The sequence below is a fragment of the Podarcis melisellensis genome (assembly GCF_964234715.1).
Source record: "Podarcis melisellensis genome assembly, chromosome: 7".
NCBI classification, from domain to species: Eukaryota; Metazoa; Chordata; class Lepidosauria; order Squamata; family Lacertidae; genus Podarcis; species Podarcis melisellensis.
Window position 1 is genome coordinate 14,808,022 of NC_138539.1, and position 72,089 is coordinate 14,880,110.

The 72,089-nt window shown below is 46.8% G+C and overlaps 1 protein-coding gene across 1 annotated transcript; it reads left to right on the forward strand.

Moving 5' to 3' along the window:
- Positions 1-9,517: 9,517 nt before the first annotated feature.
- Positions 9,518-49,431, forward strand: HAS2 (hyaluronan synthase 2). Its single transcript, XM_081918855.1, has 4 exons — positions 9,518-10,174; positions 34,784-35,410; positions 44,209-44,310; positions 47,840-49,431. Exons 2-4 carry the CDS (start codon positions 34,784-34,786, stop codon positions 48,767-48,769), a joined length of 1,659 nt encoding a protein of 552 aa, XP_081774981.1. The 5' UTR covers positions 9,518-10,174; the 3' UTR covers positions 48,770-49,431.
- Positions 49,432-72,089: the final 22,658 nt, after the last annotated feature.

Below are 72,089 nucleotides of genomic sequence, written 5' to 3' on the forward strand. Positions count from 1 at the left end.
ACTGAGGGTTGCCATCGAATGGAAGCAGCCATTCCAGTTCAAGCAGCAGGGAGAGAGGTTTCACGTCACTTCAGAAACCTGCCTTTCCATAGAGTCTGTCCACACGATATTTATTTATTTAGTTTATAAAAAGGTAAAGGGACCCCTGACCATTAGGTCCAGTCGTGGCTGATCTTGGGGTTGTGGCGCTCATCTCGCTATATTGGCCGAGGGAGCCGGCATACAGCTTCCGGGTCATTTAGCCAGCATGACTAAGCCACTTCTGGTGAACCAGAGCAGCACACGGAAACGTTGTTTACCTTCCCGCCGGAGTGGTACCTATTTATCTACTTGCACTTTGACGTGCTTTTGAACTTCTAGGTTGGCAGGAGCTGGGACCGAGCAATGGGAGCTTACCCCGTCACGGGGATTCAAACTGCCCACCTTCTGATCGGCAAGTCCTAGGCTCTGTGGTTTAGCCCACAGCGTCACGGACCACCTTTATCTTCCAGGAATCCCAAGGTGGCCTAAATGGTTTTCCTCCTCCCCATCTCATCCTCACAGCAACCCTGTGAGGTGGGTTAGGCTAAGAGATGGTGACTGGCCTGAGGTCACCCATTGAGCTTCATGGCTGAGTGGGGATTCGAACCTTGCTCTCTCAAGTCCTAGTCCAACATTCTAACCAATACACCACACTGGTTCAAAACTGTGAATTTTTGAGTGATTCAGTGATAATAAATTAAAGGGTGCCCCATGGGTGTAGAAACTAACCCTAAATATTTGCGCAGTTTTGATACTACTGTTGCAAAGAACGTAAGCTCAAAGTGTGTTGTCATCAACATCTTAAGGGACATCCTAGCATTTACCCAACAAACTCCTCTGGAGTCTCTTCACGTGATACATCAGATAAGTTCCTCTACTGTCTCTTTGAGTGATAGGTTCAACCCTGCCCTATTGGTTGGGTTGGTATGCTGGGGGATGCGGGTGGCGCTGTAGTCTAAACCACTGAGCCTCCTGGGCTTGCTGATCAGAAGGTCAGCGGTTCAAATCCCCATGACGGGGTGAGCTCCCATTGTTCTGTTCCATCTCCTGCCACCTAGCAGTTCGAAAGTACGCCAGTGTAAGTAGATAACTAGGTACCACTGTGGCGGGAAGGAAAGCAGTATTTTCATGTGCTCTGGTTTCCATCATGGTGTTCTGTTGTGCCAGAAGCAGTTTGGTCACACTGGTCACATGACTCAGAAAGCTGTCTGTGGACAAACGCCGGCTCCCTCTGCCTGAAGGGAGATACGCACGGCAACCCCATAGTCGCCTTTGACTGGACTTAACCATGCAGAGGTCCTTTACCTTTTTTACCTTTACCACCTCTGCCACCCATGTGGGAACAACCTATTAAATTGGGCCTCCTAAAACACACACATTATGTAAACTTCATTTCATAAAATTTATACACTGCTTAATCACAAAAAGCCTCAAAGGCTTTATAGAAAGACGAGGTATACATTTCTCCTATGTGCTATTGCCTTGCCTTCAAATATCCATAATGACTTTTTTAAAAAAACAACTACAGTAGATTGGTCTGGAAGAGTTGTTATCTGAGACAGAAGCACCATTTTTACATTATCAGTATAGGTTTAATTCTTGTGATGGGAAAAATGTTTACATTGACACCAAAACTGAGGCCGATTTCATTTTTGAATGTATACAAAGGCCAGAAAAGTAAAGACACCATTTATCACAATCAGTACCTGCAAATTAGCTGTGCAGATACACACGGATTGCAGGCAAATGCCTTAGGCTATGAAGACAATGATAGTATCAAACTTCAGCAGAGATAACTCTTAATCCGTAAATGAGTTCTGATAAAGCTACAGTGAATGGGCTGCTTTTCCATGAATTAAAAAAACTTCATCTTCAGAAGTCATAGTCCTGTTAGTACTTCTGCTATTAAATGTATACATCCCTCTCACTCTCTTGCTACCTGTCTAGCTGTCTTAGAGCAGCACGTCAAGCTATGTGAGTCTAACACAAACGCCAACTGTTTGTTCTTGGTATGAGCTTTCGTGTGCATGCACACTTCTTCAGATACACTGAAACAGAAGTCATCAGACCCTTATATATAGTGGGTGGGTTAGGTGGAGTTTTTCTCAGGAGGAGAACACTTCAGTCTCCTAGGACATTCAATACAGGATCTCAAAGCAGCTGTCTTATTGCAAAAGAATTTCAGAAACAGACTTGAAAGAGAAGTTGGTGAATTACAACTTACCACTAAACTGAAAACTATGGAGAGACCTGGTCTTAATAGAGATATTGGATTCCTGTCTCATTACATATGCTAATCATCTGCATACTATCCCTTGCTTTTTCCTGTAGGGCTAATTGCAGTTGTTAACAGTCGTCAACAGGTTAACCGTACCCATTGAGTCAATCACCCATCTCCTACTACCCTCCTAATAAAAATCCCACCCCACCCTCCCACTACACACACAGACACACACACACACAGAGAGAGAGAGACAGACAGACAGACAGACAGACAGACAGACAGACAGACAGACATAAGGGTCTGGTGACTTCTGTTTCAGTGTATCTAAAGAAGTGTGCATGCAAACGAAAGCTTATACCAAGAACAAACTTAGTCTTGCTCATCATCCCCTTCAGCGACAAAGCCCAAACAAATGTCATTTCATCCTGTAGCCCATATTCCGCACCAAATTTATTTATGTACACACACATAGCGTATGATATAAACTTTTCAGGTTTACACAGAAATATTAAAGCATTAAGCATTAACAAAAGCTACTTCTGCTTTTCGGAAAGATGTTTATACTTTTGGACCTCTTCCAACTCTACAGTTCTATGATTCAATCAGAAATATCAAAATAGGAAAATACCAGGCCACGTTCAGTGTGTTATTATTGGTACAGTGAACCCTTAACAGGTTGGGAACAGTTTACTTATGGCATCACATTACTCCATCCATGCCCACTCAAATGCTTGATCTGCAGAACTGGGAAAAGTGCTTATAATACTTCCACACTTGTAAAAAACTGAACTTTCAGTGTAGCAGCACCTACAATTTGAAACTCTGTTTACAGGCAGGTGTCCACTTAAAATATTTTTGTTCAGGCAAGCCTTTCCAGACAGATGTTGATAAGTTTACACCTCTTGTACTGTTAATTTTAATCATTTTAAAATGTTTTAAATTGCTTTTTAAGTGGTACATAAATTTCATGATATAAGCCCAAGCAGTTCAACTGAATCAAATGTTTGGAGGGTTATTTGCTTGGTCTGTCAGAATCAGACTGACCTTTATCAAATTCTCCTTTCCCTTTGGCACCTTAAGGTGGGATCCTCTGAATTGAGCATCTTGAATAGATTAGCTCTTCCGAGCTCATAATCAAATAGGTTAGCATATCAATTCTTCCTAGAGGAGTCAGATAAGGCCAAATGCATAGGAACATTTTCTGACAGATCACATCAGATTATAGTAAACAGGAGAGGACTTTGACAACTTCTATTAGCATAAACTGGTCATTGGCAACTCAGACAAGAAGTTCCATCTGGCATAATGCAAGGATTCCTCTTTGTGGAAGATACTACAGTGTGAACTAAGACTTCTCAGTAGGGATTAAATTAACTGGAGCACAACACAGCACTGTTTGAAGTCTAAAGGATTTCAGAGGGAGGGATTTACATATGCACCAATGTCTCCCATGAATATTTGCGGGAATCAAAAGTGTCAATTCGTGCATCAGCCTCAGTGCAGATCTCATCAATTAACTTCACAATCACAGATTTTTTTTAAAAGCCCGTTCCTTTAAAACCAGTCAGTTGCCAAAAGCATGTCAGAATATGACAGTCAATCATGACTTACATCACTCACTCAATCATATATAAGTGTGGCAGCATTAATGACGTTATCTGCTGACTTAGTTCAGCAGACAGTTGATTTTGACTTACATCCCAGTCTCACTTGTTACAGCCTCACCTGTTCCAACTTGGCCTTATGGCATTGGGCAAGCCCCTGTCTTTCAGCCATCTGTAAAATGGGCACAATAATGCAGAGTAATATAAGTTTTCCCAGTAGTGATGTATGGACGTGAGAGCTGGACCATAAAGAAGGCTGATCGCCGAAGAATTGATGCTTTTGGATTATGGTGCTGGAGGAGACTTTTGAGAGTCCCATGGACTGCAAGAAGATCAAACCTATCCATTCTTAAGGAAATCAGCCCTGAGTGCTCACTGGAAGGACAGATCATGAAACTGAGGCTCCAATACTTTGGCCACCTCATGAGAAAAGAAGACTCCCTGGAAAAGACCCTGATGTTGGGAAAGATGGAGGGCACAAGGAGAAGGGGACGACAGAGGATGAGACGGTTGGACAGTGTTCTCGAAGTTACAAACATGAGTCTGAGCAAACTGCGGGAGGCAGTGGAAGACAGGAGTGCCTGGCGTGCTCTGGTCCATGGGGTCACGAAGAGTCGGACATGACTAAACAACAACAATATAAGTGGCTAAAATCAAGACTGATCAGCAGCAGGAACAAGGTCTGAAATAGGTGACTAACATCCCTACAGTATTATCAACTTAAGCTGCCGGTGAATAACCTGGATCACCCCCCACACACACCTTACAGATTTGTGGAGTCCCTCTCCAGAGGATGCATTTGGGGGCTAGACTCCAGACCAGCCTTCCACAGCCTGGTGGCCTCCAGACTTTGCTGGACTCCAATTCCCATCATTCCTAGCCATGGGCTGCGCTGGCTGGAGCTGAGGACAGCTGGACTGCAGCAACATCTGGAAAGTATCAGATTAGGGAAGGCTGTTTCAGGAAGGCAAAGCCAACAGGCAGAGGAAGCTATTACAGGGCAGGCTAAAGGCTGAGACAGAAAGTGGGGAAGCAAAGGAGATTTGGTGAGCAGAGTCACCACTAGGCAAATGAAGTCAAAGCCTTAGCTCCTTATATATATATTAGGTCCTCAATTTTGCAGCTCAGGCACAAAGCTCACTTAGCTCTCTCTTCATCTTATCTTCCTTACAGGGGTGGGGTTTGCTTTTGTATTTATAGAAACACTGATATGTCACTCTTCCTTGTGTGTTTGTGGTGTACAACAGTTTTACATAAAGCTGTACACACACAAAAAAACCCCCACACATAAAAAGGTTGAAATCAGAAGCTAGCCAATTATTATTGCTGTCATGAAGGAGAAACAAAAGGGGTTAAGTACTGGACCGTTAAGAGGTTGCCAAGTTCCAAATCTAACAGGCCAAATTCTTTCCACAGGTAAATATCAGAGCACCCCCACTTTTAGTTCACCTCTTGAGTAGTTTTTTAAAAAATAAATAAATAAATTTTATAACAGGTTTTGTTTTGTGTGTATATGCCTATGCATTTTAGGAACAGCATTTCCTGACAGATTTTCACATGAAATAATTTTCATCACAGAGGGAAGTGAAATCAATGCGTGTTGGCCCCCTTGAGCCTTTGGGAAGAATGATGCTATTCACGATTTTGCTACCCACAAAGCCAGGAGTTCCTTCTTTTAAAAATGCTTATTTTAAAATGAGTGTGCAGAATCGTGTGCCTTGCCTGTTGGTCCCACCATTGTCTTGGCCACACAATCCACTGGAGCCTGTCTTCGTATGCAGGGGAAGTCCCTAACTCACAGAGGGTTTGAGAACCATTGGCTACCTTCACCCGGTTTAGCCAGCCAGTCAAAGCTCTTCCCAGGGTGTGGCTGCTATTGCATGTTGATAGCTCCTAGGAGCCACAGGTGAGAACTGAGTGGAGACCAAAGGTGGACAAACTACCCCGAAGGAGCATGACGTGCCCCCACCGGGGGTACTATTCCTCTCCTAATACCCCTTACACCCCAAGGATGCATTTTGTTGTTGTTTAGTCGTTCAGTCATGTCCAAGTCTTCGTGACCCCATGGACCACAGCACGCCAGGCACTCCTGTCTTCCACTGCCTCCCACAGGTTGGTCAAACTCATGTTGGTAGCTTCAAGAACACTGTCCAACCATCTCGTCCTCTGCCGTCCCCTTCTCCTTGTGCCCTCCATCTTTCCCAACATCAGGGTCTTTTCCAGGGAGTCTTCTCTTCTCATGAGGTGGCCAAAGTATTGGAGCCTCAGCTTCACAATCTGTCCTTCCAATGAGTACTCAGGGCTGATTTCCTTCAGAATGGATAGGTTTGATCTTCTTGCAGTCCATGGGACTCTCTAGAGTCTCCTCCAGCACCAGAATTCAAAAGCATAAATTCTTCGGCGATCAGCCTTCTTTATGGTCCAGCTCTCACTTCCATACATCACTACTGGGAAAACCATAGCTTTAACTATATGGACCTTTGTCGGCAAGGTGATGTCTCTGCTTTCTTAAAAAGGATGCATTAAAGCCCAGCAAAAAACATTTAAGGAGGGAGTTACATAGGGTTGCCATATGTCCAGAATTTCCGAGACCTACATTGAATACCTCAGTCAGCAGCAATGTCTGGGCAGAAGTCAGAAAATGACGTCCAGGAAAATCCAGACGTACAGTAACCCATTTTAGCAGTGTCGTCTTTGCTGATTTTCCATTAAAATAGCTCAAAAACGTCACTGTTTGAAATATGGCAACCCTTAAGGAGATAAGGGGTGAGAACGGATGTGGCTGGGGAAGATTTGTGGCCTGAGGAGAGTTTTGAGAGCCAGCCAAGAGAGAACTGGAGGGCCAAATTCAGACCCCAGGGCTGAGGTTTGGCAGGCCTGGCCTAGAGACTAGAACCTGCCGTGGCTGCAGAACCTTTATGAAAGGGTTGCGCAGAAAGGCAAAGAAAGAGTTGCATAGAAAGGCATAGGATTTTGCCAGCTTTTGGCTTCTGCTGCCATTGCAGCACCATGACCAGGTGGTTGGGGAAGGAGGCGTGAATGCCACATGCTGATTTGATTCTTCGGCTGAAAGTTTCCTGCATCCTTCCTCAGGGTTAGCTTCCTCTGGACATCCAGCAGATGTCCAGGAAGCAAACTGCTCGCTCAGGATTCTATCTGAAGCAGATTATGGGGAGTTTGCCCACATACTAATAAGGGGAAATGTCAGGGAAGACAATCCGCATGCCTGTTTAACAGAACCAGATGCTCAATGAATGGGAACTGTCAAGAGAAGCCATTCTGACGCATTACAGCTAGTTGGCGTTTTTCTGCCATTCAACCTCAGGGGAGGCAGATTGATACAAGCTTTTCACTCGGGTCCATGTGCATATATTTGCAAAAAATATTAGAAATCATATGACCTTTGGCAAGACCAGTGGAACCGCAAGGCTTATAATTTTCTAAACAGTGCCACCTGGTGGTGGTCAGTTTTCTTGAAAATCTGTTGCAGGGAAAATGCAGAGCGATCACCCCCACAAATAATGTTTAATATATATATATATATGAAAAAGTACCATGAATTGACAGGAATTTAGTAGTCATTATTTCTGTACACCAGCAGAGTAAAGGGGGGCACTGATTGATCACAGCAGTTCCATTTCTCTCAGCTGACAATATTGATGTAAGCAAGCAGAAGGCAGCAGCAAAATTGTTAACAGGACTGATCTAATTCCCCATTCATTTCATTAAGTGTATTGGGCACAGTTGTGTAGATGGGCAGGATATAAATATAAGTAATCAATCATCGTTGTCGGGGGGGGGGGGATATGTTGCAATGCGTAGGGCTCCCTGTTCAGGATTCTACGCTCTCCATTTCCTTTCTTATCTTTTTCATCCTGTTCATCCATCTGTGGGTCACGGAGCACGCTGTGTTTTCAATGGGCTGCTTTTTGGGGTTTAGTCCCTTAGGATGTCTCCCCACAAAAGGGGGGGTGTTGTGTGTGTGGCGCTGTGGGTTAAACCACAGAGCCTAGGACTTGCCAATCAGAAGGTCAGCAGTTCGAATCCCCGCGACGGGGTGCGCTTCCGTTGCTCGGTCCCTGCTCCTGCCAACCTAGCAGTTCAAAAGCACGCCAGTGCAAGTAGATAAATAGGTACTGCTCTGGCAGGAAGGTAAATGGCGTTTCCGTGAGCTGCTCTGCTTTGCCAGAAGCGGCTTAGTCATGCTGGCCACATGACCCAGAAGCTGTACGCCAGCTCCCTCGGCCAACAAAGTGAGATCCGCAACCCCAGGGTCGGTCACGACTGGACCTAATGGTCAGGGGTCCCTTTACCTTTATTAGTATACAGCAGAGGTTTTCAACCTTTTTGAGTCCGCAGCTCCTTTACCTTACCCCTGGTAAGTAAAGGTAAAGGGACACCTTTAGGTACCTTTACCTTTACCTTTTACATTTCCAAACCTCAGGACTCACGCAAACCTGCCAACACCTCTCATTTGTGTGTGAGTGGTCCTGTTTTGGCACTCACACCCAGGACATGAGAACTAAAGGGGATGATCGATATTGGGAGTGGGCAAACTGTGGTCCTCCAATTATTGGTGGTCTCCTAGTGTCATCAGCCCCAGCCAGCATGGCCTAAAGGTGAGGGATGATGGGAGCTGGAGTCCAGCAACATTTTGCGTTCCACAGGTTCTCACCTCACCTGAATTAAAGGAAGAAATGGAGAGGTTCTGGTTCAGATCTAGTCATGCACATTTAGTCATGAACCACACAACTCACGACTAACACGATGGCGGGGGGGTGCATTCACCCACTCCTCTCCATCAAAAAGCCAATCAGTGTAGTGGGCCTCAAACGAACATGATGGCACTGCCATGTGTCTGCATATCAAGATGTTCCCAACAGCTGCCTGCACAGAAAAGCCCAGTTTTGCACATGGATCTTCCTGGCTGGATTGGGACCAGAGCTTCTGATGCAAAGATGATTTCAAGGACTGTTTCGTGTTGCCGTCCCCTCCCCCTTCTTCCAGGCTTGCTCTCCAAAGCCAGGCTCCTTGGCCGAGGGACTGTGAATGGGTTTATTTCTCCTTTCCAATCGCCTGGAGTCCCTTCCAACCATATCCCTTATTATCTCGCAAAGCTGGGCTGGATCAAGGAAGCAAAGCCAGCTTGTGTAAAGCAATTCCAATGAATTAAGAAATCATCAGAGAAGCAATCCCTCCAGCCCACTTCCTGAGAAGAGAAGGAGGGGGAAAATATGAAACCTGGATTTTTAAAAATATATATATTTTTTAAAAATGCAATGTGCACCAGAAATCATTTACTACCCAAAACATACAATATGATTCCGGGAGGTGAAATGAGTGGCGGAATGGAGGGATTTCAAAAGCCCAACTCCCCTCTCCTCCACCCCTTCTAACACGAAGAGGAAATCAGGTGGTAGTAACACATGTGTATTGTATTTCTCTCTCTTTTTGCAATTTCTGTTTGCAATTAATTTAATTGAATTCACTCGAGTTTAAACTGGTCCTGTTGAATGGGCAGTTCTCTCCCTCTTCTCTCTCGCTCTCCCCCCCTTCCAACTTACAGGAGTTCCCTCCCTCTCTCCCTCCTTCCTCCTCCTCTCCCCCCCCACCCTTTCCACCCTATTAAAACAACCTCCAAGCCTTCACTGGTTTAAAAAAAAAAAGGAGAAAGCGAGAGAGACCCCTTAACTTGGAGCAGGCAGAATCTCAGCAGCCAAAGGGAGGCAGGGAAAAGAAGACGGGAGAGAGAGAGAGAGAGAAAGAGGCAAGAGACGTCTGGAAAATATTATCCACCCGCTACTTCCAACTGCTGAGGCTGCTTGCTGCTGCTACGCCGCCGCCGCCGAGCCTGAGATAGAAGTTCCATTCAGCCCGGACCAAAGAGAGAGAGAGTGAGACTTTTTTTTCCCCCTTCCCTCTTTTGCCTGTTGATGCTGCGCCGCCTTCAACTTTTCTTAGCAACTTCTGCGGCGGGCGCCTGGACTCTCCAACCGCCAGGAACAAGCCCACCGTCTCCATCTCTCTGGAAGCCAGCTTTGAGAAAAAAATTAAGGAAGGGGCAAGAAAATTTGAAGGGAAAAAAAGGCCAGAAACTTGAATTTTTTTAGGGAACTGGGATCCAGGTGGGGAAGAAAAGATCCCCCTTCTGCTCCCTGTTTTCTTCCCCATGGTTTGCAGGCCGTTGGGATCTAGCCCCTCCAAACACCCTCCCGAAAGCGTGAGTTGATCTATTACCTCAATCTGGGGGGAGAGGGCTTCCAGGTCTCCGCACCGCGCCGACGGCCTCTTTGTAGATCTTGGATGAGCAGAGAAGAACTGCAAGGTGAGTGAGGGTTGCTTTTTTATATACAAATTGGCAATTTTATTTCTGTTTAGGTTTCTCGCAAGAAATCGGGTGGGGGGGGATTTAGGGGTGATTTATATTTAAATAAGAGGCGGAGGAGGGGGACAGAGAAATTTGTGGAGCGCCATCGAGGGAACTTTTTGCGCGCTTGTGCCTTTTAAACCGATGGGAACGCAGGTCTCTGCCCCGAGGAACAGCCTAATTTAATTGCCATTGCTGTTGATCACCTGAAGCGACTTTCAGATAATGCTGTGCATCTCTTTACTGCATCCTGTTTTGGGGAAGCTAAATTTAACACCTAGGCTACCGTGGGCGCGTCTTCAGGGCTCAGGACACGATCCTGCCAAGGTCAACCGCGTTTTAAGGCTGAAATCCTGCGCGTACTTACTTGGAAGCAAAGCCCGTGTGGGCCTAAGCATGGTTAGGTTTTTTTTGCGGGGGGTGCGCTTCTCTTCTACCGGGGGAAAATGGTACTGGGAGGTGTTCACCTTTGGCCGGATCTTGCCCGTTTTCTTTATCCTGGTCTATAAATCGTTTACCAACCCCGACTCCTCCGAGTTCTGCAAATGCATTAAAGATCGAGGATCGAGCGCTAGGGTTTTGTGGCAGAAGAGAACTTACTCGCGAGTAAACCCCATTGGAAGGGGCTTGTGCAGGAGTGCATGCATCTAGGTCCTCCTAGGGTTTGGTCTCTCCTCTCTTTTCCGTGATAATTGTGGGAACATCCGTAAAATCAATGGAGGGAAATCAGTAAGCCTACTCGCAAGTAACTGGTGGGGGGCGTGTCTTGTACGCCTAAGTAAAGGAATAGTTTTTCCCTCTCGGCTTGCAAGAAATATATATATATATAAAATCACACGTATGAACACACCTATGTAAGCTATAAAAGGTTCTTGGGAGATTTGGAGACATTGATCTGGTTCCAAAATATCAAAGGAGCGAGTCTATTCCGGAAGGCGGGTCTGCTTTCCCCTTCTCTCTCTTTTTGGACTGCATACACTGTAGCTATTTAGACACTTGTAAAAACATGAAACGTGACTTTGCCACGCCCTCCCCTCCCTTCCCCGTTTCAAACGGGTGGAAGAGAGTGGAGAAGGAACCTGGGAAGGAGCAGAAGGCGAGAGGGGGAGGGGTGTGGGTGTCAGATTCCGAGTGATTTATTTATTTATTTATTAAGGAAGGGGGGGGAGAGAGGATGTCTCAACAACCTATAAACCAAGCCAGAATCGGCCAATAAATTTGACTGGCGCGAGAAAGGAGCTGCCCCGCAACGCTTCCACCTACGGAACGCGCTGCTACAAGATGGGAGGGTAGCTGGGGTGCGCTCTTGGCTTCTTTCGTTTTTCTTTTTCTAAAAGACGCATTGATGGGAGCTACAGATCTGTCAAGGCAAAGGCTGTGAAAGGAAGGAGCCGTGTTCAAATGTAATCTGAATAGCCAGATGCTGCGGTGGTGGGGAGGAACATCTGGCTATTGACGCCCCCCCCGCCAGCGACCATGGCCAAGAGCTGCTGGGAGTTGGGAGTCCAGCAACATCTGGATAGCCGGTCTCCCCTCCCCTCTCTGGAAGAAACATCTGTCTGCTCGGTGTTAGGAAAGGGGTGTGTCTGGTTTGGTGAACCCTTTTTGCAAGACGTTTCAAAATGCTTCGGGGGGGGGAAGGGGAGGGAAGCAGAGATAGATACCCACCCTATATTAACACGTGGGCACACTGACTCCTCCACCCCACCCTCAAGATCTGTCAGTGCCTCTTTACTCCGGCCTTAAGCCTCGCTGGCTTCAAAGCCCCTTACTCCCAGGGGAGTAGGATCGCTGCCGCAGCTGGGCGCCGTTTTACCGGAGAGAGGAGCAATGCAACTCCTCGACTCCAGGCCTTGCAAGGCTCAATGCTTTGCTACCCAAGTGCGGTGTGTGGTCGTGGATCGGGGCGAGGGTTTTGCTTTGTTTTCCCCCGGGTGGGCAAGGTTGAGATCCTTTGCCTTGGAGGATAGGGCGCGCCGGCAGGCGAGGGAAATGGAAGGACGTGGCGGAGCCGCGCGCGTGCAGACAGGGGCCGATCCGATCCGCTCTCCCCCCATCCGTGGGGCAGGACAAAGGGAGCCAGGCTTGAGAGGAGGCTGCGCTGGCCCCGGCTTGGCAACCGCCTGCCGGGCTCCAAGATGCCTATCTCCTCTCTCTCCATGCCCTGGATAGAAGCCACCTCATTGTTTCGTTCCCACTGCTTTCCCCCCTTTTTATTGCTCCGGATTCAGCAGCCTTTCTTCATTCGTGGGAAGGCGCAGCGAGTTTAAAAGCAGGGTCCTTTTTGCAAAAGACCACATGCAAGAGAGTCTGGTTGCAAAAGGTTTCGACAGGGCGCAGCTGGAGCGGTTCAATTATGGGGAGGCGGGGAGAAGAGACCGTGGTTATGGGCCAGAGTCCAGAGAGGCGACCCACACGTGTGCAGCATTCGCCCCCCAGCGCATGAAAACAAGCCCCGGCCTGCCTGCAGCCCAGCGCCCCCTTGCAAGGCAGGGGAGAGGCGTCTGGGGTCCCGGCCGCCTTCCCTTTTTGCAGAGCGAGCAAAAAAAAGAAGAGCGAGGTCGCTCAGCAAAAAGCCAGGCAGACTTTTATTGCAGGCTGGGAACCCACGTGGCAGCAGGCAAGACCCGAGATGCAGGGAATGCCGACGATGAGGTCACTGTGTGGGAGGGTCCGCCTCCTCCTTTATGACGCGGCGCCGCACCCTCTCCTGATTGGCCCCGGCGATCTGGAAGGGGTTCCCCCGGTCGATCCGTGAGACAAGCGTGAGGGAAGTGGGGACTTTTTCTACAGCTGGCGCCTCTGAGAGGGAAGAGAAAAAGGAGACGTTTCAAGGGGGTTCTTGGCATAAGGAGCTCCTTTCGACTTCCCAGCCCTGCCTAGAGAGTCGGGGGATGGAACCTGGGATCTTCTGTTCTCCCACGGAGCTCAAACTCTCTCCCCCCTTTATTATTATTTCAGAACAATTTATTATTATTTCAAAAATTGAGCCACAGCAGATGTGGAAATGGATTGGAAAACAAAAAAGAAATAGGTTGTGGGGGACGGGGACTCCTAGAAGTACTTAATTTACAAAATAGAACATCCAGAAAGTATAAAATCAAGTATAAAGGTATTAAATCAGCATCTGCATAAGGATATGTTCCCAAATTATATCTATAAATGAGTCTCTTACATATGTACGTTAAGTATTATAGGATGATTAGGGCTGCCATATGTCTGGGATTTCATAGGCGGAATTGACGTCTGTTTTTTCTTTTAATTGACAAGGGGAATTTACAAAAGAGCGCAGGTTTTTGTGTGTGTTTGCTTCCTAAAAAAAGCTCAACAGCTTTGGGGTGTCCCGGTTTTTACTTTTTGAAATATGGCAGCCATAAGGATGATAACTTTCCTCAACATCTCTTGATGTTATTGCACTTATTTTGAAAAGATAAATATCCATATTCTGCAAATTAAAAACTTATTTTGATTTTATACTGCGCTGAAATGTTTAACTGTTTCTTTGATTGCCCTTGAATCTTCCCGTCACGCTTGCCCTCCTCTCCTGTGACACCCTCTGAGAGCTGATGGGTTATTATACCATATAACTGCTCCAGAAACATGGGGCTTGAAGGTTAAGCTTTTCTCTTTTTTTATCTCATTGATTTTGGACGTTGGGAGTGAGATTTAAAGCAGGTGATTGTGTGCTTCAGATGGTGACTTCATGCTAGGGAGCGAGTCCCACGGAGCTCTGTAAACATGCTTAGGCTAGCCTTTCTCCAGCCCCTGCCTTGTTGTTGTTGTTGTTTAGTCGTTTAGTCGTGTCTATAAGGTGTTGTAAGTCTTCATAGAATTGGTCAATTTCAGTTTCTTCAGCACCAGTAGTTGGTGCATAAACTTGGATTACTGTGATGTTAAAAGGTCTGCCTTGGATTCGTATCGAGATCATTCTATCATTTTTGAGATTGCATCCCAGTACAGCCTTCGCCACTCTTTTGTTGACTATGAGGGCCACTCCATTTCTTTTACGGGTTTCTTGCCCACAGTAGTAGATATGATGGTCATCCGAACTGAATTCACCCATTCCCGTCCATTTTAGTTCACTGATGCCCAGGATGTCAATATTTATTCTTGCCATCTCATTTTTGACCACCTCCAACTTACCCAGGTTCATGGTTCTTACATTCCAGGTTCCTATGCAATATTTTTCTTTACAGCATTGGACTTTCCTTTCGCTTCCAGGCATATCCGCAACTGAGCGTCCTTTCGGCTTTGGCCCAGCCGCTTCATCAGCTCTGGATCTACTTGTACTTGCCCTCCGCTCTTCCCCAGTAGCATGTTGGACGCCTTCCGACCTGAGGGGCTCATCTTCCAGCGTCATAACTTTTATATGCCTGTTGTCTTTGTCCATGGAGTTTTCTTGGCAGGGATACTGGAGTGGCTTGCCGGTTCCTCCTCCAGGTGGATCACGTTTGGTCAAAACTCTCCACTATGACCTGTTCATCTTGGGTGCCCTGCTCGGCATAGTTCATAGCTTCTCTGAGTTCTTCAAGCCCCTTCGCCACGGCAAGGCAGTGATCCATGAAGGGGGCCCCTGCCTTACAAACTGCATTTATTTCCTTAGACTTCAATATGAATCCATGCGCTCACTTTTCCTAGTACAGTGGTACCTTGGTTTACAACCATAATCCGTTCTGGACGTCCGGTTGTAAACCAAAACAGGTTGTAACCCAAGGCGCACTTTCGTCAATGGGGCTTCCCCCCAAAAAAGGGTTGTCATTCAAAAAATAAATAAATGGGTTGTAATAAAAAAAGGGGGGGACACGCACTTCCGGGTTTGACGTGGTTGTAATCCAAAATGGTTGCAAACCAAGGTATACAATGCACAAGGTTGTGTACAATAAAATCAAAGGAAACAGAGGCGGAACCTATTTCCCAGGTACAAAACCTATTTCCATAGATGCAGGCTGCAGCTAATAACGTTTCAACCTGGGTTGGAAGGCAGTTATGTTTGCCAACAGAAGTATAAGGATTGTCTTACCATTTTAGTAAATGTGTTTCATGTACAAAAGGAAAATAACCAGGGGCGGGGAAGAGTGACCTCACTCCCAAATAAAAGGATTATTCTAGGTGTTAACCATTTAAAACAGATGTGGGGAATCGGTGGCCCTTCATATGTTGTTGGATTCTAGCTCTTAGTATTGTTAGCCAGCATGGCCAGTGGTCAGGGATGATGGGAATCAAAGGTGCCAGCTTTTCCATATAATTGAGGGGCCTGACATAAGTCTCAGGGAGCCAGGGGGTGGAGCCAAGCGCCCTCTGGAAATTGAAGAGGCCTGGCCCCGGCCCCCTCAAAAAATACATTGGGGTTGGGGCCAAAACTGCCTTGGCCCCTAGGGGTCTGCCCCCCAATGATGGGAGTTCAACATCTGGAAGGTCACAGATGCCCCACCCTAGATCTGTGGGCTTTGTTTGTATAAACAGAACTCAGGGTTTGAGGTGATGGGAAGGGACCCTCTGTGACGTAAACATATGAGAGAGTGCTGGGGGTGAAATAGTTAAACAGGTTGCCCAGTCAGGACCCAGGGGGGTGGAGTCAGAGGGACTATAAAACCAGTTCTGGGAGGGGCAAAGGGAGAAGTTCGTTGGGAGTTGGGTGGGTGGTTGGAGTGGGGGTGAATTGGGATACAGTCTGTGGGTAGGTTGAGTTAGTGTAGCGAAATAGGCTGAGTCAGGAACAGTTGGGGGCTAGGAAGACAAGCAAATATCTGAGAGGTGGTTTAGTGAGTGAGAGCAGGTAGAGAAAGTTATAGGTCTGGATAGGCACCCCATGAATGTAATTGACTGATACTGTTTATGAAACCACATGCTTGTTAAACTGCAATAAATAACAAAAGTTTGTTTCAATTTAACCCTGACTGGACTCAGTATTGTCCCAGGTACGGCCTGGGTGGTGGCAGCGAGTAATAAAGTGGTGGCACAGGGATCCATAGATGGTGAAACGTCCGGGGACCCTGTGTGATCGCCACACCCTCCTTCCATGCACACAATACAGTGGTACCTCTGGTTGCAAACGGGATCCGTTCCGGAGGCCCATTCGCAACATGAGCAGAATGCAACCCATGTCTGCGCGGGTCGTGATTTACCGCTTCTGCGCATGCGCATGATGCCATTTTGCACATCTGCGCATGCGCAAGTGGCGAAACCCGGAAGTTACGCTTTCCGGTACTTTGGGTCACCGCAGGACGGAACCTGAAAATGCTCAACCTGAAGCAAAAGTAACATGAGGTATGACTATAATTGCACTCTTCCTCTTGCCCCAGGTTGACCAACAAAGCAAAGGCATTGCGGTTGGTAGCACAGAACAATGGAAACAAATAATTGGCTGTATCAAAAGTCCTTGGTGGTTGCATCCAGCATGTGTGCTCAGATCCTTTGAAGAAACCAAGGACCCGAGCACACACACTGGAAGCAAGCTTCATTAAAATCAATGGGATAATGCTGAGCAAAGATGCTTAGGATCAGGGTATTAGAGAGAAATAACTTTCTCAAGGCCACAAGAAATCCATAAGTAGATTAAGTAGATTGAAGGCCGACTGGACCTCATTGGCTCACCACTCTTTGAAATAGTGTGTAACTGACAAGCCCCATATATTATCCCCAGTGGTTTCTAGTTTCCACACATCTTTAAGTAATAGCTATCAGCAGGAGCAGAAAAGAAAACCTACCACCACCCAGCAGTCTGCACAGGGAACAGGACAATGAGACAGCTTTGAAACTTGAGACTTGGCCTTTTCAGTTCTCTTCCAACCCACTGAAATGAGTTGCATCAATTTGCAAGCCAGCGGAGGCTGCAGTCCAACACAGGCATGCAAAGGAATGAGCCTCCTTGAATTCAGTGGGACTTGCTTCTGAGGAAATCTGCACAGGCACAAGCTATCCCAGGGAAGCCCGTTGCACTGAAATAGATGAGGCTCGCTCTGCTGCAAAATCCAGTTAAGTGATTAGAGAACTGAAACATAGTTTAGCTTCTGATAGTTCAAAATATAATTGCTGCTGATTCATCCGAGGACAGCAGTGCTCCTCCTGCTTTGCGCTGTATGCTGGGACGGTAAATAAACCCATACATAAGAAGAACATATCAGCAGGCTTGAGGAAACCCCAAGGCTTGCAGAAGTATGACAAATCTATAGAACGGGGAAACTCCAAAAACAGCTCAATGATGAGGATTAAGAGTATATGCACGCTATACCTTATAAAGCATATTTGAAACAAGTTCTTTCCCTCAAAGAATTCTGGGCACTGTGGTTTGAGGGAAACAATGTGCCTTGAAGGTGCTTTGAAGGTCTTAATTCGTTCACTGTTCTTAACCTGAGGTGCCACTTTAGCTAATGGGGCCTCCCGCTGCTGCTACACCACCGCCACAAGATTTCTGTTCACATCCTGAAGCAAAGTTCTAACCCGAGGTACCACTGTGAAATATACTCTGAGTCGAGGGTGGATTTCATGCTCTTTATTCAGCTCATAGTGGTGAGGAGGAATGGAAGTTCCCCCAGAATGTCTGCTTTTTATACATTATTTACACAATGGGCCCCACGTGATTGGCTAATTCCAGGATTCTCCTGTAGGCCAATCAGGTCGCTGATTCATTTCCACCTGGAGCTGGATTGGGTGGCTCCTGTGGACCAATTAGACTGCTGCATTCTGGGTCCTATTGTTCTAGGACCAATCAGACTGCTGCATTCTGAATTTATTGTTCTAAGACCAATCGGACTGCTGCATTTTGGATCCTATTCAACTCAGTACATAACACACTGTATACTGTCTGTACACAAATGTGCTCAGTGGGTACAGAATGCTGGCTAACTCGAGAGGCATTGAACAGAAAATGTGTAGGGGGGAGGAATGTAAACAGAGTAGCTACAACCTGAGGAGGCGCATAATGCAATGTGTTGCAGGTCTCTCCTGTAGACCACTGTTCAGGGGGCAAAGTTGTATTAATATTTGTTAGCGTTCCATCCATTCACACAGTTTGCAATTCTGCAACGTGTACATTTAGCCACCTCTACATAACTAGTTGCCAGAGGTATTTTGTGCTTCTTGCTAATTATATAGGGGGTTAGGTTCACCTTTAGCCGGTCCAGTATTGCAGAGACTACCTATTTCCTAGCATGTCTTTTCATAGAGCGGCTCGTGTACCTGCACACATCACTCCGTGACAGGAATGTGCAAAATAGCTACTGCATGATCTAGCATGGAGAATGGTTTGAAAGATTGCCAGATAAAACCTCGCTTTGGTCACAGGACAGGCTAACTAGGTGGCATTAAGGCAAATCTTCACCTCTTGCCTGGTTTTATTAAGGATTATTCAATGGCTACTAGTCCTGAGGGGCGCGGGTGGCACTGTGGGTTAAACCACAGAGCCTAGGGCTTGCTGATCAGAGGGCTTGCGGTTCGAATCCCTGCGACGGGGTGAGCTCCCGTTGCTCGGTCCCTGCTCCTGCCAACCTAGCAGTTTGAAAGCACATCCAAGTGCAAGTAGATAAATAGGTACCGCTCCAGCGGGGAAGGTAAACGGCGTTTCCGTGCGCTGCTCTGGTTCGCCAGAAGCGGCTTAGTCATGCTGGCCACATGACCCGGAAGCTGTACGCTGGCTCCCTTGGCCAATAAAGCGAGATGAGCGCCGCAACCCCAGAGTCGGCCATGACTGGACCTAATGGTCAGGGGTCCCTTTACCTTTACTAGTCCTGATGGCTATGCATTACTTTTAAGTGCAGGAGGAAGTAAACTGCTGAATGTGAGTTGCCTGAAATCACAAGTTGGGTGAGTGGACACTTTTGTGTCCTGCTTGTGGACTTGCTATGTCTGGGCATACTTGGCTATTGTAAGAGCAGGATGCTGGACAAGACGGGGACTTGGGTCTGATCCACCAGGGCTCCTTCTTTGTTCTTTTTGACCACCACTAACTCCAGCAATACGGCAACAATAGCACTTGCCCTCCCTTACTGAGCCTGCTAGCAATTGCAGGGATAATAAATAAGATGTGCTTTGAACACAAGCACATGCAATCCTATGCACACTTACATGGGAGTAAACAGCACTGGATAAAGTGCAGTTTATGTGCATGTATAGGATTGCACAATATCAATGCAAAGTATTATTCTCATTTACTAAACATCCCATCACTTTCACTTCCAGCACAATATTGTTCAGTGGAAGATATTCACATGCTTAGTTATGTGAGTCACTGGGTACTTCCAGCCTCACAAAAGCCTTCCTTTTTCTCAGTATAGTATCCATCCCTCCCTCTCGTTTATTACTAAGAAGTCAACATTCCTTCCCAAAATGTTGGCATTCCCATACTTTCCTCATTGGCATCCTTCAAATGATATTTGCACCATCTTTCTTTCTTTCTTTCTTTCTTTCTTTCTTTCTTTCTTTCTTTCTTTCTTTCTTTCTTTCATCTTTCTATCTTTCTATCTTTCTATCTTTCTTTCTCACCCTCAATAAAATATTTTTTTGGGGGGGCCACACAAACCTAAAGTTGATCAGAATTGCCATTCAAATGGTGTGTTTGTGCCATGTCTACTGACTTGATTATGCGGGCCAGAACTTACCTGGGCCCCTCCAATATTTTATTTAAGTTGGCATACTTGGATGCCAGTTTTATACTCCCTATCACTAATCCAGATTAGTTAGAACCCTTATTTTTGACTATCTGCACTCTTTGGAAGCGGGGAGAGACCTTCATTTTAACGAAGCATAGGTAAAGGTAAAGGGACCCCTGACCATTGGGTCCAGTCGTGACCAACTCTGGGGTTGCGGCACTCATCTCACTTTACTGGCCGAGGGGGTTGGCGTACAGCTTCTGGGTCATGTGGACAGCATGACTAAGCCGCTTCTGGCGAACCAGAGCAGCACACGGAAACGCTGTTTACCTTTCCACCAGAGCAGTACCTATTTATCTACTTGCACTTTGACATGCTTTCGAACTGCTAGGTTGGCAGGAGCAGGGACCGAGCAATGGGAGCTCACCCCATTGCGGGGATTCGAACCACCGACCTTCCGATCGGCAAGCCTCAGGCTCTGTGGTTTAGACCACAGCGCCACCCGCGTCCCTTAATGAAGCATGCCTTCAGCTAAAAGGTGTAAGACTTGAGAGCAATGGCGTAGGCAAACTGACAGTTCAGAATAGGGCCCCACGCCTTTTAATTCAATGTTACTCCGAGACCCCATATTGGGGTCTCTGAGAATGTACAGCTGGTTTCATGTTTATAATGGCCTGATTTTTTTATTATTATTTCTTTTTTCATTATTGAAAGCTGGGCTCTCTCCTGTTCTTTAATTTGCACTTAAAACAGAGACCTGACGTCGGCTCTGTCTGATCCCTGCAGCGAAGATCAATGACATGTAAAAAATCTGGAAATGATAAATGAGTGGGAGACTAAGGCAACTGGGCTGCAGAGCAGTAAAGCCGTACAGATGTAACATAACTGTTCAGTTTCCCCTTCCATTGGCTCTTAAAACTGGAAGGGGAAAGAATGCTGACAGCTATTTTATGTTCATAATGAATGAACGCTGGGAATCATTTGTACTTCAAAGATGGATTTGCTTCTGCTGCTGCCAAAATTAAGTCTCAGCCAGCTTCCCAGAAATGGGGGTGCCAATCGGCTAATGTAGCAATCGGCTAATGCTATAATTTACAGGTGCCTGCGTACGGTTCGAATGTAAATGCAGTAAGTGTGAATGTAGAGATGGCCACCCTCTGAAACTCCTTCTGCAGCTTTTCGGAAGCTGAAGGATGCAGGAGATCTCTGGTTCATCTGACTGCTTCTTGGCACAACAGAGAATCATGTCTTGAATTTGAGGGGGCTGTTCCTGGAAAAGAGGCAGTCTGAGAGGAAAATAAATCAAGTCATGTGAGGGAGAACTTTAGGATGAGGTGGAGAAGCATATAATTGGGTAGAAGAATAAAGGTAATTGGTAAAGGTAAAGGACCCCTGGGTGATTAAATCCAGTCAAAGGAGACTATGGGGTTGTGGCTCTCATGGCCGAGGGAACCAGTGTTTGTCCACAGACAGCTTTCCGGGTCATGTGGCCAGCATGACTAAACCACTTCTGGTGCAATGGAACACCGTGGTGGAAACCAGAGTACACAGAAACCCCATCTACCTTCCTGCCACAGTGGTACCTATTTATCTACTTGCACTGGTGTGCTTTCGGACTGCTAGGTTGGCAGCAGTTGGGACAGAGCAACAGGAGCTCAGCCCATCACATGGATTCGAATTCCTGACCTTCCGATCAGCAAGCCCAAGAGACTCAGTGGTTTAAGTCATGTGACGTATTTATGCTGCTCCTGGTCTTGAAACTTTACTCATTTATATAGAATCATTTAGTCCTTCGTGTATTCATCTAGTCAAAGCCCGGGCAATGCAGGGAATCCAGTACTATAGGAGAGGCATTCGTGGACTGTGGCCCATTCCAGCTCATTGTCTAAGTGGGTTAAGAGTAACAGGTGTCAACCTGATATTCCTTTTCTAGCAAGTGCCAATCTCCCGTATCTGCTCCAGGGCTTTGCCACTTGTTCCCCAACCCCTGGCCAGCTTGCAGTCATTTTGAGATCACTTCTGAAAGCTCCTCAATATGAAATTAGAACTGAAAAAAGCAAAAAACCCAAGCCTTTAGTAATTATTATTATTATTTCCCCCTTGAACTGGAATGGAGCAGAACCTGAGCCGTTGTTTGACAGTCATTATTTGAACCTGAACCAGAACAAGAGTCCTTAGGTTTCCAGTTTGTTTGGGGGGTTACAGTCTGTATTGGCTAGACGAGTGAGTGAGGAATTCTCCAGTTGTGGCTGTGTTTGACCTCAAGTGGGATTTCCTGGCTATTTGGAATTGTTCCAGCCACCAAGTCTTTCCTTTTGCAGGCTTATCAAATTTGTAACAAGCAGATTGGGGGCTGGAACGGTGCCAAGCAGCAGCCACAGCAGCAACAGCGGCTGCCACAATCGGGTCCCGATTTTTAACTATCAGATCCTGGGCATCAGATAGCAAAGGCCCCGGTTTCAAAGTCCTGTATCAAATGTCCATGTTTTGCTATGACTGCAGTCCTGCCCAAGGCTACATTGCTGGAAACCCGTTGGCTTCAGCTGTGTTCAGGATTCTGGGCAAAGCAACTCAAGATTTCAGTCTTAATAGTGGGACAGATCAGGAAAATGCTTGGGGATATCAATTTAGCTTGTGTGCTGATGGATTGCATTGCGGCAAGTGACAGAGCTTTTGCATGTGGAAGGTCCCCAGCATCTCCAGGTATAGGTGAGAGAGTGGTCACCTCAGCCCATGAAGGTAGCTAGTAGTAGAAGAAGAAGAGGAGTATGGATTTGATATCCCACTTTATCACTACCCTAAGGAGTCTCAAAGTGGCCAACAATCTCCTTTCCCTTCCTCCCTCACAACAAACACTCTGTGAGGTGAGTGGGGCTGAGAGACTTCAGAGAAGTGTGACTAGCCCAAGGTCACCCAGCAGCTGCATGTGGAGGAGCGGGGAAGGGAACCCAGTTCACCAGATTACGAGACTACCGCTATTAACCACTACACCACAAGACCCAGCTTCAAACCTCAGCATCTCCAAAGTAATGGTCTGAAATCTTGGAGGGCTGCTGCCAGTCAGTGTAGATAATTACAGAGGGAGAAGAGGCTGGGGGTTTGTCTCCAGTGGTGGCCTACCCCGCCCCCAGCATCTGCTGCCTGAGGTAAGCACCTAGTCTTGCCTACTCCCCTCAAGCCAGTTCCTATGTCCTTCTGAACACCTTCCATTTGGTTGGAATGAAATTAAATGCAGAAAAACGAATCGTATAATTTTGTTTAGAGTTGGAAGGGAATTGAACCTGCAGCCTTGGCATTATCAGCGCCACACTCTTACCAGCTGAGCTATCCAGGCATCATGCTTTCAACATGTATTTTGTACAGTGGTACCTCAGGTTAGGAACTTAATTCGTTCTGGAGGTCCGTTCTTAACCTGAAACTGTTCTTAACCTGAAGCACCACTTTAGCTAATGGGGCCTCCTGCTGCTGCCGTGCCGCCGGAGCACGATTTCTGTTCTTATCCTGAAGCAAAGTTCTTAACCCGAGGTACTATTTCTGGGTTAGCGGAGTCTGTAACCTGAAGTGTATGTAACCCGAGGTACCACTGTATAAATGAATTCTATGTGCCAGGTTGGGGGTGGTGTGTGGAGGGAGGGAGAACGAGAGAGAAAGAGTGAGTGAGATACAGAGATTACTGTAAGTCCTGCAGGATGCTTAACTGTAAAGCAACCGCAAGCAGCAGGGATCTCTTAATTGTCACATTGCTGCAAAGTCTACAGTCTTTGGCTAAACTCTCATATCAAGCTACCGAAGTCAAAGAATTTCCCACAGATTTTTGCTGTGCTTTTAAGTATGTGGCAAATCTCCCACTGAGTTCAAGGCAGCCCAAATTACATCTGTCAGGTTGTTTTGATTCATTTGAAACTATGGGCTTAATCAGCTACACCCAGGGCCTTTTTTCACATGACCATTTGGCTCAAGCTAATCACTCTTTTAACTTACACAGATTTTGGATGCCCCCTGCTTCTCCACCAGTAGTGCTTATCCATAAGTATCACAGCGAGGAGAAGCCGCAGTGGCAGCTTCTGGGGAGATCTCGCGAGAGCGCGATCTTGTGAGAGCTCTGTAAAGATCTTGATCTCTTTCCAGAAGCCATTGCCACACAACCCTGGCAAGGAAGGCCAGAGGGGGGCAGTGGCGGGGGGATGGCACCTTTCCATTTTGCCTCGGGTGGCAAAACAGGATGGGCCACCCCTGGCATACATGTCACCAAGTTGAGCATAGCTGCTATGCTAGATTTCCGGCAGAGAGTCACTGTTGCTAACCGGGAGGGGAAGGCTGTGGGGATGTTGGCATGGTGCAAACGCACTGGCAGAGCAAATCTGGTGCTCCTGCCAATGTGTTTGCACCATGCCTAGCTCTCCCTGCCACCTTGCTCCTCTCCATCCTGGTAAACCCCAGTCAGATGTGGATTTAGGGCAGCGCAACCGGTGTCCCCACACTGGGCACTGAGCCAAGGCGGTGGCTGCAACTATGATGTGGTACACGTGCATAATGGAAGGTGAGAAGTGGGACACAACCAATTTTGGCCTTGCGCAGGGTGCCACTGAAATTTGAAAGGCCAAAGTCTCCCTCTGTTCCAGGGACCCACCCTCTGGGAAGCTGGTGCAGCAGCTCTACCCAACTTCACAAGCCATTTCTGAGCAAACCCTCTTGTGCAGGGACCTGTGGACAGATGTTGTTAGACTGCAGATCCTATCATCCCTGCCCTTTGGCTGTGGTGGTTGTCACTGATGGAGACTGGAGGGCCACAAGTTTCCCAGCTATGGTCTACTGAGTTCAACTGGGTTTATTTTCAGGTAGGACTTCAGGCTTCACCTTCCTCTCCCTGTGGCTTCTCAGTTGATCTGAAACCTCCTTATGATGCTTTCTGGTAGCTCTTATTTTTGTCTGCTGCTATACAGAATCTGCTAAGGATTGTCATGTGTTTGGTTAGGAGCCTTTGGAGGCTATTGTTCTGCGATGTTGTATTTTGTCTGATTATGCTGCATACTGTAGGATCTTACAGGATGACTTGGATGATGATGATGATGATGATGATGATGCACAGGACTGGTTGGCTTGGGTTCTGACCCTGCATTGCAGGGTGTTTGGCTAAATGACCCCTGGGGTCCCATCCAACTCCACAATTCTATGATCCTAACGTAGTCACGGTCTTCTTAGTCAAGTAGTTGTTTCAATATGCCCAAATTCTTAATGGATTGAGTTTGTTTGGGGGTGGTTGGTGATTCTGGTTTTTGTAGATGGTTGCAGCATCAAGCAGTGTGTCAATGAACCACCACAGATACAGAACATCGCAAGACAGATTGTCCATCACCCCTTTATCTAATGAATAATGGCAGGGGTGGAGCAAGGTGGGGGTGGTGTGCACTGGGTGCCAACTCTGAGGGGGGGTTGACATTTGGTGCACTGTCTGCCCACGACTCCCACCTACCCCTACTCTAGCAGCCTTCCCTCCTCATTTTGACAGCCTCGCACTCCCTGGCTGCTGTCGGAGGCATGGAGGGAGAGAACAGGAAGGAGGCAGGGGAGCAAAGAAGTTGAGGGTGGAGGAAAGGAGAGAAGCAATAATAATAATAATTTATACCCTGTCCATCTGGCTGGGCTGCCCCAGCCACTCTGGGCGCCTTCCAACCAAAAATGAAAATACAGTAATACATCAAACATTAAGAGATTCCCTAAACAGGGCTGCCTTCAGATGTCTTCTATAAGTTTGGTAGTTGTTGTTCTCTTTGACATCTAGTGGAAGGGCGTTCCACAGGGCAGGCACCACTACCAAGAAGGCCTTCTGCCTGGTTCCCTGTAACTTGGCTTCTCGCAGTGAGGGAACCACCAGAAGGCCCTCAGCACCGACCTCAGTGTCCAGGTAGAACGATGGAGGTGGAGATGCTCCTTCAGATATACTGGACCAGGGCCGTTTAGGGGTTTAAAGGTCAGCACCAGCACTTTGTATTGTGCTCGGATACTGGGAGCCAATGTAGGTCTTTCAAGACCGGTGTTATGTGGTCTCAGCAGCCACTCCCAATCACTAGTCTAGCTGCCGCATTCTGGATTAGCTGTAGTTTCTGGGTCACCTTCAAAGGTAGCCCCACATAGAGCGCATTGCAGTAGTCCAAGTGGGAGATAACGAGAGCATGCATCACTCTGGTAAGGCAGTCCGCAGGCAGGTAGGATCTCAGCCTGCATACCAGATGGAGCAGGTAAACAGCTGCCCTGGACACAGAACTGACCTGCGCCTCCATGGACAGCTGTGAGTCCAGAATGACTCCCAGGCTGCGCACCTGGTCCTTCAGGGACACAGTTACCCCATTCAGGACCAGGGAGTCCTCCACACCTGCCCGCCTCCTGTCCCCCCAAAACAGTACTTCTGTCTTGTCAGGATTCAACCTCCTGACAAGAAGCAAAAGGTCCCTCAGCTCAGGACCCAAACCCTGGAACCACAAAAAGCTCAACAACTTTGGCCAACCCTTCACTAAAGAAAGCTCAACAACTCCTTGCAATGACAATGGGTGGATCACAGCCAGTCTTTTTATACTGTGAGTAAATGGCAGTCTCTTGGGAGTCCAACCAGATTTCAACTAGAGTCCAAAGAAATTTTCCACACCGGGTACCACCTGACCTTGCTATGCCACTGCATAGTGGTTTTCAATGGAGCCAGTTCACACGTCCAGCTGCTCTGTCATCTGGCACTGAGAAACCAAGTGATGGACACAGACGTTTAAGAAACAGCCTTGAAACTTCAAACTGCTGGCGACACATTTTAGGGTGTGACTCTGTAGATCCTGCCAGACCAAGGGTTTAGATCTTTTAAGAATGCGTCTCCATTACAGAATCTGGAATAAGCTTGCTCTCTCTGAAGCTGTACATGAAAGCAAGCTTACTGCCTTCTTTAAACCTCCCCCACCCTTAACTTTAAAATCTCTAAAAAGGGTTCCTTTCTCTTTGACTCCTGTCCTTGTGATCTGCTAGAAGTGATTGAATACGTCCCTTTCTAAGTTATAAAAGGGTGTAGCCCCTATCCTCCCCTCCCCCATGCCATAAAGCCCTGTAAGACAGAAATGTAAACAGTTGATGAGTGTTGTATGGCTATAGTTAAGTAGAAAATCTTTTTTCCCAGCTTTTCAAAGGGATGGTCCTCAAGCATATAATGATGTCAGAGGGTGTAGTTCCAAATCAGATGTGGCCAACAGATGGTGTGCTGAATATTATCAGCGTGCACACAGAAAATGGTGAATGTAAGGAAAATGTGAATAATGGGGAAAGGGGCAGAAGTTTGGGGATGGGTCTGGCTACACTGCCAGAGTCTTCGGTTTAGGAATACATTTCAGTTGAAAAAGTCTAACCATGTGACACATCAATATGTTTTCCTAGCTAAGGCAGCAACCCTCAACTGTGCATTAGAGAGGTAAAGGTAAAGGAGCTCTGGATGGTTAAGTCCATCCTAAGGCGACTATGGGGTTGTGGCATTCATGGCTGAGGGAGCCGGTGTTTGTCCACAGACAGCTTTCCAGATTGTGCAGCCAGCATGACTAAACCGCTTCTGGTGCAATGGGACCAGAGAGAAACCAGAGCACACGGAAATGCCGTTTACCTTCCCGCCGCAGCAGTACCTATTTATCTACTTGCACTGGCATGCTTTCGAACTGCTAGGTTAGCAGAAGCTGGGACAGAGCAACAGACAGAGCTCACCCCATCACACGGATTCGAACTGCCGACCTTCCGATCGGCAAGCCCAAGAGGCTCAGTGGTTTAGACCACAGCACCACCCACATCCCTCTGAAGAGAGGAAGTCCCACTGAACTTGGTAGAACTCTCGTTCTGATAAAACATGTAAGATTATGTGGCAGAGACTGTACATAATTCATTGAAATTCTCCATTAGGGCTCCTCCGTTATCCACCAGTCCTAACCATCTTGCTTGCCTTCTTACTTGTAACCAGTCCAGAGGGTGGCACTGACTGTCAGGCTCCTCCTTGGTTTCAAGTATTGGAAGATTTGGGACAGACAAAATAACAACAACAACAACAACAATAATAATTTATTTATATCCCGCCCTCCCCAGCCAAAGCCAGGCTCAGAGCGGCTAGCAACTGTAAAAATAACACAGTTTACATAAAATCACAATCAATTAATCAAAATACATTCTAAAAACAATTCATTCTAAAATCAATTCAGCGTCAAATTCATGGCAACCATTGGGCCAGAGCTCCGCGAGGATTGGCTGTGCCTTGGCCAACGGCCTGGTGGAATAGCTCTGTCTTGCAGGCCCTGCGGAAAGATGTCAAGTCCCACAGGGCCCTAGTCTCTTGTGACAGAGCGCTCCACCAGATCGGGGCCACGGCTGAAAAAGCCCTGGCTCTGGTTGAGGCTGGCCTAACCTCCCTGTGGCCTGGGATCTCCAAGATGTTTTTATTTGAAGACTGTAAGGTCCTCCGTGGGACATACCAGGAGAGGCGGTCCCATAGGTACGAGGGTCCTAGGCAGCCATAGTTAAATTGTGGGACTCCCACAGGAGGCAGTGACGGCCTTAAAAACACATTAGACAAATTCCTTGAGGAGAAGCCTATTCATGGCTACTAGCCATGATGTCCATGCTCTGCTTCCACAGCTGAAGGCACCAATGCTTCTGAAGACCACAGGAAGGCAAAGGGTTCTTCTGCCCAAATCCCACTTGATGGTTTCCTACAAGCAACTATTCAGCCACTGTGAAAACAGGATGATGGACTAGATGGGCCATTGGCCTGATCCAGCAAGCTCATATTATGTTTTTAGTGTTGTTGCCCTTGTAGTACGCAGCTGTGAGAAGGAAGGGGGCAATCACGAATTACTTGGCTCTGATTCCACCTACTGATGGTCTCCTTGCCGTTCGCCCCCTCAGTCTAGTGGGACCAACCGCCATTGGCTGTGATCAAACACATGACTAGCCAAGCTGTGCAGAAAACTGAAGTCATTTCTTTACTTGTAGTAGACCCATTGAAAGCAATGGGCCTAGCTTAGTCATGTTCATTAATTTCAGCAGGTAGGACGCTTGAGTGAAACTTAAGTTGAATGCCATCCATGGAGTTGAAGACCTGAACAGTTGTACCTTGGTTTTCAAACAACCTAGTTCTCGAACGTTTTGGCTCCCGAACGCCACAAACCCAGAAGTGACTATTCTGGTTTGTGAACTATTTTTGGAAGCCAACGTCCGACGGGGCTTCCGTGGCTTCAGATCGGCAGCCAATCAGAAGCCGCGCTTTGGTTTCTGAACGTTTTGGAAGTCGAACGGACTTCCGGAACGGATTCTGTTCTGCTTCCAAGGTACGACTATTTATTTTATTTGTATACCGCCCTATATCTGCATGTCTCAGGGTGATTAACAACATAAAGTCACAATATAAAAACACAAAATACATAATAAAAACAAAAACCCGATAATCCCCCCCTTCCAAAACACATTTTTAAAGGGCTTTGGCTGTCAATCAGCCGAAGGCCTGGTTAAAGAGAAATGTTTTTGCCTGGCACCTAAAGGTGTATAATGAAGGCGCCGTCCGAACCTCCCTGGGGAGAGCGTTCTACAGTATCCTCTTTGAAACTGCAGGGGATTCTGGGCTGCTCCTTTCAGATTGCACCAGTGGCGTAGCGTGGGGGGTGCAGGGGGGGGCGGCCGCACCGGGCGCAACATCTGGGGGTTAGGGGGCGCAAATTACTTGCCTTGCCCCGGGTGCTGACAACCCACACTACGCCACTGGATTGCACGCAGCTTGCAATATTGCTGTTCCAAGCAATGACGTCAGTTGCTTCCACAGCTTGGCTGGCATGACGGTACCACTGCATGCATCACATCATAAGTGGAAGTTATTGTAGCCAGAGAAGTTGCTGGAGAATCTTAACCTGAATGAAGGAATGATGGGGACTTGGCTAGGCTCCTAGTTCTTCCCCTTATTTGATGTTTGCTGAAAGCTAAGAAAAATTATACGCAACCCTGGGTGCCACTGAACTGGTACATATGGTACCTTTTCCCTCCCTGTATTGTTTGAAGTATGCTGTTTGATTGCTATATAAGAGATCTGAGGATACATGCCAAATAAAAATGTTTGAAATGTAGGAGGGGGTCTATTCCACCTAGGGATGGCAGAGAAATTTGATTTAGTTAACATTTAAAGGCAAACCTGCCTAATTAACACTCTGAAACAATGCGAGCCAAAACACAGCAACCCTTTGGAAATCACACTTCTCTGAATTTTTCAACTTAGCTGTCCAGTCTTCACGTAATGTGTACAAATTTCATATACTATGGCAAAGATTACATAAGAGGCATACAGTGGTACCTCAGGTTACATACGCTTCAGGTTACACACTCCGTTAACCCAGAAAGAGTGCTTCAGGTTAAGAACTTTGCTTCAAGATAAGAACAGAAAATCGGGCTCCGGCGGTGCAGTGGCAGCAGGAGGCCCCATTAGCTAAAGTGGTGCTTCAGGTTAAGAACAGTTTCAGGTTAAGAACGGACCTCCAGAATGAATTAAGTACTTAACCCTCAGTACCACTGTATATTACTTTAAACTGCATATAATAATAATTTTTATTTATATCCCGCCCTCCCCAGCTGAAGCTGGGCTCAGGGCGGCTAACAATGCATACAGAAATGCATTACATTGGGCAAAATTGCACACAAACATTTGTATAGTAGGATAAATTTGCACGAGGTTTTTTTTAAATAGAAGATTGACAAATCGTTGTGAAAATGTGGAAAACTGAATTTAGGATTGGAGAAATGAGAAGACGAGAGAACCTGAAATTGACAAGATTACCCACCCCTAACTACCACCTTCCTTTTCTTCCTCCCCACTGTTTTTATCCTTGGATCTTGACTGTTTTCACACACAAATATCGCATCCTCTAGAATTCTATCTGTTACTTTTTATCTGCACAATCAGAATGAATTTCAGGAACCAAAAAGTCATACTGGAAAATACGGCCTTTGAGCAGTCTGGCCCCAAAATGACAACTAGGCATTCTGTTTTGGTGACCGTAATCCTGGTTCAAGGAGCCATTTAGTACCTAACTTATATCTGAGTTTCTAACCCTGGGGTCTGAGGAGGATGTCACTTGCTGCTGATGCCTCTGCTGTGACCAAATCACAGATCCAGGCCCATATAAGCAGCCTATAGCCAGTTTTCTGGGAGACAGTTCCATTGAACTCCTTTGAATAGACTTGTCTAGGCTGAGTGGACTTGAAGGGTTGTGCTAAGTCTTGCCCTATTGAAATGCAACCCAGGTTTAAAGCAGAACTTTCTGAGATACTGTCTCTCCCCACCCCCTATGCAATGCAAATCTATGCATCTTTACTCAGAGGTAAGGCCTCTTGAAATTATCCCCACCTTTACACAATGCTATGCATACTGACCTGGGAGTAAGCCCCATTGAGCATTGTGCAATGAATTTATGAGTAAAGATGCACAGTGCTAAACAGCAAGTCTCTCTGTTCCTGGAAAGGTTTTAATATATACACTTTGGTTATTACTGTGGTGCCTTCGCATCTTGTTCACTTGTTAAGTCTTGCATTCTTGTTAGATCATGCATAACTTGCGGAGTTTAGCATTACGGAGATTCCAGAGACAGACAAGCTAAGGATGCCAAAAGTTGCCAGATTCTATTTCAAGTTCTGAAAGGGCTCAGCCTATATATAGTCTGACACCTCCTTTCTCTCTCTCTCTCTCTCTCTCTCTCTCTCTCTCTCTCTCTCTCTCTCTCTCTCTCTCTAAAAAAGACCTTCTAATATTAGTATAAGCGACACGGAAGAACAGCACAGCTGATGAAGTCACTTTGCGCTTCAAGATTTCTCTAGCAAGTTAAGACTTGAAGCTGGAGGATATTGTACAACTTTTCCGAGACACTTGTAACAGCCGACTGACAAGTGTACGAATTTTTGGAACTCTTGCTCATGGTTTTGTCACCTTGCTCTAGGGTTTTGTTTTTAAAGGGAGCTTATAAACTGTGTGTGTGTGTGTGTGTGTGTTTAGACTTGAAAAAATATGGGGTCACTCTTGGTGGTTTATATTTAAAATTCATGAAAGCATAACAATAGGAATTCCATACCCAAGAAAGGCTGGGTTTCATCTCAAATATTGTTTTGCTAGTGTGTAACGTAATACAGGTATGGTGCATTTCAAATGTACAAAGCATTTAACATACATTTTCTCAGTTCTCCCTCTTACAGTCCTGTAAGGCAGGCAAATTTTATCCCCATGTTGTGGAGGGAACGTTGAGACCAAGAAAACAGTGAATCATACGAAACGCCTTATGAATTGATTGCTGTGATGAACTTTGAACTAGGGAATTGCACACATTAGTTTGCTGCTACACTGTATATTCCTTGTATATGCAATTTATAGGTACTAGGAAAGCCTTCCTAGTACCTATAAATTGCATATACAAGGAATATAAAAGGACCACTCTTTTATTACACATGCATTGGGACTTATCAGTTCTAAGTCAGAAATCTAACAAGAAGCCTTAATGGGAGCATAGTATCTAGATCTCAAGAAGTATTGAGTACCTCTCTATTCTACTTTTGTCGGACTATACTTTGAGTACTACGCCCAGTTCTGAGCACCACAGTTTAAGACCAATATCAGTAAACTGGAATGTGTCCTGAGGAGAGTGGCAGTGATGCAGAAAAGGGAGTGGGAATCTTATGGAGAGAGGTTGAAGGAGTTGCAAGATATGATTAAAAGACTATATGAAAGCCTTTTTAAAAAAACTGTCATATAAAATGATCAGATATGTTTTCCGTCAACTCAGAGGGTGGTACCCAAGGGATTTATTAGACTAAACATTAGGAAGAGCTTCCTGATGGTACAATCTGTTCAACAGTGGACCCGATTGCTTCAAATAGTGCTGGTCTAACCTTCAATGGAAGCTTGATGGCCACTTATTAGAGATGCTCTAGCAGCAGAGTTCCTACATCAGCAAGGGTTGGACTAGATGACATTTGAATTCCCTTCCAACTCTCTATGAACTACAAGAGGTAGTTAGCAGCAGCTGGTTCTGTTACATCTTGGTACTGCAGGACCAGGGAGAGCTCCCAGAGACTACAGGAGTTACATCCCAAATGGGAAAGATAATTTAAAGGGACAGCACCCTGGAATTGAGCCATGCAATGTGGCACCACTGAATGGGTTTAGACTGCGGCCACTGCCAATTTCTATTCCTTGGACAAAATGTTTGATCTGCCAGTCCCTGGTTCAATCTCCTAACTTGATTCCTTAGGGGATCAAGGATCTCCTAGGTAGACAATCCTGGTTCAAGTCCATAAATAAGAGGTGTAGTCATATGGGGAGAGGGATAAGATACACCATAGTTTGTAGGAATTGGCAATTTCCTGCTTAAGTGAGCCATTATCCACTAGTGTGTTTTTCTTGTTTTGCATTTTGGTCTGTGCAACATAAAATACAGCCGTAAAAAGGACCCTTAATGCACATCTGTCTCAGAGGAGATAAGCAGAATTGCATCCAGAAATATAGTTTGCTTGCGTCTTCTCTGCAGCTGCTTTCAATTGTCCTCTGGTTGTACCCTACATGAACCAGGTCACGTTGACCTAAGAAAACAATGCGATGTGGGGCACCGTGGTGCTGATCCAGATAAACCCAGGTCATTTAGAGCCCTTGCATTTGTAGGGGAGCAGAACATCAAATGGGGGGAATCAAGGGTGAATGACAGTGACTTGCATTCCCCCCCCCTGCTTTTGCTCTTATTTGCAAGGCATTTTAAGTAGACATGCAGGGACCTGAGACCTGCTATGTTCCCCTGGCACACACAGTTGCAAATACCCAGTTGCCACTGTCCAACATATGAAAGACCATCACATCCCACCATGGAGCCCATAACAAAGCAATGGTTTATCTGGTGACTATTGCCTGGGCTTGTAGCACAAGATCCAATCAACAGGTATCAGACAGGACTAAGTAGCAAGTACAAAAGTTTATTGACAAAACCTAACATTTTCCAAGATATTCTATAGAAACGCTTTGGGAATTTTGAACTACATTTCTCCTGGTGAAGAAGTAGCTTTTTATAAGCTCAAAACATGTTTCATTTGGCTCTGTTGTTAATGCAGAATCCAAGATAGATAAATACGTGCCAGCATTTTATGTAGTTTGAGTAGAACTATAAGCAGATTGCACATGATTGTTTGCAATGATTTTCCCATTATTGCTCCCTGTTTTTTCAATATTACATATGTCCCCCCTCAATCAGAATCTGGAAGCTATACCTTGCAGCTTATAGCTGTGTCTTAGGTGTCATAAACCTATTTCCTTCTATCTTGCTGTGGGGAACTTGTGGCCCTTCAGATGTTGTTGATGAGGCTACCTGACCTCCCTGTGGTTGGAGGATGGAGAAGGGAAGGGGGAGAGAGGGTGGCAAGTTCAGTGCAAATGTACAGGTAGAGGCAACCTAGTGCTCCCGTCTGCCTGTTTGCACCGCACCAGCCTCACTGCCCCCGTATCCCAGAATACAACAGCAACTCAGGCAGAGGAAGATCAGGTAAGCGGTGTAGCCTTGCCATGCAGTCCACTGCTACTCCATCTCCCATCATCCCTGACTATTGAATACATCAGCTAGGGAGTTGGAGTCCAACAAGTGCCACAGGTTTCCTCAAAGGTAAAGGGACCCCTGACCATTAGGTCCAGTCGTGGCTGGCTGAGGGAGCCGGTGTACAGCTTCCAGGTCATGTGGCCAGCATGACTAAGACGCTTCTGGCGAACCAGAACAGCGCACGGAAACGCCATTTACCTTCCCGCCAGAGCAGTACCTATTTATCTACTTGCACTTTGATGTGCTATCAAACAGCGCTACCTGCGTCCCAACAGGTTTCCTTATCCCTGCCTTAAACTAACCTGATCATCTCTTTTATCCAGAAGTATGCTTAAGTAACCATGACCTGTCTTGATCCATTGCAGATGCATTGCGAGAGGTTTCTATGTATCTTGAGAATACTTGGAACCACACTCTTTGGGGTGTCCCTCCTGCTTGGGATCTCCGCTGCTTACATTGTTGGGTACCAGTTTATCCAAACGGACAACTATTACTTCTCCTTTGGACTCTACGGCGCCATTCTGGCATCGCACCTCATCATCCAAAGCCTGTTTGCCTTCCTCGAACACAGGAAAATGAAACGGTCTCTTGAGACGCCCATCAAGCTGAACAAAACTGTTGCCCTTTGCATTGCTGCCTACCAGGAGGACCCCAACTACTTAAGGAAATGTTTACTTTCCGTGAAAAGGCTCACCTACCCTGGAATTAAGGTGATTATGGTCATCGATGGGAATTCTGAAGATGACGTTTACATGATGGACATTTTTAGCGAAATCATGGGCAGGGATAAGTCTGCTACTTACGTCTGGAGGAATAACTTCCACCAGAGAGGCCCAGAGGAGACGGAAGAGTCGCATAAGGAGAGCATGCAGCACGTCACTCAACTGGTCCTGTCCAACAAAAGTGTCTGCATCATGCAAAAATGGGGCGGGAAAAGAGAAGTGATGTACACAGCGTTCAAAGCACTGGGGAGAAGCGTGGATTATGTGCAGGTAGGTATGAAAAAGCCCTTCTTCACTGCCAAGTAAAACAAGAATCCAAAGAAAGCAGGTCTTGTACATCTTGTGCTGGACGTTGCAGTGCGTAGCCTATCCTAGTCCCTCAGTGAACAGAGCGCCCCTTTCACTCTCCATTTGGAAAACAGCAGGGCTGTTGAAAAGCTTTAGCTTCTGAAATAGTTAAGGCTGGTCAGATAGTACACAGTGACACGTCATGCTGGTGCAGGGCCAGTTTTAAGGGGATGGGCAGAATCTGACACTGAGCTGTGCAGTTACTTAACTTAGAAGCGTTCACAAACCATAACAAATTCAGACACCAGTACACCGGGGGGGTGGGGTGTGGCACTTACGTGCCAAGGCCCCGTGACCCGCAGTTCCCTAATGGACAATAAACACATGGACACGAGTATTTTGGTTTATGGGTTCAAATAGGCCACAACTTTATTGGTTACAGATGTGAGGGGTTTGGCTTAGGCATTGGGTGAAGCCAGGCTAGATCTCTACTCCAACCTGCCCGCAGGAAGTCCATCTAAGAGTAAACCACCTATAGGGGGGAACCCTATGACGTACATCAAGTAGGGGCACCCCGAGGGGTTCCCACTGGGGTTGTGACATGGCCCTAGCCCACGTCCGACAGAATTGGACAGAATCCACACCCCCGGATCCCTTTAACAGGATAGCCTTACTGAGAGGGGGCAGGCAAAGGCTACTACCTCCCCTCCATCCAAACAAAGGCTTACCCGATGCCTAACCTCAATGCCTAACCTCACAAAGAGATTACCTTACCATATTCATTGCATACTGGACCTTAACTCATGGTCCAGTATGCAATGAATATGGTAAGTGGAGCACCCCAAAACCTGCAAATGATATCTATGATTACTTGGACCCCCGAAGCATCACCAGTTTGAAATTGGGACAAACATTGTGGCAGCCATTTCTTCTCTGAATGATATTCTTTCCCCAATCATATTTTTTAAAGCAGGGATAGATTCTTTGCCTCTGTTTACACATGTTTCTGTTTACCATATCTGTTTATTGGCACTTGTTTCTAAATCCGTAGATTAATCACTTGCGGAATTACATAACCCGCAACAGCAGTTGGTGGGGTGGTAGCACTTATCTGCCCTATCACCTGTGTTACTGAGAAGGAGAAGGGAGAGGTGGTGGTTTGGCCAGCGCAGTGCAAATGCGCTGGCAGAGCCAACCTGTGCTGCTGCCAGGTGCGTTTGCATTCTGCCGACCTCACGGCCAACTCACTCATGGCTATCTCACCCTTCCCAGTACACTGCAGTGATGCAGGTGACAGTAGGTCAGGTAAGCACCACTGTCCTACCTTGCTGACCACTGCTGGTAACCTGCATGATGGCTGCTAGCAGAAGCAGCTTGCGAATGAATCAGGGTTATAAGACTGCAAAGACAGCAGTCTCTCAGTGGGCTGTTGGTCTGAAGAAGAGCATTGCAGTTTCAGTGTGGGTTGCTATTTACTTGTCTCACGTAACTGTTTCAGAGGGGATCTCCCGCTATCTATTAGCTTACATCATTAGGGGAAATGCTCTGTTTCTGGGAACTTACTTGAATTCAAGCCAATTCCATCAAAAGGCGAAAGCGATGGAGCTATACTAGGGAGTTCCCGACGAGGAACTCTGAACTGCAGCTGATCCTAGCAGAGCTCCCAGTCAGAAACAAAAAGTCCCACTTACAAAGGGACACTCTGGATTTCAATTTTAAGTGCCCAGCTGTTCCTTTGTAGCTGCATCCAGAGGTACCCCATACCTATGATGGGGTATGGGGCACAGTTTGTCAGAAGCAGCTCAGCAAGCAAACTTGGGACTCACATCAGGCCCAATTTACACCCGCAGTACAGAGGTTTCACCACTGCTGAGCTACAGGAAGTAGTGTGACTCATGCAACACGCTGGCGATTAATATACACAGAATAATAAATTATACATTCTTTATCAACCTTCTGAGAAAAATACAAAACATTAAACAAAGCCGCAGAGACTTGCGAACTACCCAACCTAAGATGAACCTATAATGTCTGGCTTCAATAGGTTTTTCAAATGCTTAACTCAGTCTTTTAGATAAGTTCATGCAGATACCAACAAAAGGTTGCTGCTGCTTGCAAATAAGGTCTCTCTTAGAAAGGTCATAGAATCTTGGAGCTCGAAGGGACCCACGGGTTATCTAGTCCAACCCCCTGCCCTGCAGGAATCTCAGCTAAAGCATCCATGACAGATGGCCATCCAACCTCTGTTTAAAAGCCTCCAAGGAAGAATACGATAATCTTTATCATCTTTATTGTCATTGTCCCATACAGAACAACGAAACTGAAAAATCTACATAAGACATTCAGAAACCAACAAGCCTGCTATCCCAGCCTGGTTAGCCCCCTAAAAACTCTGATACCCCATTTTTAAATACAATATACTCCCATAGAGACTCCTTACACTGCGTTTAAAACCAAAATTGCATTTGGATAGAAACTGTTTCTCAGGCAGCTAGTCCTAGTCTTTATAACCCTGTACCTTCTTTCCAGAAGGCAGAAGCTGAAAGAGATCATTTCCGGGCTGTGCACTATCCTGCACTATCTCTGCAGCTTTCTTATGTCACCTGGAAGCATGGATTTGACCCAATTATTCTCTCCGCAGTCTTTATAACCCTGGACAGCATTGTTTTTCCCCTGACAGTGCAGCTCCCAAACCACATACACAGATCATAAGTTAAGACACTCAAGAGTACAATGGTAAAATGCCATCAACAGGTCCTTTGAGAGATTGTTTTTCCGGAGAATTCTCAAGAGTCCACGGCTTCTCATGGGAATCTGTTCCACTGTTTTTAACAGGTCTTACTGTCAGAAACTTTTTTTGAACGTTTAGCCGGAATCTCCTTTCTTGTAACTTGAAGCCATTGGTTCGAGTCCTACCCTCAAGAGCAGGAGAAAACAGATGTGCTCTGTCTTCCATGTCTCAACCCTTGAGATATTTGAAGATGGCTATCATATCTCCTCTCAGTCTCCTCTTTTCCAGGCTAAACATACCCAGCTCCTTCAAGTTTTCCTCTATACCCTATTCCAGGAGAGGAAGACTAGCGTCTGTACCATAGCCTGGGTCCTGGGTGCCCCTACCAGTGGTGACTGGTGCCCAGTGGGGCTGGTGAGGCAGAAGGCAAGGGGACTGCAATATGGGAAACCAGAGCCAATGACCGGCAGACCCCAACTCATGGCTGGTTGTAAATAAGGAGGCAGACAGGTGGGGGTAGGTTGAGGTTTGGGGGCACTGCCCCATTGTGGTTATGGAGCAGCCTTCAGTGGCCCTACCACAGTCATTAGGGTCTGGGAGTCACCTAACACACAGAATTCACCCCAGTCCCTTGAACACCCAACACAGTGTCAATCTGTGGCAGTGTCTTTGTGCCACAAATGCCTCACACCAGGACCTGCCTATCTGCATTCCTCCACAGTGAAGAGCCCTGAACTTTGGTAGCAGACATCAGCTTTTGAATCCTCACTCAGCCCTGAAGCTCATTTGGGGCCAATATTTACACCATACAGTCATATCTCTTGTTAAGTTTGCTTCAGTTAAATCTTTTCAGGTTGTGTTCTGTGGTGACCTGGAAGTACCGGAAACGGTTACTTCCAGGTTTCGCTGCTCGTGCATGCACAGGCACTCAAAATGACGCCACTTGCATGCGCAAAAGTGGCAAATCATGACCCGCGTACGCACAGACGCGGGTTGCGTTCTGCTCATGTTGCGAATGGGGCTTCGGAACGGATCCTGTTTGCAACCAGAGAGAGGTACCGCTGTATAAGTAAAACTTCTATAAAATGGTAAAGGACCCCTGACAGTTAAGTCCAGTCGCAGATGACTCTGGGGTTGTGGCACTCATCTCGCTTTACAGGCCAAGGGAGCTGGCATTTGCCCGCAGACAGTTTTTACGGTTCATGTAGCCAGCATTGTGAAGCCGATTCTGGTGCAACAGAACACCAAAACCAGAGCAGTGCACGGAAACACCATTTACCTTCCCGCCGGAGTGGTACCTGGTTATCTACTTGCACTTTGACGTGCTTTCGAACTGCTAGGTTGGCAGGAGCAGGGACCGAGCAACGGGAGCTCACCCCGTCGCGGGGATTTGAACCGCCGACCTTCTGATCGGCAAGCCCAAGAGGCCCAGTCGTTTAGACCACAGCACCACTAGTAAATGCTCCTGGCTTCCCTCAAAGAATATTAGGAGCTTTAGTTTATTGCGGGTGCTGAGAGATGTTGGGAGACGCTCATTCCCCTTGCAGAACTACAGATCTCAGAATGGCTTAACAATCAGGGGGAACTGTGGCTCGGTTGTGAGGAGAGTAGAGGCCTCTTAAACAGCAACACCCACAACAAGGAACTCCCATAATTATTTGGGGGAAGCCATGATGGTTGAAAGTGGTATCGTGGTACTTTAAACAGATGTTGTGAATGTGGCCTATTGGGACATTCTTCTCCCTCCCTCCCTCTTTCTGTCTCTTGGCCCCAGTCTACCTCTCTGAAAGGATAAAATGGGGGCAACCCACGCCCATGTATTCCTCCCCAAAGCTCGACGGCAATTATAAATACAAGTAGCCTGCGTGAGTTAGTTCTTTGTTTGTAAGCTTTTTGCCCCTTCCATTTTACCAGGCCTAGTAAGGAAAGGGGGGGGGGTATGTCTATGTCAGATGCAGCCCAGCTGGCAAATAATCCTTGCCTGCAGCTTGTACTTTGCAAAGGGGGTGGGTGGGTGCTGCCTAATTCATTTTTAAGTGAACGGTGTCACTGAGGCTTTAAAGGCCAAGCTTTTGCCTTGAGTGAGGTAATGCAGCTGTAAAGATGAAGCCAACACTCTTTGGCTGAGGGATCTCTCCTGTTTGTATTTCTAAGCTCCCCCCCTCCTCCCCACCCAGCCACCGCCGCCTTCCCCCTGCTTCTTAACAAGTTTTTATAGGGCTTTAAAATCTCTCCATTTTCGCGGACTCTGCCAATCCTTTGAGATGCTCTTTCTGAGCAGCAAGAGCATCTGTTTGCACATGAGTGCCTCGGAGTTTCTCACAGAATGAATCATGGCCTCGGATCCCAGCAATACATCTGGCAAAGGGGGGGGGGAGGGAGAGTTTTTAAGAAGTGTTGTTGGGTTTTTTAAAGCAACAACCGAAGAGGGCTTTTTAACGTTTTGATTCACTATTAATAATTTCATTTCTAGCCTCAGGTGGCAGATATGGTTCTTTCACTCTCCATAGCATCCTCACAGCAGCGCTGTGAGGGAGGTTGAGCTGAGAGTCGGTGACTAGCGCAAGGTAAAGATAAAGGGACCCCTGACCATAAGGTCCAGTCGTGACTGACTCTGGGGTTGCGGCGCTCATCTCGCTTTATTGGCTGAGGGAGCCGGCGTACAGCTTCCGGGTCATGTGGCCAGCATGACTAAGCCGCTTCTGGCAAACCAGAGCAGCGCATGGAAACGCCATTTACCTTCCCACCGGAGTGGTACCTATTTATCTACTTGCACTTGACGTGCTTTCGAACCGCTATGTTGGCAGGAGCAGGGACCGAGCAACGGGAGCTCACCTCATTGCTGGGATTCAAACTGCCGACCTTCTCATCAGCAAGTCCTAGGGTTTGTGGTTTAACCCACAGCGCCACCCGCGTCCTAAGCCCAAGGTAGGGATGGGGGAAATATTGAATTCAGTTATCATTTAAAGGTGAACTTACATAAATTGCACTTTGCGAAACGGTACACAAACCGAAACACAGCTGTCCTCTGTAATTCACACCCCTCTGAATTTTGCAACGCAGTTCTCCCACCAAGTAGTTTGTACAAAAATGCATATCCTAGAGTAAAGTGTGGATATAAATTTCTATATTAGTGAAAATAGCATGGAAACATACATTCTGTTGGAGAAAACAGTGTTGTGAAATCATGCATAGGAGGAGAAGGGTGTACAAAAACTGTGCTTATCTGGAGAAATTTGCACTAAAATGCTTACAATTTTTCATGATGGTTTTTAAAAAATGTAAACTGATTCTGAAAGGGGGAGAACCAAACTTAAGACTGAAAAAAATGGGGGGCGGCAGACACGCCTGGAGAAACCAAAATTGCCAGATTTTTCCTGTTCTTAGCTGCATGGCAAAATAGGGATTTGAACTCTGGTCTCCCAGGTCCTATGACACCACATTAGCTCTTTCAAATAAGAGAGATTTATCATAAATATCAGGGAATATGGCTACCCAATGCTTCACAGAGCTTGCTTGTTAATGTACCTGCCGCATGACACCCCTGACGTCCAAGGCAAAGCAGAATCGCCACATTGTGGTGCACTAACAACCCTAACTGATGCTGGTTCTTCCCCTAACAGCATTCTGAAGGCTGTTTTTGTTGCCAAATGGACAAAAAGGCACCTCTAATGGTCTCTAAGCCCATATGCAAGTGACTGTAATCCCCCCTGCTTCTAAATGAAGTGGGTACAGATTTGTAGATCTAGTGTTTCATGCCAGCTATGAATAGAACTGCTTGCCACCCAGTAATCTATTGGTCTAACTGGGAAACTAATGAATGGGAGTCAGAAATATTAATCAACACTCTTTATAGCAGGCTCCCCTATAACCTGTTAGCACCACCCTTGGCTCTGTCCTTTGACCTATCAGGTTCACCTAGGGTCACTGTCAGGTATATGACGTGCTCCTGGTGAAGTTGGTGATAAAAGGCCTGGGTTTGAATTCCTGCTTGAGCTGCGAAGTTTCACTATGTGACCTTGGAACAGTCATGACTGGTCAGCTCAACACGTTGGTTTTGAATATAACTGGGGAGGAAGGATAGACCCAAGTGAATGTTACCCAGAGTTCATTAGAGGAAGGCTTAGAATAGAAACATTTGCAGCAATTAGTGGGTGGAAGGAACTTTCAATTTCAATTGCTCGTTTTTCCAATATTAAATTTGCTTCTCCAGATTTCTGCAGTGATTTGCATTTTTCAAAGCAATCCTCATGAAAATTCATTCTGTGTCACATGGAAGGAGGGAACAAGCTTGTTTTCTCCTTCTCCAGAGGGTTACAATAAAGGAGATTTCTGACTAAAACTTTCTGACCATAAGAGCTGTTACAACAGTGGAACAGTCTCCTCTGGGAGGTTGTGGACTCTCCTTCCTTTTTAAGCAGAGGTTGGATGTCCATCAGTCATGGATGCTCTATCTGAGATTTCTGCATTGCTACAATTCTATGAGTCTGTGTACCTAGAAGTTGGGGAGACCAGCAGCAAAACTGGGCATCAGAACGGGGATGATGCTCCTTGTGGGGTGCCACCTAAGGCAGCCACCTCACTCAACCTCATGGTCAGGCCGGTTCTGCTCTGTCTTCTGCCCTTAAGTGAGCATCCACTGCCATGACCATTTTACTCAACAACAACTCTTCAAAGGAGAAGAAAGCCATACCTGCAGAACATTTCAAACATGCTAGAAATGAGGTCAGAATATCCTTTGAAACAATAGGTAAAGGTCAAGGGACCCCTGACCATTAGGTCCAGTCGTGGCCGACTCTGGGGTTGCGGTGCTCATCTTGCTTTATTGGCCGAGGGAGCTGGCGTACAGCTTCCAGGTCACGTGGCCAGCATGACTAAGCCGCTTCTGATGAACCAGAGCAGCGCACGGAAATGCCATTTACCTTCCCGCCGGAGTGGTACCTATTTATCTACTTGCACTTTGACATGCTTTCGAACTGCTAGGCTGGCAGGAGCAGGGACTGAGCAACAGGAGCTCACCCCGTCGCGGGGATTCGAACCGGCAACCTTCTGATCGGCAAGCCCAAGGCTCTGTGGTTTAACCCACAGCGCCACCCGCATCCCTTTTGAAACAATACGAGAGCATAATAACAACAAGCAGAGCAACATTAAATGCTATAAAACGCGAGTGTGCGATTATGAGAAACAGTTCTGTAGGCGTGTTGTGAATGAGAGAGCTCCATGAAACCCAGGTTCAAAGAGATCTGGTTGGCAGAATCAGCTTCTGGAATCATGTATACATGAATGGCTAAACCTTCTGTGAGTGAAAAAAAAGGGGGGGCTATCGTATTTCTTCCCAGATCCTCTGCCAATTTTTATAAGCATCTGTAGGTTCACTCACCATTCATTCCCCCCTTAGGACAGCGGGAAACTTTTGAACTGGGGGCACCAAATGCATCCGGTTTCCTTCTGTCAAATGGGATCAGGAAAAGTGCAGAACACCCGCAAAGTCCCCCCCCCAACACACACACACATACACACACACACTCTTCTCCATGCCCCATCTCATGAACACGGTCCTTGTTCAAAGAAGTTGATCCAATGCGCAAATAAAATAAATACCTCTGATTCTGAGAACAGACATTTCTTTATAGCCACAGTACTCACACAACTGCTGTTACATTTAAAGGGTATGCCTGCTAGCCTGACACAAACAGGCTTTAAAAGGGGGAAAACTGCAGATTCCGGTGGGAAGTGTTTTAGAGCGAGCGGAGTCAGATGTGAGGGAACAAAGAGAATCTTTAAGCCTTACAATGTGAAAAAGTGCATAGTTGAAATTTGCAGTTAAAAATTGAAATCTGCCAAAGGCATCACCCCCTTGTGTGAATGGGGTGACCTTTTTTCAAGTTTTGTAAGTGTTGCTAAGCTTTGCCAACGTGGGTTCCACAACCTGTGATTCGCTTGATAGGATTTGTTTCAAAACACACCAATTGTGAAACACATAGTTTTCGGAAGTGCCGACTCTGGTTCCCTTATTAATTCCACATTTACTTATTTTTCTCGTGGACAGGTTTGCGACTCTGATACAATGCTTGATCCAGCTTCGTCGGTAGAAATGGTCAAGGTTTTAGAAGAAGATCCAATGGTTGGAGGCGTTGGGGGAGATGTGCAGGTGAATATAGCAATTTTCAAACTCTGCATCAAAGACTGTAAATTTAGGGCCACCTCTATGTGCTCCCTTGCAAGTGAAGATTGATAGTCACGCAGGAAGTCACATGCATATTTTATGTTCATTGTGAACATTTCTCCTATAGTGGATGCATTGATCCAGAAGCCACTGGATATCTAGGCTGGATTTGGGAATATTGATCTATGAACTTTGCACAGAAGACATTCCTATGTGATGCCACCGTTCATGCATTTACAATATGCTTGCTATTTCATTCCGAGTAGGACATGGTAATACAGACAACCCTGATTTGCACAAGGGTTGTGTTCTGGGTCATTGTGCACGACATAAGCCTACTCACACCCACCCCCTTTTCTGCCTCCTTTTCCAGCCACTTCCATACCCTGTCACATGTCCTTATTGGTCATTGTCTGTAAATGAGCCATGTACCCTCCAACATTTCTCCAATGAAAATAAAGGTAAAGGTACCCCTGCCCGTACGGGCCAGTCTTGCCAGACTCTGGGGTTGTGCGCCCATCTCACTTAAGAGGCCAGGGGCCAGCGCTGTCCGGAGACACTTCCGGGTCACATGGCCAGTGTGACATCGCTGCTCTGGCAAGCCAGAGCTGCACACGGAAACGCCGTTTACCTTCCCGCTGGTAAGCGGTCCCTATTTATCTACTTGCACCCGGAGGTGCTTTCGAACTGCTAGGTTGGCAGGCGCTGGGACCGAGCAGCGGGAGCGCACCCCGCCACAGGGATTCAAACCGCCGACCTTTCGATCGGCAAGTCCTAGGCGCTGAGGCTTTAACCCACAGCGCCACCTGTGTCCCTCCAATGAAAATAGGGACGTCCTATTCCGTAATAATACAGTGGTACCTCGCAAGACGAATGCCTCGCAAGACGAAAGGGTTTTTCATTTTTTGAGTTGCTTCGCAGGACGATTTTCCCTATGGGCTTGCTTCGCAAGACGAAAACGTCTTGCGAGTTTGCTTCCTTTTTCTTAAAGCCGTTAATACCCAGGGAATCCGCGCTCCACAAGACGAAAGAATCGCAATACGAAACAACTCGCGGAACGAATTAATTTTGTCTTGTGAGGCACCACTGTATTTATTATTACTGGTTTAGCATTTATACCCCACCCATCTGAATGTGTTGCCCCAGTCACTCTGAGTGGCTTCCAACATATCTAAAAACATGATAAAACATTAAAAAAGCACACATCCCTATCCTTCCCCACCTTCAGATGGTTTGGGGGTTGGATAACTGAGCTTTTCTGTTAATCTGAAAAGCCTAATAATAATAATAAAAAAAATTATTTATACCCTGCCCTCCCCAGCCAAGACCAGGCTCAGGGCTGCTAACACCCGATATAAAACAATTGATCGAAATACAACTTTAAAAACAAGATTAAAATACAATATTAAAACATCAAAACATTAAAATGCAGCCTCCTTTCAGTGGAAACTCAAATCAAAAACTTTTTGGGGGATGAAAACGTCAAGTCTTCACCAAGGCTAGCTATTCAGACTGGTCCTACGTGGGCCAGAAATAAGCCAGGGAAGTTCCCAAATAGGAGTTCCATCACAGAAAGAGAAAGGAAAAAAGAAGAGGGGGAGGGAATCAAATTGATTCCAAGCCAAAGGCCAGATAGAACAACTCTGTCTGGGGCCTGTATAGATAAAATGGGCCCCAATGTAAAGGATCTGGGGCACAAAAGACCGACTGAGACAAGATAATAGAGTGTGCCGATTACAGTGTTGCCAGGCCTAATTCTTACACAATATAGTCCACATGAAGCTTTGACTCTTGGAATCAGTCATTGCATTTCAGGAGACTTATTTGCTCGTAGGGCAAGGTTCAGGTTCTAATTATATAGGGGTAAAATAACATGATTAGGAAAGAGCATAAGACAGAGATGGGTGATCGGGATGGAGTGAGCTGCTGATCTGGCTGTGCTTGGTGTCAATGAGCAGGGGCGTAGGAAGGGGGCTGCAGGGGGTGCGGTGTAATCCCTGAGGGGGCGACAAAATGGCACACACCAGGGGGGCGGCACTTACCAAGCCACGCGTCTCTCCTGGGAGTGACACGGTGGCTCGGGGCCCCGTGCTGCCTGACATCTCTGCCCGACCCTTGAGCAGATCACAGTGAAGTTGTGCAGTCAAAGTGGATTTGCAGGTAGCCAAAAACAAAATAAACAAGACCTTGGAAAAAGCTGGAGTCTAGAAATGTACAGAAACCAGAGTACTTTGGTCTGGGGGACTTTGTTGGTTTTGCAGACTCTGAACTTGGAAACGATATGTATGCCTGTGTTCTTTCTGCCATTTGGGGTCTCTTGCAAATGTTCCATTCTGTGTCCAGGGAAGTATTTGTTCAAAATTGGGGTCTAGATGAGAGGGAAGGATGCTGGAAGTAGGAGGAGCCCCAAAATAAGGCACTGAGCAATTCCAGGTCTTCTATCACACAAGGCGGAGCCACACTATCCATTTGAAGCACACCCAACACTCATTGAAAGTGCTCTGGTTCCCCCAAGGAATCTTGGGAACTGTAGTCTGTTAAGGATGCTGGGAATTTGTAGCTCCTTGAGGGGGAAACTGCAGCTCCCAGGATTGTACTTTAAATGCATGGTGCTGATCTGCACGCAGGTTGAAAACCACTGCCACAAAATATCGGTAACATTGGTATTGTGTGAGAGAGAGCCAACATGAAGTGCAGGATTCTTGCATTACAGGATTCTATGAAAACATGGGTGGGAGGGAGTAACAGAATATTAAAAATAATGTAAGAATAAAAGAAAATTATTATAAATCAATTTGGGGATAGTATTTAACGCCAGTCAGATTAAACCAAATAAACAAGGGATATTCGGTGTTATGTTGGAGGGGATGCCAGGAAACAGGGAATTATGTTCACATGTGGTGGAAGTATAAATATGTAATAAAATAAAATAAAATTGGCAAATGGTGTTTAAGGGGAGATAACAGAAATCACTGGGTTAAAGCTGACCAAAAGTCCAGAGGTAGCACTATTATCAATTTACGATGAGGTGGAAGGTTCACAGGTTATGAAGAACTTGCTCACAAATTTATTGACAGCTGCACACATTATTATAGCTAGGAAGTTGAAGGGGAAAGCAGAATATAAAATGGAAGAATGGCATAAAGAGGTGTGGGATATAGCTATTAATGATAAATTAACATGTGCCATTAAGGTAAGGCAGGGAATATGCAGGCGAAATTATTTTGAGGAGATATGGAGGGTGTTTGTAGAATTTGTACTGTTAAAATGGAAAGGGGTCAAACCATCGCAAGAGGTGTTGGAATTTTGGGAGGTTGGATGTTAATGGTCTCAGTGGTGGGGTGCACATTTTTATTCTTTTTTCTTTGATTATTACTATGTCAAAATAAAAAAATGGGGAAAAAATGTGAATGGCAGTATTTTATGACTTTATGGGTTTTGTTTTTTTTAAAAAAACCACAGTTGCATATTCTTTTTCTTGCTAAAACTTCCTTTTCATTGTTGCTGCTTGCAGATTTTGAACAAGTACGACTCGTGGATCTCCTTTCTCAGCAGCGTTCGATACTGGATGGCGTTTAACATCGAGAGGGCCTGCCAGTCCTACTTTGGCTGTGTGCAGTGCATCAGTGGGCCCTTGGGGATGTACAGGAACGCCTTACTCCACGAATTTGTGGAAGACTGGTACAATCAAGAATTCATGGGATCTCAGTGCAGCTTTGGAGACGACCGCCATCTCACCAACCGAGTCCTGAGCCTTGGCTATGCAACGAAATACACGGCTCGGTCCAAGTGCCTTACCGAAACGCCCATCGAATATCTCAGGTGGTTGAACCAACAGACCCGCTGGAGCAAGTCCTACTTCCGAGAGTGGCTATACAATGCAATGTGGTTCCACAAGCACCACTTGTGGATGACGTACGAGGCTGTCATCACCGGCTTCTTCCCATTCTTCCTCATTGCCACTGTCATCCAGCTTTTCTACCGGGGGAAGTTGTGGAACATCCTGCTTTTCTTGTTGACAGTCCAGCTGGTGGGCCTTATCAAGTCTTCCTTTGCCAGCTGCCTTAGAGGGAACATTGTCATGGTTTTCATGTCTCTCTACTCAGTGTTGTACATGTCCAGTTTACTGCCGGCAAAGATGTTTGCCATCGCCACCATAAACAAAGCAGGCTGGGGCACGTCGGGCCGGAAAACCATCGTGGTCAACTTCATAGGACTCATCCCGGTCTCCATTTGGTTTACAATCCTCTTGGGCGGCGTCATTTTCACGATATACAAGGAATCCAAAAAGCCATTCACTGAATCGAAACAGACCGTGCTAATCATTGGTACGATACTTTACGCCTGCTATTGGGTGATGCTCTTGACTTTGTACTTGGTCCTCATCACCAAATGCGGAAGGAGGAAGAAGGAACAACAGTACGACATGGTGCTTGATGTATGATTCAACCACTGTGCCTCCCTTAACCCCATTTTTAAAAAAAATTTCTTCTTTTGCTGCCCATGGAATCTTTCTTGTCACACGACGAACCTTCTAGCGTTTGTGGTACTTGAGATCATCAAGGGAAAAGGATCACTGCTGCTGGGACTTGAACATGAACGAATTCATGACCATGCCAAAGCAATAATAATAATAATAAAATGTGATTGTGCCTTTTTGTCGGGAAAGGGTGGGGGAGGGGGGAGAAGAAAATCACAAGGATTCAACCCATTCCTGTGGGTGGTCTCCCAACGATGCACTTTCTTCTGTTGTGCGTACGCCCAAAAGTGTTAACGTCCTATATACCTCATTGGCCACGCTCCTGTGGGCGGACATGGAAGAAAGGGAGATTTGGAGACACAAGCAAAGGATCTGGTAACCCATTTTAGGATCTGCAACCTAATTTATGAACCTTCTTGTTGTTCTGTTACTTTTTTTCCTAGGAAGTGGTGCGAGTGAGCATGTGGTGTGTGTGTGTGTGTGTTAGGCTGCAAACTGTAATTCCAAAGTCAAGTTTTTATAAGGGTTTTGATGACCAAGGGTTTGTATTTTTATATAATTGTAATTATTTGTCTCTGTTTACTTTTTACACCAGTCTTTTTTTAAAAAAACAAATAAATAAAAACTTCGTATTTTATATTTCTGCCAAAAAGTACACTATTTTCACCCCTCCCTGCCACTCTTACAGTCTCTCGCTTCCCCCCCTCTAAATAGGCTTTGAAAAACTCCTCCTTAAAAAAGAAAAGAAAAAGACTTGCCCACAATGTGAAAATGGTTTGCTGATTTGAATTTTCCCCCTCCCACTATTGAAAGAAGAATTTTTAAAAAGTCTCTGTATTTTTAAACTGATTAATGTTTATTTCTGTGAAAGTATTTAAATGTGTGCTTTTGACTTTATTTGAGGGGTGGAAGGGAAAATTAACATCATTGTCAATTTTTGGAGGCAAAATCTTTGTGCGCAAGGAATAGCACAATCCCCAGGATATTCTCCTGCCTAGACCCCCATTGAAATCCATGGGAGCTGCGTTGAGTGATCACAAACCACTTCAGTGGCACCATTTGGGCAGATGTCCAGTGCCCCACATAGTAGAATAATTAGAGTGAGAGGACAAAAACACCAGGCTTGACTTAACCAAATATTGACGTCGCAATGAGACCGTTAAATCCAGAGCCCAAAATTCCACCTCCGGTTCTGCACAGCTCCCACCAATTTCAGTGCGAATTGCGGAGGAGAACTTTCTGTGGGATTGGGCCCACAAAGGCCAATGGGATAGATACGTGCAATCTTTTTCTCCTCCCCATAAAAGTTTTGTAAGAGGAAACTTATAACCCTCTGCCAGATGATACATAGGCATTAAAAGCAGTCTTCCATCCATCACCTGGGTGCCAAATGCTATATATATGAAAACATAGTGTTGTCGGAGTGAAACTCTTGGTTTCCACTTTAGAAAATATGTAAAGATGAGTGAAATCCTAGTTGCCAGTGGCGTAGCTTGGGAGGGTGCAGGGCGGGCCGGCCGCACCGGGCGCAACATCTGGGGGTTAGGGTTAGGGGGCGCAAATCCATGGGTTAGGGGGCGCAAATTACTTGCCTTGCCCCGGGTGCTGACAACCCATGCTACGCCACTGCTAGTTGCATATCTTGGTTTGTTCAAATTGAGTTATGCCAACCCAGTGTTGGCAATCCATTAGCTTCCAGAGAAAACTATTGCGGTAGGTCCTGTCTAAAGTAAAGCTTTAGTCCCACTGAAATCAATGGGATTTATGTGAATCATGACTTAACTTGTCCAAATTGATTTCAATGAGCTAAAGCATGAGTAACATATAGCAGAATCCCATACATGTCAACTCAGAATTACCATATTTTTCTGGGTATAAGACTAGGTTTCCCCCCCCTAAAAAATAATATAAAAAAATAGGGGGTGTCTTATACACTGATAGTACCGAGGGTGGACTTTTCTTAAATCTGAGTCCCCCAAAATAGGGGGCATCTTATACATGGGGGCGTCTTATAGATGGAAAAATAAGGTAAGTCTCACTGAGTTCAGTGGGGTTTTCCCACAGGTGAATGTGTATTAGATTACATCTTAAGTCTGGATCCAACCTAATGGAAGAATAACATGAATCTCTACACCTCTGTGCTGTAGGAATTCCTTCCATCCCCAATGATGTACTCATCAAAGTTTTTTTTTATTATTATTATTTTAAGAATGCCTAAAAATACATTTTTTAAAAAGAGGAAAATATGGGCCCCAATTCCCGCATAGGCAATTAATGTAATATTAATCCCTAATAATATTTTTTTTAAAAGCGGAAGAGTATCAACAACATACAGATCTATATTTTATTCTTATTCTTTTTGACATGGGCCATCACTGTGGTAGAATGGAAGCTCATCTGGTTGTTTTGGGGGATATATGGTTGTCTTCCTTAAAATGCAGATATGACTTTGATTTTTCTGCTGTGGAATGTGTAACACCCATACTACCTTGTCTGATACAGAGATCATGTTTGCTCGCAAAATTTGCCTTAATTTGCTTGCAACTGGGGGAGAAAATCGATCCTTTTTGGTGACCAAATGGATCAGTATTAAATTTTCTTTTTTTAAAAAAAAAACCATGCAAATGACACAAATGGGGGAAAAAAGAAAAGAAACTTGACTTTTGCCTTTTAACTATTTATATTGTATAAGTTAAAGCTTTGGGGTAACAACGTTCAAGTGTCAAATAAAAATCCTCTCATTCTTTAAAGGATTGAAATAATTGCCTGTATTTATTCTAGCAATTATTCAATGCATTTCAAGTATAGGTTGTTTAGTACAATTGTTACTTTAATAAATAAAATATTTTTGATACGATTGTGAGCAGTTGGTGTTCTTTCCTGAGCTTCGTACAAGTATTTTTAAAAGGAGCCCAAATCTACCATGCAGGACCTGCATAGCAGCTGGTTTTATATATGCAACCAACACGAATGTGATGGGATTTGTATCACAATGCTCACCTGGTCCTATTGTTGGCTAGATGCACCTTTTTCTAGGTGGAGGAATGTGAGTGGCGATGTGGTCTAAACCACTGAGCCTCTTGGCAGGGGTCTGCAACCTAAGGCCCAGGGACCACAAGCGGCCCATGGGGGTCATTTTACCGGCCCCCGAGCCGCTCCCGAACTGAGCCATCCACTTGGCGAGTCCCCATGCGCTGCGCTAAACCGGCACAGCACAGAGCAGGGACTCGCTTTTGCAGCGCTAGAAATCACGTCTGTGCAGTTGCAAATGCCGGAAATTGGTCGCACACACTCTAACGCATGCCTGCGATCTGGCCCACGGAGGGGGCTCCGTGGCAGTGAACCGGCCCAGGCAAGGTAAGCCTTGCCAACCCCTGTTCTTGGGCTTGCTGATTAGAATGTCGGTGGTTCGAATCCCAGCGATGAGGTGACCTCCCATTGCTCTGTCCTAGCTCCTGCCAACCTAGCAGTTTGAAAGCACACCAGTGCAAGTAGATAAATGGGTACTGCTGTGGCAGGAAGATAATCTGTGTTTCTGTGCACTCTGGCACCCATCATGTTCCTCCATTCACCAGAAGCGGTTTAGTCATGCTGGCCACATGACCTGGAAAACTGACTGTGGACAAATGCCGGCTCCCTCTGCCTGAAAAGCGAGATGAGCGCCGCAACCCCATAGTCACCTTCGACCAGTGGGGTCCAAAAAAGAGGGCCAGATTTGATGAAGTGAACGTGCATGAGGGCCAGCCGAAGTTGTTGAGTTTTTTCCCCAATCAATCAATCAATCAATCTTTCTTACGGTCCAGAGACCCAACAAATCGTTACAAAGCAATGCACAATTCCGACAGCCTACCCTCTTTTTTTAGGATTTTACCCCAAAGTTCTTGAGCGTTTTTTAAGGATTGAAGTTGTTGAGCTTTCTTTTAGTTGTACAGGCGAGAGCAACTATGAAAGCAAGCTGCATGGTGAGCCGCTACAGGAATCCGCAGGCAAGCGGAAGACCGATCCGCACACAGGGCACCTGCACGAGTCAACCACCAGCGCGAAAACCGAATAGGGTGCATGCGCGAGCCGGCGGGTGGGCGGTTCCAAGGGTCGATGCTGAAGAGCTGCAGCTCTCAGTCTATGCGTTGGCTCCTGGGCAGAACAAGCCGAACAGCAGGAGCTCAGGGGCCACAACAGATTCATTTCTCAGAATTGCTTGAGGGGCCAGATTAAATCGACCAGGGGGCTGGATTTGGCCCCCGGGCTGGACTTTGGATGTGCCTGCCTTTGACTATACTTAACCGTCCATGGGTCCTTTACCTTTTACCTTTTTCTAGGTGGCCCACTAGCTGAACACATAGACTCCATCATTCGGGCACCTCTAATGCGAATCCTGGTCCTTCGTGAGACCCTGGAAGTCATGTCTGAGACCTGATGAGACCTCAAATGCAACTTCTAGTAGAAACTGGAAGTCACAACGGAGGCCTCAGACGTGACCTCTGAGGCCCCGCTGGTGTAGCACACACAATGTAAATGACATGACATCACAACATCACGTTATGGCGTGGGTGCTATTGGGCACCCATAATCTGGGGCCCAGGTCGATGCCCCTGGTGCTGAGCTCCCAATGTTGTTGGACTACAACTCCTATCATCCATGGCTGTTGGACATGACATTTGGGGCTGCTGGGATTTGTAGGGCACCATGTGGCCACCCTTGCCATATATGAAGGGGGATTAAAACTTCCCCATGATGCACATAAAGTTGACGCATTTGGTTTGATATTTGGCACTTTTCCAACAGCAACATTGACCTCAGGAGGCCCACAACAAACACAAAGCAGTTTAGAAAAGAAGCAGCGTTCCCACCAATACAGTCCTATAGAAACACAATGACTAGGCATGGAAGAGAAAGTTGATTCAGTTACTATTTAAAGACAAACCTAGCAGATCCAAACTTTCTCAAACCTCTTAGACATGAACTGGAACGATGCAGCCATCCTTTGAAATCTGCCCTCCTCAACTTTTGCACTGCAGTTCCTCAGCCCAGTAACCTGTGCAAAAAAATGTGTTAAATGTGTGTAAAAATGCATTGGTTCATGAAAGATGCATTGCGTTACAGAAAAAATGCTTTGCGGAAAAATTTGTATATTTGGGGAATTGCATATAAAATGTGCATATGGAGAAACCCACACTAGAACACTAATGAAGTGGGGAACTGAATTTGAGATTGGAAAAACGAGAGAAAACAAAGCAGACAAAAATCACCCATTTCTAATAGTAGCATGTTAGCTAACAATAAATTCAATAAATGAATGCAGCCCATACAAACCTAGAACAATTCAAAAATATAAGTCTTGAGAAATGGTGTCAGCTGACAATCCCTCTTGGGAAGAGGCTTTTTCACCTGGTGCAGAAGTTCCATAATAATAGTTAATAATAATTTATTATTTCTATCCTGCCCATCTGGCCGAGTTTCCCCAGCCACTCTAGGTGGCTCCCAACAGAATATTAAAAACACAATAAAACATCAAACATTAAAAACTTCCCTAAACAGGGCTGCCTTCAGATGTCTTCTAAAAATCAGATAGTTGTTTATTTCCTGGCATCTGATGGGAAGGCGTTCCACAGGGCAGTTGTCACCACCGAGAAGGCCCTCTTCCTGGTTTCCTGTAACCTCACTTCTCGCAGTGAGGGAACCTCCAGAAGGCCCTTGGAGCTGGACCTCAGTGTCTGGGCTGAATGATGATGGTGGAGACACTCCTTCAGGTATACTGGGCCGAGACACTTTAGGGTTTTAAAGGTCAGCACCAATACTTTGAATTGTGCTCGGAAACGTACTGGGAGCCAAAGTAGGTCTTTCAGGACCGGTCTTATATAGTCTCGGCAGCTACTCCCAGTCACCAGTCTAGCTGCCACATTCTGGATTAATTGCAATTTCCAGGTCACCTTCATCTGCAAGATGTTTAGGGTGTGACAAGATGTGTTGAAAACTGAGTCGCCTCAAGATACAAAGTCAAACCATGGGTCCAGCAATTAATAATAATAATAATAATAATAATAATAATAATAATAATAATAATATTTATACCCCACCCATCTGCCTGGGTTTCCACAGCCACTCTGGGTGGCTCCCAACAGAATATTAAAAACACGATAAAACATCAAACATTTTAAAACTTCCCTAAAATGGGCTGCCTTCAGATGTCCATTTCATAGCTTGAGCCTTGGCTTGTCAGATGGTATCAGCCCTGGATCGAAAGCACACTTCCTTGCAAACCGCAACACACTGTGGTGCGTATTCTGAAGACCCAACCTTAAATGTAATAAAGCAGGGTGTTGGGGGCACTCTTCAGGGTGGCGCGCATTAAGCAGGTGTCAAAACAAACTGTACATTGCCCTGTTTTTGAGCTGGGAGGACCACAGATGTAAGACTGGGGGAGAGCACTTCTTTCAGACCTGACTACAGAGTGCCTTCATTTAGCTGCAGATCAGGACGTCGCAAAGGCGGCCCCTGAAAAAAGAGAACGTCTCTTTTAGCAAGCGTTTTTAATAGGAGGGCAAAGAAGCCCATCATTCATTGGCTGCCAAAACTGTTCCAGTGTGTTATGAGCCTGTGTGTGTGTTTGTTTCTGATCACTGCCCTTTTCAACAGCAGGAAGAAACTTAGGCAAGAGCATGCAAATCAGGATTATGTAAAAGGATCCTTAAAAAAAAAAAGAGGGGGGAATTTCTATTTTAAGGCTGGTCTACACGCCCCCCCAACCTAAATATGAAATAGGCATATTTTGGTAGCCAAAATTCTTCCAGGGTACATCTAATTAGAGGGTTAAAAAAAAAAACACTGTTAATTGTGGGGAATTTAGACATGGCATCTGATTAAAGTTGCTATGTTCTGATTATAGCTTAAGAAATATACTTATAAACTTAGCTTGAAAACCTTTGTTGCAGGGGATTATTATTATTATTATTATTATTTGTTTTCCATTTCTCTGGGGTATTTTTTTTTTTAAGTGCTGTGTACTCCAAGCCTAAAATGGGACTCTTTTCAAAGATATTTAATTCTTTTAACAGAGATATCGGGCAGCTGTACGTGATGTGAATTTTGCATGAGTTTGTGAAGCTGCCTTATAACTAGCCAGTCTTTTGCTTCATCTAGCTCACTACAGTGGTACCTTGGGTTACATACGCTTCAGGTTACAGATGCGTCAGGTTACAGACTCTGCTAACCCAGAAATAGTACCTCGGGTTAAGAACTTTGCTTCAGGATGGGAACAGAAGTTGTGCTCCGGCGGCACGGCAGCAGCAGGAGCCCCCATTAGCTAAAGTGGTGCTTCAGGTTAAGAACAGTTTCAGGTTAAGAACGGACCTCCAGAATGAATTAAGTACGTAACCAGAGGTACCACTGTATTGGCTACATTGAGTGGCAGCAGATCTCAAGGATTTTGGACAGGGTTCTCTTCCAGTCCTACCTGGAGAAGCCGGGAATTGACTCTGGGAAATCCTGCATGCAGAACAGGCCCTCTAAAGCCGAGCTATGCCCCTTACAACACAGAGGAACTATTTCCTTAACAATATCTTTAACTCAAAATGACAGCAATGAAGATGAATTATAAGTAGTAAGTTTGGAGAAAAGATCCACAGCAGCAACAGTCTTCTTCTTCCATTGAGGGTCCAAAATGAGCCAGCTCAAAGAGAACTTCCATCTGCAAAGCAAGAAGAATTCAAATCCAGCTTTCTAAGCCTTCATGTACATTAAAGAACAGAACATGCCAACGCATATAAGAAGTTTCTTTGAACCCCTTTGTTTTGTTTAACAACTTGAGGCAAGCTGCCCAGGGCCTAATTATCCCTTCAAATGGAAGACTCCTTCGAACAGAGGACAGTCCTCTGTAAAGTAGAACACATGGCTAACTGAATCATCTAGCAAAAAACTGAAGTTTCAATTGCAGGTGGAGCCTCCTCAATATTGGTTTAGTGGTGCAGACCCTCCCACTATCCCTATTTTTCAGAGACGGTCCCGGATTTACAGAAGCCGTCCCAGTTTCTGATTTGATTCTGGAATGTCCCGCTTTTCCTTAGGACGTCCCTAAGGAAGAGGGCCTTCTCGGTAGTGGCGCCCACCCTGTGGAACACCCTCCCATCAGATGTCAAGGAAATAAACAACTATCTGACTATCCCCAGCCACTCTGGGCGGCTTCCAACAAAACATTAAAAAGACAATAGAAACATCAAACATTAAAAACTTCCCTAAAAAGGGCTGCCTTCAAATACCTTCTAAGTGGCTGGGAAAACCCAACCAGATGGGTGGGGTATAAATAAATTATTATTATTATTATTATTATTATTATTATTATTATTATTATTACCATCATTATCATTATCATCATCATCAGAGAAATGTTGGGGTAGCATGGAGTTATGCGAGCCCTGAGCCAAGGAGATAAGCAACTACACAACTTTTAGAAAACATCTGAAAGCAGCCCTAAATAGGGATGTTTTTAAATGTTTCATGTTTTATTATGTTTTAATATATATGTTGGAAGCCACCCATATATGTTGGGGCCACTCAGACAGATGGGTAGGGTATAAATAAATCAATAACAACAACAGCAACAGCAGAATAGGATGTCCCTATTTTCATTGGAGAAATATTGGAGGGTATGGTGGTTTGCCATGATTTGAACATATAGCAACGCAGGCTGTATGATTACCGTATTTTTCGCTCTATAAGACGCACCAGACCACAAGACACACCTAGTTTTTGGAGGAGGAAAACAAGAAAAAAAATATTCTGAATCTCAGAAGCCAGAACAACAAGACGGATCACTGCACAGTGAAAGCATCAATCCCTCTTGCTGTTCTGGCTTCTGGGATAGATGCGCAGCCTGCATTCGCTCCATAAGACGCACACACATTTCCCCTTACTTTTTAGGAGGGAAAAAGTGAGTCTTATAGAGCAAAAAATACGGTAAATAAGGACATTTTGGACCTACTTAGAAAGAGGTGGAAACGGGCAAAAGAGCTGTAATCTCATCTTGAGGCTTTCCTCCTAACATTACACTGCTCATACAGTCAGACCACCCTGGGCGAACAGGTTTGGAGAGCACGTCACTGCTGCGAAAGATCTCTTCAAGGAGGCCCTGGGCTTGTTCCTGCAAATTCAGCAAACCTCTAGGAATGGTATTTTGTGTACAGAGAAAGGAACAATCTTTTGACCCAAAGTAATTCATTATACCAATCACGCTCCACTCGCACCTAGATATTCTCTGATGAAATCAGGCTGGTTAAATAAACAGGGTTGAATAATCTCGCCCTTGGTTAAGGAGGATTAAATGCAACATATTTAAAACAGGGGTTTAATGGGCCAATGGATTGCAGCCTTATGCTGGTACAGTTCTGGATATAGGTTGAAATCCGATTCAGAGTGCATTTAAAGGTCTTCACTTTCTAACACAACATGTAAATTGAAACACAGCCATCTTTCAAAAATTCACATTTCTACAATATTCACACACACACAAAACGCCTCGTGTTAGGGGAAATTCCTTTGCAAAAGGGTGTATATTTGGCAAAGATGCACTGAAAATATTTGGAGTATTGGAGTCCAGCAACATCTGGAGGGCACCATGTTGTGGCTGCCTCTCTCTGCTAGCTTTCACAGTTTGGTTGAACACAAAATCTGCCCTTTTTCCCTTATGGGGTATCCAAGAGCCCATATAGAGTCCTTACATAGGTTCCCTATTGGTAGGAGAAAATAACAGAGGCCAACCAGAGAATATTGAGAAGCAAAGCAGCTAGTAAGCCTGATCTTTATCGAACTGTTGCAACAGGGTCCTCACTCACCCCACACTGCAGGGAGGAGGAACCCAGAACACAAATGGCACACAAGGCCTTATATAGACAATTTAAATTCCCTCCCCTGGGGCTCAAGACCACCTCCCAGATACATCATACGTACATCACAGGTGGGGTGTAACCTAAGACCACCCCCAGATACATCATACCTACATCACAGAAAAGGTGGTCTACAACAAAAATCTGAGTGACTTGTTTATCTCATCTGACAGGTTACCTGTTTAATGGTCACTTGATTGGATCGCCTGCTTACTTGATTGGATACCCTGGGGAGCCTGGCCAGTCTTTTGTAATGATAAATACATAGTTCCTGAGCCAGGTCACAGGCTCACCCTATTCATACACAGACATACCCTTAAGACAGGATTTGTGAAGGAAAAGACAATGGGGAGGCCTTTCCATTTTCCTTTCACCTTGCAGAGAAAACATTTGGTCAGCTTGGGACAGTTTGGGAATCAAAAATGGTTCCAGGTCGGTCTTCCTGTGCTGATCTATGTACGTGCTTGGTTGGTACACTTATGAACATTTATCATATATCTAAGACCTCGAAATTCCTATCACAGAGGAAACAGCTGGGGAACCCGCCAGGGAAGAAGGCTCAGAGCCCAGGGATTGGTGGTGGGACAACAATGGAGGGAGAAGCAGGAGAAGACTGTGAGAAGGAGGTGTCAGAAGCTGAAGAGGTAAGAGGGCTCAGTGAACTGGGAGAGGAGAGTTTGTGGAAGAGGTAAGTACAGAATCAGAGGCAGAAGCTGAAGGAGAACAGAAGGGAGGCCAAGAGCAGAGATGAGTGAAGCTGGTGAACAGTCCTGGGTGTCTCCCCCTACAACAAGCTCCCACCTGGTCTTCCAGAATGAGAAGAGGGTGGAAATGTGCAGAGCAGGGGCAGGCTGCACACAAGTCTTTGACTGCTTAGAAAAAGCACATGTACCGTATTTTTCGCTCCATAAGACATACTTTTTTCCTCCTAAAAGGTAAGGGGAAATGTCTGTGTGTCTTATGGAGCAAATACGTGGTCGCTGGAGCCGAATTGCCCAGGGGCAAAAAGCAGATTCTGCTTTTTTTTTTTTAAGAAAGAGGGAAGGGGGTATTGAAACGAAGCCGCTGAGCAGCTGATTGGCAAGCGGTCAGGAGGAAGAAAAGGCTGTGGGTAAAGGAGGCTGCCGGGTGGGGTGGGGGAGGTAAAGACAGCAAACTTGCAAGGAGAGGAGACATGAAGACTAAAACAAGCAATGAGGACAGAAATTAGAAGAAAAGGAGAAGCAAAAAACTGCTCCAGCTAAGGAAAAGATTCTAAGGCAAACAAGAGGGAAGGGGTATTGAAAGGAAGCTGCTGAGCAGCTGATCGGCAAGCGATCAGGAGGGAGATAAGGGACTCTAGCAATAAAGGAGGCTGCCTGGGAGTGGGGAGGTAAAAGCACATGGATCCTCAGGATTTTTGCATTGGGTCACCACAAATTCACCATCAGATCACATAGCATGTCCATGGCTACAGCCTACACCAAAAAAACCATGCATCCACTGTTTCGTGGGGCCACAATGAAGCAAAAATGTGGCTGCAAGGCATGGATCCACATGGATTCTCAGGATTTTTGCATTGGGCTACCACAAACTCAACGTCAAATCACATAGCATGTCTGTGGCCACAACATGAACCACAGAAATCATACATCCACTATTTTGTTCAGAATATTTTTTCTCTTGTTTTCCTCCTCCTGCGTCTTATGGTCATGTGCACCTTATGGAGCGAAAAATTTGGTACCTTACAAACAAACTGCTCAGACACAGAGCATTAAAATGCTAACCTGTGCCTGGAAAGAAGGGGACAAAAAGTAATCGGGGATAAGCCCTTACTCCCAAGTGAGTATAGAATTGGAGTTTTACAGTGACAATCCTAAATATCCTAGCCATTTCCGGCAGCGGCAGAGGGGGTGGGTAGGTGGCCATGTTTGTCAGTTACAGCAGCCAGAATGAAGCGTCTTGTGGCACCATAAAGACTAACCAATTTATCCTGACATGAACTCTGTTCACAAGCAAGCCCCATTGACTTTGATGGGACTTCCTCTTAGGTAAGTTGCAGCCGTATTGAAATGGATTGCAATTAAGATGATAGCCAGCCGTGTCTGGATATTGTTTCTGGTTTTTGAAGCCTTCAGGATAACTGTCTCAGGGTATTGCAAGGACTTCAGATTAGAAAGCCAAATAGCAGAACAATGACCTGTGGGCTCATTCCTTATCTATTGGCTGGGATAATCATTCGGTTAGACAAACACAGTGCTTTTAAATCTAAGGCAGAGAATGGGTTTGTGTGTGTGTGTTTTAGTGTAACAGTAGTCTTAGGGAGATTCTTATCATAAGCCAACTGGAACATTGTGAAGATGTGATGGAAGCTTTCTAGTAATTTTTGGGTGCAACTTCAAGCTGTTCTGTTAAGCAAATGGTTCCACCAGATTCTTTTCTACCGCACTCACAGACAAACCGATCTACAGGTGAAACTCGGAAAATTAGAATATCGTGGAAAAGTTCATTTATTTCAGTAATTCAACTTAAAAGGTGAAACTAATATATGAGATAGACTTATGACATGCAAAGCGAGATATGTCAAGTCTTTATTTGTTATAATTGTGATGATCATGGCGTACAGCTGATGAAAACCCCAAATTAACAATCTCAGAAAATTAGAATATTAAATGAAATCAGCAAAACAAGGATTGCAAATAGAGCAATATTGGACCTCTGAGAAGTAGAATCATGAATATGTACTCAGTACAGTGGTGCCTCGCAAGACGAAATTAATTCGTTCCGCAAGTCTCTTCGTCTTGCGAGTTTTTCGTCTTGCGATGCACGGTTTTCCATAGGAATGGATTGAAAATCAATTAATGCGTTCCTATGGAAACCGCCTTCCCCCGACCTCTTCTGGCGGGCGGCATTTTAAAATCGCCCGGGACAGCGGAGGACTTCTCCGCTGTCCGGGGCGATTTAAAAGCCCCTGGGAAGGCAGGCAGGGGGGACAAAGGCTTTCTCGCCCCGCCGCTCGGCTTCGGGACATCGTTCTGATGCCGGCGGCAGGGGGAGGCTTTCCCGCCCCGCCGCCGGGCTTCGGGACATCGTTCTGAAGCCGGGCGGCGGGGGGAGGCTTTCCCGCCCGGCCGCCCGGCTTCGGGACATCGTTCCGATGCCGGGCGGCGGGGGGAGGCGTTCCTGCCCCACCGCCCGGCATCGGGACGATGCCCCGAAGCCGGGCGGCTGGGGGAGGCGTTCCTGCCCCACCGCCTGGCATCGGGACGATGCCCCGAAGCCGGGCGGCTGGGGGAGGCGTTCCTGCCCCACCGCCCGGCATCGGGACGATGCCCCGAAGCCGGGCGGCTGGGGGAGGCGTTCCTGCCCCACCGCCCGGCATCGGGACGATGCCCCGAAGCCGGGCGGCTGGGGGAGGCGTTCCTGCCCCACCGCCCGGCATCGGGACGATGCCCCGAAGCCGGGCGGCTGGGGGAGGCGTTCCTGCCCCGCCGCCCGGCATCGGGACGATGCCCCGAAGCCGGGCGGCGGGGGGAGGCTTTCCCGCCCGGCCGCCCGGCTTCGGGACATCGTTCCGATGCCGGGCGGCGGGGGGAGGCGTTCCTGCCCCACCGCCCGGCATCGGGACGATGCCCCGAAGCCGGGCGGCTGGGGGAGGCGTTCCTGCCCCACCGCCCGGCATCGGGACGATGCCCCGAAGCCGGGCGGCTGGGGGAGGCGTTCCTGCCCCACCGCCCGGCATCGGGACGATGCCCCGAAGCCGGGCGGCTGGGGGAGGTGTTCCTGCCCCACCGCCCGGCATCGGGACGATGCCCCGAAGCCGGGCGGCGGGGGAGGCTTCAAAAGCCATCCGGGGGCTTTTAAATCGCCCCGGACAGTCCCGGGGCGATTTAAAAGCCCCCGGTTAGGCAGGCAGCCTTCAAAAGCCGTCCGGGATAGCGGGAAGCGCTTCCCTGCTATCCCGGACCGCTTTTAAAATGCTGGCGGTGGGGAGCAAAGCCTTTTGCCCCCGCCGGCCTTCCTGGACCTCTTCTGAAGTCCGGAGGGGGGGGGAAAAGGCTTTGCTCCCCACCGCCAGCATTTAAAAAAAGGTCCCCGAGATTTCCCTATGGGCTTTCGTCTTGCGATGCAAGCCCATAGGGAAAATCGTCTAGCGAAGCGTCGCAAAAACCGAAAAACCCTTTCGTCTTGCGGGTTTTTCGTCTTGCGAGGCATTCGTCTTGCGGGGCACCACTGTACTTGGTTTGGGCCCATTTTGCATCAATTACTGCCTCAATGCGGCATGGCATGGATGATATCAGCCTGTGGCTCTGCTGAGGTGTTATAGAAGACCAGGAAGCTTCAATAGCAGCCTTCAGCTATTCTGCATTGCTCAGTCTCATGTCTCTCATCTTTCTCTTGGCAATGCCCCATAGATTCTCTATGGGATTCAGGTCAGGCGAGTTTGCTGGCCAATGAAGCACAGTAATCCCATGGGCATTGAACCAGGTTTTGGTATTTTTGGCAGTGTGGGCAGGTGCCAAAGTCCTGCTGGAAAATGAAGTCAGCATCCCCATAAAGTTCGTCTGCAGAAGGAAGCATGAAGTGCTCCAAAATCTCCTGGTAGATGGCTGTGTTGACCCTGGACTTAATGAAGCACAGTGGACCAACACCAGCTGATGACATGGCTCCCCAAATCTCTTTTCTGATGAGAGCAGCTTTTGCATCTCATTTGGAAACCAAGGACCCAGAGTCTGGAGGAAGAATGGGGAGGCACACAATGCCAGATGCTTGAAGTCCAGTGTGAATTTCCCACAGTCTGTGTTGATTTGTAGAAGTCATTTGGCTTGACTAGGCTGCCTAAGTTCAGAACTCTCTTTTAAAAGAAGGCACTTAAGTCTGCTCCTAAGCGATGCTAGTCAGACCAAGGGGCGATCCCAGAATTAGTATTATAGCACCAGATAATAAGACCCTATTGCTTCCTTGGTCTGCCCTGATTTCTGCTGGGCTGGAAGGATTGAAACAGAGCTGGCACGCATGCCAATTTCTCTTTCACTTTGCTTTTCATCTTTGGAGTAAATTTCCTACTCTGGATTGAAACTTCAAGAGCAGTGATGATCGCCATTCCCACCCCCAAGACTGAACACATCTATTTCTCCCTTTGATGTGGCTGACCCCTGTTAAACCGGAGATGGCCACTGCTTCTGAACTCAAGATTCCCCCAGCAGCAATGAATTATTTTGACAATAGACAACTTACAAAGTATCCTGGCCCGACTGTGGGGTGGAGAAGAGGAAGATAAGCACTTCAATAGAGGTCTTTAAAAAGGAAAGTGCTCCCTTGCAATTGATTGAAAATCAACTTCAAATTCGAGCCCAAAACAGAATTCAGTTCCCTCCCACGTTTTTAACAGGATGTCTTTGCAATGTTAAGTCAAATGGTTTTATCTGATATTTTCCTGCCACATTCAAGAGCAGACCAACCTATAAATCTCTAATCCCCTGCCCCACTCTTAGGAGGAAAATAATCAAACAGTGCTGCAAATTGCAAGCTGTAGTCTATAATATGGTCAGCACATTTCAAGCTTTAAGCTCTTTTTCAAGAATATCTGCCATGCAAAAGTAAGCATGTGCGTTATAATTAAATTACCCTGACTACCATTTTACACAATAAATATGTTAATTATGTTAACCTCAAATGCTGACACAACTGCTTCAGTCTGCAGAACTTTTAGAGGTGTCATATTGTTACGGGAAAATCCGGGTGCGGGGTTGCCCTTGCCACCCGGCTCGTCGGACGGAGTCCGCGGGTCCTAGCGGAGGAAAATGAGCTCAGCCGGAGACAAGAGCAATAAGCGGAGATCCAAGTTTATTGCGCAACAGGTTCAAAATGCTATTGAACCCCGAGAATGGGGCGACATAAACTTTTAAAAGTTCCCTCCAAGTCCCAGAATACAACACGGTAAAACGTCATGAATGCATTAAGAGAGGGTTGGGTTTTACAAGTTGCGTCATGAATATATCACGGAGAGGTGGAGTTACATACATTAACATTTCAGGAAGGGAGGGGGGAATATGCAGAGTGAAGAATATACATAGATAAACGTTTCCTGAGTATAGGTGATGATAGAACAATGGCCCAGATATGCATCGTCTGCCACCTGGCATTGCCCGGAGGAAGGGTTTGGCAGAGCGATCTGGCAGGATTAAGATCTTCCTGTGTACGTGACCTGTCTCTCTGGGGATTATGGAAGTGGAGACAGCATCATGGAGTCTGAAGGGAACTAAGCAAAATGACAGCGGAATGGAGAAAATCGGAGCTTCGGTCGATTTTATATCATTTTCTGAAGTTCTAGTCCTTTGCCGGTCAAGTGTATCAAAGGCGGAAACAAATGGATACATTGTAACCAGATTTTGACAGTTTTACGAGGCCCCAGGTTTCGGTTCCATTGTTCTCGCAGCGGGGGGCTGTCAGCAGCTTGTCAGTAGGTTCAATGAGGCGTGCAAGAGCTCCCTGAGCCAGCTCCTGCAGGATGAATGCACGGCTGTGATTGGCTGAGGCGCAGCTCGTTTTTGTGAATGGGGATACAATGTAATACGGTCGATTCACGTTGGAAATAGGAAGGAGAAAAGGTATAGAAAGATGGGGCTTATTTCGCCCGCGTGAAGACAAGAGAGAGAGAGAGAGAGAGAGAGCCTTTTATTTACAAGGCAAGGCAGGGGTATAGTGTGGTGCTTGTGCAACGGTGTGGGGGCTGAAGGTTCGAGGCCAGGCTGGTCACTGTAGAGGTCATCGCCTCGGGCCCGTTCAGGGAGCGCTGCGGGAGGATGGGTACCCCCCCTGCTCCTTCCGTATCAGTCCCCCATTCGGAGATAGATTTGCATTAAAGTTCTGTAAGAACTTGCAAATCCTTTCTCCGCACTCTATACCCCTGTAATTTCATACTCTCCTTCCCCCAGGTGTCTCATCTGTACATATTCTGGGAAAACGGGATGGTTGTGAGAGCGAGAGTAGGCTCGAAGAGAAAGTGAGGTGGACTGAGTAGGACAGCGGAGAAGAGAGCAGCAAGGGGAAACGCAGTGTATAGCGCAGCAGAATATTGAAAGGCAGAGGACAACTATAAGGGCAGTAAGCAACATCACCTTAAGCAACTGCCGGAGCCATCCAAGCTTGGGTAACCATCCCCATAAGTCCATATCGGATAGTCCTTCATGTCGGATTTCATCTAGTTTCCCAGCCAACTCGTGTATATTGTTTAAATGTCCGGTGATATTCAGAGTTTGATCTGTCACATAGGTACAGCACTCAGTACCTATTAATGCGCACGTCCCTCCTTGGCTGGAGAGGAGGAAATCCGTCGCGATCCTGGTCTGCAAACTCAGTTGTCTCACCTCTGACAGCTCTGACATTAGGGAATCGGTGATTTGGGTTGCTTCTTGCATAAATTTCAGAAGGATGTCTGTAAGGCGGAGGATGTCCACATGATTGGAGCCAGCCCCATAGGCAGGGAAGAGCGCCCGACCGACAGTTTCTCCGTTGGCAACGACATCGGACAAGTCTGATAATCCCTTTTGTTCTCTCCTATTCCTTTGCCTCCCGGGAGGCAGATGTGGGACTACCCTTATGCCGGGAACGATGTAGCCCACGAAGCAAGATCCTGACATATGTGGGCTCACCCAAGTGTATGCGCGATGGCCACACACCCAAAACAGGCCGCTCAGGTAGGATTCCATTCTCCCGGAGGCGAAAGCTTGTAGTAACATGACATCGGCTGGTTGAGGCTGCCAGGTCGGAGGGTGCCCGACGACGGTGGCCCAGGCAAGGGTGAGGTTCAGGAAAGTCCGGGACCCGGTCATGTCAGTGACAGTGACATGGCCTGCGGGTAAAAGTTCCAAGTTGGAGGTACAGGTGCTGGATCCAATGAAGGTCCCCTCGCCAGTGAAGATGCGGCAAAGGGGTCCCTTAGTGGGGCCGGTGAGGTAGAGATATTGGTGGGTCAGGTTCAAGGCCGTTAAGTTCCAAGAGGCGACGTCCCCGGACCGGAACTGTTCGGTGGTCACAGGCACGGGGACAAGGGGGAGGCTTTGTTGTAGGTGGCTAGGTGCATGAGCGCAAATCCAACACTCGGGATAGGGCGCCTCCTTAGCTACCTGGCCGAGAAGTTTGATGTACGAGTTTTGTTCCCACGAGGAGAGGAGGTCCTCTCCTTGGAGGGAGGAGTCCGTGCCAAGTTGGCGGGGTGCTGTACCGAGTGGATGAAGTGGGTCGGTAGTATTGAGGAGTCGCCTGTCTTTGGCTATGCCTCCGCACCTCAATGGTCCAACATTGTCCCAAGTAGGGGAGCGAGAGGGATGTGCTGGATGATACCACCCCTCTAAATATTCCGCTCCTCTCCAATCGTGGGTGACCCCGAGGTTCCAGAGGCAGCAAAATCCTCTCAGACAAAGTCCTTGCAGTTGGGGTTTTCGGGGCTCTGGAGTCATGAGGAGACATTGGAATCCGAAAATCAAGTTGTCAGAGGGGTTTGTTGCGTCAGTGTAAGACGATGTGACCCCCCCTTTCTCGACTTCGGTCCAATTTGGGTTCGTCAAGAGTTCCCCATTGCCGTAAAGGATATGAGTCCCGTTCACACAGCTAAGGCGGTAGTAGGACTGGTCAAGGGTAACTGCTGCCGACCCAATGCGGTGTAGGCGTTCGTCCCGGATGAAAAGTTCCCAGTACGCACTGTCCGTTAGTTGGGGTACGAGGGAATGGCGTAACAATGTTCGAGATTCAGGGAGGCAAAAGTCAAAGTCCCCCATTCGGTCAGGATTTGACTTCCCGCCGGCTTCAACTCGATGGTAATCCAAGAAATGGTAGTCCGTGGTTAATCCGGTGCATTGATCCGTTGGTGTGGTTGAGGATTGGGTCAGAGCCCCGTGAGTGAGGAAGATAAAGAGAAGGTGCATGATAAGAGTCCGAGGGCAGCAAGGCATTGTCGGAAAGGCGCGCTGTCAACGGGGCTGTCAAAGGAGCTGTCAAAGGCGCGCTGTCAAAGGCGCGCTGTCAGAGAGCTGTCAAAGAAGCTGTCAAAGGCGCGCTGTCAGAGAGCTGTCAAAGGAGCTGTCAAAGGCGCGCTGTCAGAGAGCTGTCAAAGGCGCGCTGTCAAAGGCGCGCTGTCAGAGAGCTGTCAAAGGAGCTGCCAAAGGCGCGCTGTCAGAGAGCTGTCAAAGGCGCGCTCTCAAAGAGCTGTCAAAGGCGCGCTGTCAGAGGAGCTGTCAAAAGGCGCGCTGTCAGAGAGCTGTCAAAGGCGCTTCAGGCGGAGTTTGATAGCGTCGGGATCCTGGACAATCTCAGATGTCCAGTACAATCTCAGATGTCCAGTTGGGTTGAACTGTGTCTGGTCCGGTCTGTTGGGCCCGATTCTGACCCCGATCTGGTCCGGTCTGTTGGGCCCGATTCTGACCCCGATCTGGTCCGGTCTGTTGGTCGTCGTCGTCGACGTATGTGGTCGGTGGGGTGGGTGGAGTCGAAAAGGTGAAGTCCTCACCGTAGCTCTCTTCGGTCTCTGGAGGAGGAGGAGAGGACTTGCACCTTGTGTGGTGTAACCAAGAGTTTTTCTCACCTATTTTCACGGCGGTTGGTGATGTGAGGAGTATTTGGTATGGTCCTTCCCACGCGGGCTGGAGCGGTTCCTTTTGGTAGACTTTGACGAGAATCCAGTCACCGGGGTGAAAGGAGTGGGCGTGGACGTCGATGGGGAGGTTCTGCCCTTCAATGGCGGCGTACTGGTGGAGGCGTTGTAACTGTGTCTGGAGCTGAATAACATAATTAGTAAGTTCTGCTTCTCCCAGTTCAAGCTCTGAGAGTGGGTATAAGGTGTTGTAGACTGGAGGAGGTCTCCCAAATAGAAGTTCGAACGGGGAGAGTTTTAGGCGTTCAGTTGGGGCACTACGTATGTTGTGGAGAACTAGCGGGAGTGCATTGACCCATTTCAGACCTGTAAGGCTGCAGAGTTTTCCCAACTGTATTTTTATTTCCTGGTTCATCCGTTCTACTTGGCCAGATGATTGTGGGTGATATGGTGTATGGAGGTCCCATTTAATTTGGAGGGTCTTGGCCACTAGTTGCACAATTTCAGCGGTAAAGTGAGTTCCCCTGTCGCTGTCTAAGCGGCGGGGTATTCCATATCGGGGAATAATATCTTGTAAGAGGGCCCTAGCGACTACGGATGCGGTAGCTTTTCGGCAGGGGAATCCCTCTACCCATGAGGAAAATTGGTCCACTATAACCAGAACGTGCTTAAACCCTTGGCACTGGGGCAGATCGATAAAGTCGAGTTGTAAGCTCTCGAAAGGGACAAAGGTCCAGGGTCTAGCTCCTGGTGGTCTCCTGGGTTCGCGTTTGGGGTTGAAGCGCTGACAAGTTATGCAGTTTTTTGGTGCTGCTGCTGCTGCCGCAGCTATCCCTGGAGCATAGCAAGATCTAGTGACGTGTTCTATTAATCTGCCTTTTCCCCAATGTGTTCGTTGGTGGAGAATCCTCACTAATTTTGGAGTCCAGGCCCTTGGAAGGACGGTTCTTCCATCAGGGAGGACCCAGATCCCGTTTTGCTCTGTGGCTCCTATAGATTCCCACTTAGCCCTTTCATCCGCTGGGGCAGATTTGTAGATTTCTGCTAAATCTAGGTCGGCTGGCAGTTGCAGGGCTTGGAATTCTGACTCATTGTTTGGGTTACGAAGGGCAGCTATTTGTGCGGCTTTGTCAGCCCGTCTGTTTCCTTTAGAGACCTGATCTCTGCCTTTGGTGTGGGCTTTGCAATGGACAACGGCTATTGCGGTGGGTAAATGGATTGCTGTCAAGAGTCTTTCTACCAGGGCGGCGTGCGAAATTTGGGATCCGGCGGCGGTCAGGAAGCCTCTTTGAAGCCAGATTTGGCCGGTTGTATGTACTAAGCCGAAACAATATTTGCTGTCCGTATATATGGTTATCCTTTTTCCTTCGCCAATCTCGCAGGCGCGTATGAGCGCAATTAACTCGGCGGCTTGGGCACTATATTGTGGATTAATGGGATTTGATTCTAACACCTCGAAGTCGGAGACCACTGCATACCCAGTCTTCCTTACCCCGTCAATAACTTTTGAACTGCCATCCGTATACATTATTAAGTCCGGATTTTCAAGGGGAAGGTAGTCTAAATCTTCCCGGGGTTTTTCGGCTTGGCGGACTATGGTAGCACAGTCATGGTGTGGAGTGCCATCGTCGGGAAGGGGTAACAGGGTAGCGGGATTTAGGGAATTAACACGTTTTATTGTGACATTAGACGGGGTTAATAAAAGAGCCTCGTATCGGTTGAGGCGGGAGTTCGAGAAATGGTGGCATCCTCTTAGGGTTAAGAGGGTTGAAACAGAGTGGGGCACATGAATCGTAATTTCATGGCCTAAGACAGTTTCTTGAGCTTTTTCGAGGAGGAGGGCAGCCGCAGCAATAGCCCTTAAGCAGCTGACGGCCCCTTTCGCAGTGTTATCAAGTTGCAAACTATAATAGGCTACTGGTCTTTCCTGGTCTCGGAAGGGCTGGGTTAAGACACCTGAAGCTACCCCCATTTGTTCGTGAATAAACAGGTTAAAGGGGATCCGGTAGTCAGGTAATCCTAAGGCAGGAGCGGACCTTAATTCTCGCTTTAGTCGTTCAAAGGATTTATAAGCCTCCTCCTCCCAGACCAGTGTGTCTGGGTGGTCTTGGCGGGTCATAGCTGTTAAAGGTTTCGTTATTTCGCTGTAGCCCGCGATCCATGCTCGGCAAAAGCCAGCCATTCCAAGGAAGCCGCGCAATTGCCGCTTTGTTTTCGGGAGTGGGATTTTAGTGACCATTTCAATCCTGTCGGTAGCGAGGCTTCGGGTACCCACTCCTAAGATGTGCCCGAGGTATTTTACTTCTTGTTTACAATATTGGAGTTTCTTTGGGGACACTTTATGTCCCTTCCTTGCTAACTCAGATAAGAGGTGTTTAGTGTCAAGTTTGCATGCCTCTTCACTAGTGGAGCATAATAAGAGGTCGTCTACGTAGAGAAGTAAGGTGGAGCTAGCCGGTAGACAGATGTCTTCCAGATCCTGATGTAGTACCGCGGAGAAAATGGCGGGTGACTCTACGTAACCTTGGGGCAGCCTCGTCCAGGTTAGTTGGCTGGGTCCCCAAGTGAACGCAAAAAGAAATTGGCTTGCTGGGTCCAGGGGTATACTGAAGAAGGCGGAGCATAAGTCCGCGGCGGAGTACCAAGTTGTTTCTGCCGGAATTGCGTTTAGGAGTGAATTAGGGTTGCCGACTACTGGGTGTCGGGGTATTACGAACTGGTTTACTAATCTTAGGTCCTGGACAAAGCGGTAGCGGACTGGGGCTCCGTCTTTTGAAGGCTTCTTTACCGGGAGCACGGGGGTATTGCAAGGCGAAGCACATGGAACTAAGATCCCTTTCTCTAGAAAGTCCTCAATCATGGGTGTCAGTCCTTCGATGGCTTCTTTAGGGAGGGGGTATTGCTTGGTACACGGGAAGGGCAGATCGGTTCTGTAAATAATCTTTACGGGGGTGGCCGATATTAGGAGCCCGACAGAAGTTGACTCAGTGCCCCATAAAGAGGGGGGTAATTCGTTCTCGAGCTCCAGAGGGAGCTCAGGGAACTGTCGGTCCGATTTCGCTTCTTGTACAATGCCTTGGAACGCAGTGATAGAGTCCTCGGGCATGTATAGGTAGATGCCGTCTGCGGAACACTTTATAGTGGTGTTGAGCTTGCAAAGGAGGTCTCTTCCGAGGAGATTAACAGGGCTACTAGTTAAAAGGAAGGTATGCTCTGCTACCAGAGGTCCAAGGGTGACTTTAGTTGGCTGTGAGAGTGGACACGTGCGGGGTATCCCATCTAGTCCCATTACTTTCTTGGTCGTTGTCCCTGGCTCGAGGTGGCTATCGGTTAGGGTGGAGTAGGTGGCCCCTGTGTCTAGGAGGCATTGATAGGGGTGGCCATCGATTTCGATGGTGCATACCGGGTCCTCGGGTGACAATGCTATCATGGGGCAGATGAGTTGGGTTGGACTTGGATTGGGATCCCCTTCTAGTTGTCAATAGGTGTCCTTGTCTTCGGGTGGCGGTTGGTTTGGAGGGTGCAAGGGGGGGCGGTGGCGTTTGCCCAAGGGTGAGTAGGTGCGTTCATGGCAGGCATTTGAGTTCGCGGGCCCGGTTGGGGTCGCTGGGCTTGGGGCGTCGGGTTCGGAGGTATCTCTGGTTGGTGATTAAAGTGTCCTTGGGCCAGGTTGGATTGCGGGGAGAAGGTCGAGGAATAGTTCGTTCGGGTGGGAAATGGCTTTGAGTTGGGCCCCCCGTAGGATGGTGTGTTGAGGTAGGGGCAGAATCTCCTTATATGTCCCTCCTCTTGGCAATAGAAACACCCTCCGTTGCCTGGTCCCCATTGCCTATAC

What these genes read in the sequence shown, in the direction of transcription:
- HAS2 (XM_081918855.1), top strand. Translation starts at nt 34,784, where the DNA reads ATGCATTGCGAGAGGTTTCTATGTATCTTGAGAATACTTGGAACCACA. An exon ending in GAAGCGTGGATTATGTGCAG is followed by an intron (nt 35,411 to 44,208) that starts GTAGGTATGAAA and finishes TCTCGTGGACAG; the next exon opens with GTTTGCGACTCTGATACAAT. An exon ending in GCGTTGGGGGAGATGTGCAG is followed by an intron (nt 44,311 to 47,839) that starts GTGAATATAGCA and finishes TGCTGCTTGCAG; the next exon opens with ATTTTGAACAAGTACGACTC.